This window comes from Callorhinchus milii, unplaced genomic scaffold (assembly GCF_018977255.1).
Source record: "Callorhinchus milii isolate IMCB2004 unplaced genomic scaffold, IMCB_Cmil_1.0 Scaffold1, whole genome shotgun sequence".
Taxonomy (NCBI): Eukaryota; Metazoa; Chordata; class Chondrichthyes; order Chimaeriformes; family Callorhinchidae; genus Callorhinchus; species Callorhinchus milii.
Window position 1 is genome coordinate 40703523 of NW_024704742.1, and position 72089 is coordinate 40775611.

The 72089-nt window shown below is 42.6% G+C and overlaps 2 protein-coding genes and 1 non-coding gene across 4 annotated transcripts; 2 read left to right on the top strand and 1 right to left on the bottom strand.

Moving 5' to 3' along the window:
* The first annotated feature begins 402 nt into the window (after positions 1-402).
* LOC103175800 (ADP-ribosyl cyclase/cyclic ADP-ribose hydrolase 2) lies at positions 403-13553 on the top strand. Of its 2 annotated transcripts, none has more exons than XM_007889005.2 (9): positions 403-502; positions 3785-3938; positions 6165-6294; positions 6612-6747; positions 8207-8289; positions 8388-8464; positions 10480-10572; positions 12220-12306; positions 13161-13553. In XM_007889005.2, exons 1-9 carry the CDS (start codon positions 466-468, stop codon positions 13228-13230), a joined length of 867 nt encoding a protein of 288 aa, XP_007887196.2. In that variant the 5' UTR covers positions 403-465; the 3' UTR covers positions 13231-13553. The 2 variants fall into 2 exon arrangements, with proteins under 2 accessions (XP_007887196.2, XP_007887195.2); XM_007889004.2 differs by lacking the exon at positions 13161-13553 and adding an exon at positions 12416-12598.
* A 25041-nt stretch (positions 13554-38594) lies between these two features.
* Positions 38595-65665, bottom strand: LOC121850331 (fibroblast growth factor-binding protein 1-like). Its single transcript, XM_042341512.1, has 3 exons — positions 65546-65665; positions 62331-62819; positions 38595-38737 (listed from the first exon to the last, which is right to left on the bottom strand). Exons 1-3 carry the CDS (start codon positions 65613-65615, stop codon positions 38595-38597), a joined length of 702 nt encoding a protein of 233 aa, XP_042197446.1. The 5' UTR covers positions 65616-65665.
* A 3200-nt stretch (positions 65666-68865) lies between these two features.
* Positions 68866-68937, top strand: trnae-cuc. The gene has a single exon. It is a non-coding gene; the product is annotated as a tRNA-Glu (tRNA).
* The last annotated feature ends 3152 nt before the right edge of the window (positions 68938-72089 follow it).

Sequence of the window (72089 nt, forward strand, 5' to 3'; positions counted from 1 at the left end):
ACTCTCTGCCTCAATTCTTTAAAGAAAAAGCTCATCACCACTTCTCTCAAGGCAACTAAGGATGGGCGATTAAACCTGATGCATCCTGAGATGCGTTTTTTTAAAAAAAATGTTAGAATTGATAAACTTATGAATTATTGGAATTTATGGAGACTAGACTTTTAGCATTTCTTGTTTCATTGAGATGGTCAGATTCTTTCCTGATAATGCTGACTTCCTGTTGTTATTATCCTGTCATTGGTTCTCATCCCTATGAGTGACACAAAGATCCTCTTATCACACATGGAAATGTATGACTCATGCACTTTGGTGTGTGATTGGAGAACATAAAGTATGTTCACAGATTGTCACTCAAAGTGGAGCCTGTCAAGAGTATAAAAGGCAGAGTATTTTGGATTGGGTGTATCCTTCAGCACTGTAGTGTTAACACAGCCAGTGTCAAACTGTAGGAATAGAAGCTGCAGCATGGAAATGCTTCCTCTAAACAGTCACCTGTCTTCAGGTAAAGATGATTCAAAATCACCAGAAGTTAAAGAAATTCTTTGCAATGAGTTGCAAAATCCTCGGACTGTCCAGCATCCTGGGATGCCTTTTCGACGTAAATGCTGCTATGCAAGTGTAATTTGTTGTTGTTGTTGTTGTTGTTGTAAGTTGGCTTTTATTCCAATTCTATTCTCCTACTGATGTGTAAAGAATTTTCCTATAGATCACTCTGTGATGTCTAGAGTTGTTGTTGAAAGTGTGTTACTTGCTCTCCTATTCCTGTTCTAGATTTTGTGTATAATCCTTGCATTTGATATAGTACCTTGTCACACAGTGAAAATGTCTCAAAATACTTCACACAATGTTTTTATTGTGAAGTGTATTGACTGTATTTGTAAGAGAATGCAGCAAATAATTTCTGCACAGCAATGCCCCACAAATAACCAGGAAAGTCAATGCTTAATTTTATCTGAAGGATTGTTGCCCAGAACACTGGGACAACTGCCTTCTCTATGCAGATAGTGCCATCGGTATCTTATCATTTATCTGAACCTGCGTTTAAATTCATAACTGCTCCAACAATAGAGTGTTTGGGAGTGTCATTACACAGGAATTTCAGTTTACACAATGACTTCAAAGTCCTCTTGTTGGATGTCAACCCATAATCTTCTGACTCAGAGAGTGCTATTAGTTGAACCCAGTTGACATAAATGTGGATTTTAAACATACAGTGCTTCAGTATATGACTCAATAGATTTATCCGTGCAGCCTGATCGGTTAGTGCTGCAATTGGCTTAGTGTGCCTGAGTTAAGAAAAAGAAAATCGGACAGGATTCTTATTCCTGATTGCTGTAATACAAGAACCCACGTGGTTATTCTTTGACCTCTCCCCCAACTCCCACCTTGTCGATTCCAAACCTTTCCTGTGTCAGTTTTCTCTTTCGTTTTAAAGTTACAGAAATGTAATCTATTTTTTTTCTTGTGTACCATATGTATTCTAGACATTCCCTGCATCTGATATAATCTCCAAACACTTCACCGTGACAGCTATTCACAACACAAGCACAGCTATCCACAACACAACTTGGCAAGATATGTAGATACACTTTAGGGTGTGAAATATCAACCACTCTAAACATCATGGCGCCAAGTCATTAGATTTGTCTTGTGAAGAAGAAGTGCGAGGACCAGGTAACCCACAAAATATAGTATGTCTCAGAGTTTCTACTATAAGGTTTCACTAAATTTGCTCAAGGAATGTAAGCTCAGGACTTTAGGAGCTACGGAGTCCTGTAGCTCAGTGGTTAGAGCACTCGCTTTGCAAGCGAGAGACCTGCGTTCAATTCCAGGCAGGTCAGGGCGAAACCGTGGGCAAGTTTCCTTTCTCCACACGCCTAATAATAATCCCTCCAAAACCCCAAACAATAATAAATTGGTCATTTTCAATTTACAACTGTCTGTGGGACATTGCTGTGCGCAATTGGCTGCCGCATTCGCCCACAAATATACAGTCAATTCACTTTACAGTGTGTTCTGTGAAGCGCTTTGGGACGTCCTCCCAACGTGAAAAGCACTATATCAAATGCAAGGATTATTATTATTATTATTTTGTGTCCTATGCTGTATAATGCTGTTTGGAGAATTGTAATTGCTGTTCGTTTCCATTGCTGGTACCTTGGAAGTAAACGCAATTACTTTTAAAGAGCATATATGAGCTATGGAAAACATACTAATATTTCACCCACAAATATACACTTTACAGCTTATTCAGTGAAGCGCTTTGAGACGTCTAGAAGACGTGAAAAGCGCTATATCAAATGCAAGGATTATTATTATTATATCAAATGTAAGGATTATTATTGAGATTATTATTAAATAATTATTATTAATATTAATAGTGGCGAGCATCTGTTCAGTTGTCTGTCTGTGCAGAACTTAGGCTTTGCATGAGGTCTCCAAATCCCTCTACAATGTTTCCTGCAAATAATCTTCCATTGATATGTTCACCTACAAATGCACTATATTTCAGTATATTTCACAGTAAAAGCTTGTGACATATTTTGAATTATCTTGGCATAAGGCGCTATATCAAATACAAGAATTGTTATTATTATCAACTGTTTACATGTGCTGACATTAAGAGCTTTAGTTGTCATGTTAGTCAGTACACTGATTTCTTCCAGGGCTATTACTCTATCTCTGCACCTGATGCATATCATTTCATAGGAGTAAGCCTTCTTATTCATAGCCTGAATTTATTTTCCATGAAAATTAAAGCAACAACAAGATTACATTTGTATAGCGCCATCCCAAGGCGCTGGACAGCATACAGCATTTCAGACCCAAGCTGGGGTCAGGGAGAGAGAAAGGAGTGGGGGGGAGGGGGGTGACCAATGGCATGGTCAAAAAAGAGGGTCTTGAGGTGGGACTTGAAAGAAGCTAAGGAGGGGGCGGAGTGATTGGGGAAGGGAATTCCAGAGGTTGGGGGCAGAGTGGCTCCACCAATGATGGGGAGGGTGGGTCGGGGGGTGTGGAGCAGACCGGAGCCGGCTGAGCGGAGGGAGTGAGCAGGTTAGGAGGTCGCAGAGGTAGGGTGGGGTGAGGTCATGGAGGGCTTTGTAGGTGAGGACCAGAATCTTGAACTGGATGCTCTGAAGGATAGGGAGCCAATGGAGTCGGGCGAGAATTGGGGAGATGGGGTCATGGAGTTTGGTGCGGGAGAGGACACGGGTTGCAAAGTTCTGGATTATCTGCAGCCTGTGGAGGGAGGAGCTGGGAAGGCCGACAAGCAGTGAGTTTGCATAGTCAAGTCTGGAGGTGATGGAGTTTCAGAGCCTGAGGTGCAGAGGCGCTGGCGTGAGCCAATCAGGAGGCCTCAGTCTTGTTCACATTCAACTGTAGGAATTTTGCCTTATCCAGGACTTGATGTCCGACAGGCAGTCTGTCAGGAGTTGAGGGTGGAGGCAGAAAGATAGAGTTGGGTGTTATCCGCATACATATATGGAAGTTGACCCCATGTCTGTGGATGATGTCACCAAGGGGGAGCATGTAGATATTAAAGAGGAGAGGGCCAAGGTCAGAGCCCTGGGAGACGCCAGACATGACAGTGCGGGGGCTGGGGGAGAAACCGTTAGAGGCAACAAAGTGGAGACGGTGAGAGAGATAGGATTTGATCCATGCAAGGGCAGGTCTGCGAAGGTTAAGTAAAGAGGAGAGGCGGTGCATGAGGATGGGCGCATTTATAGCTCACAAGGAAAACAAATACAGAGCAATTTAACATAAAAAACATTTCTTTTGTTAGGTGTGCTGCTCCTTGTAGTCATACTCTTAAACTACACAGGTAGATACGACGGATCCAACATTGCTTGGACAGGAAGAGGAACAACTGCAAACTTAGAAGAAATCGTGATCGGGAGATGCAACGACTACATTGGATTAAAAAATCCGGCAGCAGGGTAAATCAGTCTGTAGATAATAATAATAATAATGTCTCAAAGTACTTCACGGGATATACTGTAAAGTCTGGTGACTGTGTATTTTATGGGCACATATGACAGCCAATTGTGCACAGCAGTGTCCCACAAACAGTGGTGGATTGAGTGACCAATTTGGAGGGATTATTACCTCCAGAAAGCGATCTGCCTATCGACTAACAAGTGGGTTCCTACTTACTGCTGGGTAAACAGAGACTTGTGTAAGTTTAAGGAAACTTGCTTATGGTTTTGCCCTGCCTCATCAGCAATGGCATGGTAAAGGATAACTTGGTATCTTTTTTCATTGGAAACTGATCAAGGATTCATTACTGACCTGGATTGGAAGACCTATCGTAATATATTGAAATCTGCAGATTATACCAAGGTGGGGGGGAACTTTGGAATTAGAGGAGACAGAAAAGTTTTTTCAAAGAGATTTTCATAAGGTATGGAGATGCGCTGATAACTGGCAAATACATGTTTAATACAGTTAATTGCAAGGCAGCAATTAGGAAGTAAGAATAGTTTCCCGATTATGTTACGTGGAGTCATGTAGGGTGTTGGTTAGAGCACTCACCTTGCAAGTGAGAGAATCCAGGTTTGAGGCGCTCTGGGACGCTACCCTGCGTGAGGGGCACTACATAAATGCAAGTTGTTGTTGTTGATTCCTAGGCAGGGCGAAGCCATAGGCAACTTTCCTAACACCACGCCCCTGTTTACCTAGCAGTAAGTAGAAATCTGGTTGCTAGTCAATTGGCATAATAATAATTTGGTCACTCAATCCACGACTGTTTGTGGAACACTGCTGCCTGCAATCGGTTGCCGTGTTTTGCCCACAAAATATACAGTCAATTCACCTTACAGAATATTCTGTGAGGTGCTTTGAGACATCCCAACAACATGATAAGGCAAGATATCAAATGCAAGGATTATTATTCATTTGTCCTGTGTTTACTGCCCACTCTGTTTTTTGTTCATCCACTTCAGCTTTCATTCATGGTAAGGTGGTACACCACCCCTGCCACAATAGGAAACATGTCTACTCCATGGATGGGATGGAATTTGCCGAGGGGAAAAGGGAAAATGTTCATCATTCACCATGTCAAAACAGAATGAGGCAGCAATAAAAAAGGCAAACAGGATGTTGGAATATATTGTCAAATCCCGTAAAATCCTCCTCAGTCTGTACAGTTCTGGTACAAATTGCTCTGAGAATACATCATATATTCTGGTCACCACGATATAAGGGGATTGCCCAGGCTCTAGAGTGGGTGTAGAGGAGCGCAATTAGGATGATCCCCAGTGCTACAAGCATGAGCTGTAAGCAATGATTAAAGAAGATGAGTCTCTTAGGGTTAGGTTGAAAAGCGATGTCTCAGAGGACAACAACAACAACTACTGCTTGCATTTATGTAGCATCCCAGAGGGTTTGACAGTGGCGAAACACGACTCCGGACCTTTATAGAGGTGTATAAGATTTTAAATGGGATGTGGAGTTCTGTAGGTCAGTAGTTAGAGCACTCGCCTCGCAAGTGAGAGACCTGTATTCGATTCCCAGAAGGGCAAAATGTTGGGCAAGTTTCCTTACTCCACATGTCTCTGTTTATCTAGCAATAAGTAGGAACCTGGTTGTTAGTCAATTGGCAAATCGCTTTTCCAAGGATAATAATTCCTTCAAAAAAAATAATAAATTGGTCACTCCAATCCATGACTGTTTGTGGGCCACTGCTGTGTGCAAAATTGGCTGCCTCATTTTGCCCACAAAATATACAGTCAATTCACTTTATAGTATATTCTGTAAAGTGCTTTGAGAGCGTAAACTCAGAACAATATTTTCAGGTGCATTAAGACAGCAGAACTGGAGGACACAGAGTTTAATTGCAAAAAACTATTTAAGGGTGGGTACGAGGAAGTATTTATTTACCCAGAGGGATATTAATAACTGGAAGAGGTGATTAAGAAGTCGGTTTGAGGCTAGGACAATGGCTTCATTTTTTTAAAGCAAGTGTGGTGTTGTGATGGGAGATCAGTAGAGTGAGTATTCTGGAGAGATGAGATAAAATGCCTCTCTTGTGGTTTTTTGAATAGGGTAAAAATAATGAGTCACCATGCTCTAGTATTTCAGTATGATACTATCGTATGTTGAAAATTATGCATGATTATAATAAAATTGACTAACCGAGTATTTGGTGTTTCACTGTGTTTTAGGAAGAAGAATTGTACACTGCTGTGGCAAACCTTGAAGAGTGTGTTTGCTTCCAAAGACCCCTGTAAAATTACACAAGACGACTACAAACCATTTCTGACCATGGCTGAACATGATATCCCATCCGGCAAGGTTAGCGTTGAGTTGTTTCACAAATCATTTGATAAAATATTCAAACAATATCGTATCCCTTTATGTTACTATATTTTATGCAATAGTTCAATGATAAAAGGCTGATGGTGAAATGTGTCACGAATGTGCACAGGACCTATACAGTAATTGTGAATCCATAAAGTGTAAAATAAATTCTAAGAACTATTAACCGAACTGAAAAATTAATATGACTATGGAATTTCCCATTTCGGGGGCTCTTTATTAATAACAAATTTTAGTACTGGATTGTTAATGAGTACAAGACTATTTCAGTCTTTTAATTGATTAATTCCCAGAGCATATTTTGGAGTCAGACAGGAGAACTCACTCGTCAGTATGCTGATATTGTCAAGAATGTTATGCCTCTGGAGTCGACCCTGACAGGTTATATGCTGAATGGTTTGAATTGGTGTGGGCAGCGCTCTAGTTCAGGTAAGCCAGTCACATTTTACATTCAAAACTGCCAAATCATAGGAACATAGGAACAGGATTAGGCCATTCAGCCCCTTGAGCCTGTTCCACCATTCTATTAGATCATGGCTGATCTGTACCTCAACTCCATTTACCCGCATAAATGCTATTTAATTGTAATTGAATAATCCCATATACTTTCAGAAGCAATGGACTAATTGTCAGAAGAGTTTGTAACAGTTTAAATGGTCATGGTTACATTTTAAATGTCATTTTAAATGATATTCCTTGCATTTGAAATAACACCTTTCAAAAAAGGCATTTCCAAACGCTTCATACAATATACAGGGTGACCAAAAAGTCATGATACCATTATAATGCCTAATAATCCTTTAAGAAATAAAAAGAAAGATAATAGGGCGGCTGAAAAATAAGACGTTTTGGTCACCCTGTACTTGAAGTGGCAGCCAATTTGTGTGCTGTGATGTTCTAGAAACAGCCCTAAAGTAAATGACCAGTTTCATTTTATCAGACAACTGTACATCTCACTGTGGATCGAAAACCGACTTTATCACCCATTTAATATTGCCTTCTGGGTCAGCCTAAGTTCAGTTGAGAGCATTCTTGTTTCTGAGTCAGAAGGTTGTGGGTTCAATCCCCAATGCCATGTTGGGGTTATGCTGCGTTGATGGAGGTGCTGTACTTTGACTGATGTTCAACTGAGGTCCCATCTGCCTATTCATGTGAACTTTAAAGATCCCATGGCATGATTGAAAAGAGAGGGGAGTTTCTACCACTCTCCTGGCCAACAATCCCCCTAAATAAAATTGGTCATTCACTTCATCGCTATTTGGAAGACACTGCTGTGCACAAATAGACTGTTGCATTCACCTACAAAATACACAGTCATTACGTTTAGAATATTGATTTGTTCCAGAAGGATCATGAAAGAGCAACGATGATGATTCTGGGATGTAAGGTTTTAGGTTATGAGGAGAAGCTCAAACAGTTGTATTTGTTTCACTGCAGAAAAAGAGATTAAATGTCCTATAAAATGCTGGCAGGTATATACAATAAATATATTCAGCAGGAGCAGAATGGTACCGCTTGGATTATTTATTATTTATTTTTATTTATTTATTATTTATTCATCCGGATCTGTACCTGTCCTTATTTCTTCAATAGCTCAGCTCTGGTAGAATTCTCTACTCTGTGTCAGAAGATTGTAGGTTCAAGTTCCGCGTTGGGACTTTGAGCTTTAGTGCAGCTGGAAACCCTAGTGCAGTGCTAGTGGAGTGCTGCATTGTTGGATTCCAACCCTCGGATAAACCGAGGTCCCAGACGTCTGCCTGTACAGAGGGACATTAAAAATCCCATGACATTATTCAAATAGAGAAGAACGTTACTCCCAGCCTTCTGGCCAATGATGTTTTGCTTAATAAGGACTGTTTTCAAACCTTGAAATATTTATTCATTACAGAACTGAATTATGAAGTTTGCCCAGCATGGAATGAATGTGAAGAAAATGCTGCAAAATCCTTTTGGAGATCAGCGTCGGTAGTTGTAAGTGTGTGTTTATCTGAAAGAAATGCAGCTAGACACTACTTCTTGTAGTACTGTTGTTCCAATACACTGTTGTAATTGCATTATGTAATTCTCAGTATGCAAAAAAAGCCAGTGGAGAGGTAAAGGTGGTACTGAATGGATCTTCGCAAACAAGAGCTTTCAGAACTGAAAGGTAAAAACACATAACAAATAAGGCCATAATCCAACCATTTCCTCAAGTCCCCCTCCTCCCGCATTCCCCTCCCCTCCAACATCTCTTACCACGGTTGGAAAATACTTCTCTCCCAAATCCCTTACAAAAGTCCTTTCATCCTCCCTCTGATTTTCTACCTGCAGTGTTCCCGATGCAGCCATCAAGCTGCTAAATGATCAACTTTCTTCGTCTTTCAATTGCCATTCCCCCCCTGAAGTCCACGACAAGTCTCCCACCCACCTACTCCTACTGGTATAATAGTCACCTGCACACCCTTAAATTCAAAACCTGGTCACTCGATCACAGATGGTACAAAACCAGCCTCACGTTTCCTCACTTTCCTCAATTATCTCCTTTTTCTTTCCAAGGTGCTGGAGCGTGTTGTTACTTCCTAGCTTTGCTCATTCCTTTCCCGCCACTCCCTCTACAAACATGTCCAATTGAGTTTCCGTGTTTCCCAGAGCACAGAAACAAATTACATTGTGTCCACCTCCTTCTGACCAGGCCTTCCTCTGTCTCCTCATCCTCCTTGACCTCTCTGCGTCTATGACACTGTCGACCATTCTTTCTTTGTCCGCCTCCTCACCTCTCAGCTCAATCATCACGGTCCTGTCAGTGCCTGGTTCAAATCTTACCCGTCATCTCCACTTCGTATCCACAAACAGCTTCTCCTCCAAACCTCGCACCATCTTGTGCAACATTCCTCAGGGCTCTGTCCTTGGTCCTTCAATATCTACATGTTCCCCCCCTTGCTGACATCATCCGCAGACAGAGGGTCAACTTCCACATGTATGTGGATGACACCCAGCTCTATCTCTCTGGCTCCACCCTCGATTCCAGGTCAACTGCTGTCCTGACAGAATGTCTGTCAGCCATCAAGTCCTGGATGAGAGCTAACTTTCTTCAGTTGAATGTCAACAAGACCGAGGCCTTCCTGATTGGCTCACGCCAGTGCCTCCACACCTCGGGTGCTGACAGCATCACCATCCATGGATGAACACTCCACCTCATTGACCTTCAACTGTCCTTTCTCCCCCACATCCGTGCCATGACCCATTCTGTCTTCCCCCATCTCCTCAACATCTCCCGGATCTCCAACTGCATCTCCCCTCAGGCCGCTGAGACCCTTGAGGCTCGATTAAGCTAACTCCCTGATGTTGGTCTTCCAAACTCTTCCCTCCACAAACTGTAGATCATTTAGCACTCTGCAGCTCATGTCCTATCCCAAGCTCCGTGACCCTATCACCTCATCCTCGCCCAGCTCCATTGGCATCCCATAGTTTTCCTGATTTAAGGAACCGGTCAGAGGGCTCCATTCATTTGGTTGAATATTAGGAAAAAACAATTGATTACCAGGAAGGCAGTTAAGGCCAGGCCACTAGACTATGGAAGGATGGTAGGATGGGAATTCTGGGTGGCTGAGATCAAATGGGCTGAAGGGCCTTCTTCACCTGATAGGTTAGTTCCCAGGTTTGCCAGTTTGCTGTTGATCTAATCAAGAAAAGAGGGAGTTTCATCTCTGAGTTCTGGAAGATTATTAACAACTGTTGACATTTCCTCACTGGAAGAATTAGTGTAGAGTTTAGAAGAAACTTTCTTGTCCAGAGAGTTGGTAGAACAATTGAAATCTTTCACTCAAAAGATTGCTTTTAAAAGAGCCAACACAGACTCGATGGGCCGAATAGTCTTCTTCTGTCCTGTAAATTTCTATGGTTCTAACATGGATAGCTTTGCCACAAGAGGATGCTGTGGCTGACACCATAACATATAAAAGGGAATGGATAAATAATTGAAGAGGAACATAATCAAAGTGCATAGGAAAGAGCAAGGAATATGTTATAGGAAATGAAATGCCAGGTGATTATGAGACAAGTGACTGATAATATCCTTCCAAACTAATCTAAAGACACTACCCTTGATCATTGTGTATTATGGGTGTTTATCAATTCATTGCACCTTACTGCTATTGATTATTTGTTGCTTTCTGTCACTAGCATTTTTGGTAGCATTGAACTTGGAAATCTAGACACCAATCGGATTTCTTCAATCCAACTCTGGATCATGGATAACCTTTCCGGGTCTGATAAGTAAGGTTTTGCACTTTTATTACATAATGTGGGATAACACGCAGAGCAACAATACTTTGTATCGTCATTGGAAAATATTTCCAAGCAAAGCACAGGCAACTGAACCTGCTGGTGTTCCATCCAACTGTGCTGTGGAGTGTTCGATGTAGGTTTGCAGATCCAATTTGCCACATAGAAAGTTACTAAGTGTAGCTATTATAGAATGATACTAGAAGATAACTTACAGGAAAGAAGGGCACAAAAAATCAAGGCAGAGTCACCTTGAACTCCTTTCGCACACTCCTAACGGACGTTCACAAAGATGTCTTCATAAGAAGTTGTAAGAAAACAAGGTTTGTCTCAAGACCTTTTTGGCCATGCCTACGGACATCTTCCTATCTCCACCCCACCCTGCCCCCATCCCTCTTGAATCCAAACCCCAGCTGGGGTGCAAACCCTTCCCTGTGCAATGCCTTGGGACGTCCTCCCTATATGAAAGGTGCTTTTTAAATGCAATTTGTTGTTTTTGTTGTTTTACCAGTGACCTGGCCAATAATTCCGCAAATAAGCCTCAAGAAATGACTTGATTATATCTAGAACTAAAATTACATTATATTTGGTGGAAAAGTAACAGTGCAACCAACTCAAATGAGATTTTTTAACATAAAATGCATGTCGCATGTGTTCCATAAATACCTGACTGTCAGCTCCCTCCGCTCAGTGGCCTCTGGTCTATCCCATGCCCCTGCCCTGCCTGCTCCATCATCAGTGGTTGGGCCTTCAGCCTCTCTGATCCTACCCTTTGAAATTCCATCCCACAGAGCCTCGTCCACTCCCCTTGCCTCCTTCAAGGTCCGTCTCAAGATCCTCCTCTTTGGTCACCCTCCTACCCCTACCCTCCCTGCCCTCCACCCCTCCTGATCCCAATCCCCAGCTCAGGTCCAAATCCTTGACTGTCCAGCGCCTTAGAACATTATCCTGAAGTGAAAGGAGCTATACAAATGTAATTTGTTGTTGTTGTTGTTGTTGGTCATTTCACTTCATGGCTGTTTGTGACAATGCTGTGCGCAAAATTGGCTGCCGTATTTGCCCACAAATCACATCTTCACTCCACTTTACAATATATCCTGTGAAATGCTTTGGGTCCTCCTGACAGGAAAGGTTTATACCAAATGCAGGACATCCTCCTGACATGAAAGTTGTTGTAATGTCAACTGCAAGGATTATTTTGATTACTATCAAAGCTGCAAGGGCACAATATTTGCCATTTAAATATAAGCTATGCTGTTTGGTTTAGTTTGATGATTATAATATAATAATAATCCTTGAATTTGATATAGCACCTTATCACATCTTCGAGATATCTCAAAGAGCTTCGCAGAAATACACTGTAAAGTGTAGTGACTGTATGTTTTGTGGATGAAACGCAGCAGCCAATTGCGCATAGAAGTGTCCCACAACCAGTCGTGGGTTGAGTGACCTCATCATTATTATTATTGTTTTGGAGGCATAATTATCCCTGAAAAAGCAACGTGCCAATTGACTAACAAGCAGATTCATACTTACTGCTAGCTAAACATGTGTGTGGAGTAAGGAATGAATGATTATAGTCGGTTCTTAGCAACAACACAGAACACGGAAATCACCATTTCACTTTTGCTTTTGCAGGGAATCCTGCGGTGTTGGGAGTATTGCACAATTAGAAATCGCTTTGAAACACAAGGGTTTCAAATTCTCCTGCATTGATAATTACAGGTGTAGTATCTCACTAGATTAACACACAAGTCTTTGAAATACTGGATGTATCTAATTTTGGTGGAATTCTATCTCAATAACATTTATAGTAAATTTTCCATGACTTCAGTATTTTCAGAAGTGGTGTTTGCAAAGAGGAATTGGATACTTGGGGTACTGCGGACCTGCCTGGCTCAGATAATTCAGACTATCCAAACCACTGCAGAGGGTTGATTCCATTCTGACACCTGTTCCCAAGCATATGAGCTTGGAGCCGTTTCAGCTCCAAGGAGGCCTCAATTATATATTTACCTCCCCCCACTCCCCCCCACCCCAGGAGGATGGGTCTCTCAACACGTTTGAAGAAATTCCTTTGATTACAAGAGAGGTTTGGATGAAGAAGTTCCTTTGTCCAATTGATCTTGTTCTTCCAGAATACAAACCCAAACACCTTCCCATTTCAGCATCAAGCTGTTCCTCAAACAAGTCCAATGTCCTGGGCTCAACACCCTTCGTGGTAACCTTTCTGTTTGTTAATTAAGTTGATAGGATTGTTACTTTAGACTTGAAATCTGTTATTATTCTGACTAATAGGGGTGATGATTTTCATGAAGTTGGTAGGGTTGCCTTTGACTGTGGCATTTCCACCAATGAAAATTCTGACAATCTGAAAATTAGCACCAATAATAATTATTTGGTTAACCAGATTCCTTTCTATTGGGCCTGAATTCACCAGATGTACCTTCCCTGACCAAACATTGGAGGATTCTTGTCTGATGTTAAAGCAGCAAAATATTTAAAATAGCTGTGGTGGAAAACTGTATATTGTTCAATATTGCTCAAGAAAAACTAAAAAAATCTCTTTTGAATGATAGGCCTGTCCAACTCATCCAATGTATTTGGATGCCTGAACACAAATCCTGCAATATCTGCCCAAAGAACTGACATCCACGGAGAATACTTTTCTCTGCCATTCCAATTCTACGGTCAAAAATACAAGAGAAAGCTAGAAAGATAGCGATCCATCCAATTGTGATTCGTCTGCATTGTATAACCTGAAAATTAGAGTGTAATTCTGAGAGTATTATTTCCTATACACTTCTGGGGGAAAAAAGCAAAGCTACAAGGTAAGAATGATCATCTGACAGGGAAATAATCCAGAGAAGGATTGTGTTGCATTGAGGTTTGCACGTAGGGGTGAAAATCGGTGAAATATTTACATGTGTCCATTTGTACTTCCAGCTAATAAACTTGTATTTTCAGTTAAATTATCCTCCATGTTCTCACTTATTTTTAAGGTTTTAGCTATTTGAAATGGGTCCTAATTGAATCAGTTCTCAAACAGCCTGAAACTTAGATGTAGTATTAAAAAGGGAGTCGCATTTTCCAAGAACAACTTTGTGACAAATCAGCTACTAACTATTCTTGCATGTCCAAATGAGTTAAGCAGCATCACAGTTCAATGATCTAGAAAAGAACAGAATAGAGTAGATCTAATTCCTCAACGTCAGCAACATACATTTTTGCTTTTGGAAAATGTTCAGTGATCAACTGACTGTTACACACCTTTGTGCCATTGCATACTTTCTGAGTATGAATGGGTAGATGTTGAGAAATGTTAAATACTAGTTTAGTTACCTGTACACCAAGGTAGATAATTATTTTTTAAAAATACCAAAATGACCAAAGGCTTGCCGAAGGGTAAATTAATTGATCTTATTCTCCAAGACTATTTTCTGCTGCAAAGCAATGCCTTTCATGAATGCAGCAATGATTTGCTCAGTTTCAAACAGGATTTTTAGATTTTTCAACCTGTAATGACTGGTTTAGCAGTTCCTTTTTGTTGGCCACGTGAGCTGCCAAATGGGCCCCAATTGCACACTTGATCAACAGATGTACTATAACAATTTTGTAGGATTATTACAGTTCCAAAGCACCTCCAGCTATTTAGATTTAGAAATAATTCCATATTTTAGTTATTCAATTGTTGCATTTCCAGAAACCACCAGTCCCACTTATTTCATTTTTGAAGCACCTTACCCTGGAGTATTTCTGCACTGCTGAAGAATGCATAATAATGTTCCGTTAAATAATTTTTAATAATCCTAACATTTAATATAGCTCCTTTCACATCAAGAGGATATCTCAAAGCCTCACAGGATTTACTGTAAAGTGTAATAACAAACTATATAAGCAGATAAGATTTATTACTCTTCCTGGTAACCAATCTCAGTTGTTAACTCCCCTTTCTGTAAATGAATACCTATAAATATACAGTCAATTCACTTTACAGCATATTCTGTGAAGCGCTTTGAGATGTCAAGAAGACGTGAAAAAGCGCTATATCAAATGCAAGGATTATTATTATTATTATTATGTGGGTTCAAGTCTCACATCAGAACTTGGAGTTCACGTAATCTAAAATAGACACACCAATGCAGTGCTGCACTGTTCAAGGTGCCGCATTTCGCCTTGAGGCATCCTCCCAATGTGAAAAGTGCTGTACAAAGATTATTATTATTAGGGTAGTATTGCAAAGTTCTTCACAGAATTTAGTGCAAAGTATGTTTATTCAGACTGTGTATTCTGCAGACAAACGTGGCAGACAATTTGCACACAGCAATGTCCCACAAACAGCCATGAAGTGAATGACCACTTTTATTTGGTGGATTTGTAAATGCAGTAACATGCAATTTATTGTTGTTGATTGTTGGCCAGAACACCAAGACAAACACCCTTCTCTTTTTGAATTAGTGTCATGGGAAAAAACATCCACCCGAACCGGCAGAGCTAGCTGAACTAGTTTTAATGTCAGTTTTCTACAGGTTTTATAAAGTTGTTGAATTAGGACAATCAAACCAAATTAAGTGTTTTCTGCGAAAGTGCCTTACCCCCTCCCTCCATGTAGGAATATTCTTTGTGCTATTTTAATTCAGATATTTAAGAGAAGGATGTTCAAAAATTAATTAAACAAAACAAATGTTGCCAAAGCAGCAACAAGGTGCCACCATTAGAGGGCACCAGACACTTTCTTCATAGTTAAAAGGAAATGAAGTGGCTGCTCTATAGGAACTATAATAATAATCCTTGCATTTGATATAGCGCTTTTCACATCGGGAGGACGTCCCAAAGCGCTTCACAGAACACACTGTAAAGTGAATTGACTGTTTATTTGTGGGCGAACGCGGCAGCTAATTGCGCACAGCAATGTCCCACAAACAGTCGTGGATTGAAAATGACCAATTTATCATTGTTTTGTTTTGGAGGGATTATTATTAGGCTCTGTGTGGAGGAAGGAAACTTGCCCAAGGTTTCGCCCTCTGCCTGGAATTGAACTCAGGTCTCTCACTTGCAAAGCGAGTGCTCTAACCACTGAGCTACAGGACTCCATACCGTGGGAAATGTGGGAACATTGTAAACATTGTAAACATGTCGATTGTAGGGTCTCAGTGGGGACAGTATTTCAGAGAGAATGAAATGGGTAAGGAAGGAAAGATGATGCAAACAATTTCAGGATTGTACAGAAAGGGATCAGAAATGGGATATGTAGAAATCTTGCTTTCCTTCAAATACACCCTTCCTCTGCTTCATTTCATGTATACAGGGATCAGAAAGCTAGAGTTTAAACAGGTGTGGGTTTTCAAAGGAATGCCATTGGACAGATGATTCCTATAGCTTATAACTATATATAGCAACTATAGTTAAAGCACTCACTTCACAAACGAGACGACCTGGGATCGATTCCCAGCAGGGCAAAATATCTGGCAAGTTTCCTTACTTCACACGCCTCTGCTTACCTACCAGTAGGTAAGAACCCAGTTGTTAGTCAATTGGCAGATCACTTTTCCTGGGTAATAGTTCCTTAAAAAAAGAATAATTTGGTCACTCAATCGTGGAGTCCTGTAGCTTAGTGATTAGAGCACTCTCCTCGCAAGCGAGAGACCTGGGTTTGATTATCGGCAGGGCGAAACGTTGGGCAAGTCTCCTTACTCCACACGCCTCTGTTAATCGAGCAGTAAGTAGGAGCCCAGTTGTTAGTCGATTGGCGGATCGCTTTTCCAGCAGGGTAATAATTCCTTCAAAAAAAAATAATAATAATGATTTGGTCACTCAATCCACAAATTTTGTGGGACACTGCTGTCCGCAATTGGCTGCCGCATTTCGCCTACAAAATATACAGTCAATTCAGTTTAAAGTCTATTCTGTGGAGCACTTTGAGACATCTCGAAAACGTGATAAGGCATTATATCAAATGCAAGGATTATTATTATTATTATCGATTCCCAGGCAGGACGAAACCTTAGGGAAGTTTCCTTATTCCACACGCCTCTGTTTGCCTAGCAGTAAGTAGGAACCCAGTTTTTAGTTGATTGGCCAATCGCTTTCTGGGGGTAATAATCCCTTCAAAAAGCACAAATAAAATAAAAATCACTCAAAGCTCAACTGTTTGTGGGACAGTTCTGTGCACAATGGCTGCCGCTTTTCGCTCACAAAATATACAGTTAATTCACTTTACAGTATATTCTGTGAAGCACTTTGAGACGTCTCAACAATGTGATAAGGCGCTATATCAAATGCAAGGAAACAAGAAAACAAATAGCGAGCAAGGCACCAGTGGGAAAACATCTCTTTTTTTCCAAGTTTTGACAGTTTGGGATTTGTGTTTACAGAATTCAAAGTGAATCGTGTATTTTAGCCCCCGATGTTGACAGTTTCCAGAAAGGTTTGTGATTGCAAGGGAATGGAGGCATGTGAAAGAGCAACAAGGTTCAGGAAATTAGATCAACTCAAGAGACCTTAATGGTCTTTCTGTGTTCCCATGCAATTTGCTTTATCAAGAGCAGTCACTAGATGGCACCCTTACCTACATAAAAGTTAGAATGGTACAGTTGCAATGCTATTGCTATTACAAACTACCTTCCTTGGGGGGAGGTAAGTGGGGTCTCCTTGGAGCTGAACTGGCTCTAAGGTGATAAGCCTGGCAACAGAATGTCGGAATCGAGCCAGCGCTCTGTGGCAGTCTCGATAGTCCCAGCTCCCGAGCCAAGCGGGTCTGCAGTATTCCTGGGCACTCCTGGTGACAACACGGCCAGCCTGGTTCATTGGCAGGACCTGGAAGGGCAGGCCAGTCACTGGGGGCAAGGAGTCATCCCACTCAGCTCCTGTTAACCCTGCAAGGCAAAGCCAGAAGCGTGTGGAGTAAGGAAACTTGCCTAAGGTTTCGCCTCATCCAGGTCCTCTCGCTTGCGAGGAGAGTGTACTAATCACTACGCTATGGGACTGATATCTCTGGTATAGGTTTACATTGAGGCTAATTGAAGAGCAGACTTCTTGTTTTTATCCTGTTGTAAAATGCCATGGTCACTGACCTTTGTTTTATAAACATTGTATCTTCACGTAACCATATTCAGTGAGCTGTAGATATTTGGCAGATTGCAATTGCAAAATCTTTTTTCATTTTGCTAGAATGTAATAAAATCATACTTATAATAATTTAAGAACTTCTTTATCTTGGAAACCTTGTCCTTTGAAGTTTGTGACAAATGATGGTGGGAATCTGCTGTGGGGGGTTTGAAATTCTCTTAACAGTAAAATATTTCGGATTCCGTTTAAGATATGGTCTACTCACCAGAAAATATTTGATAGTAGATTATCAGCCTGGCTCAGTTCGTAGTATTCTCACCTCTTGTTCAGAAGGTTGTTCTATATTGTTCCCTCTATCTCTCTGACCTCCTCTCTCCTCAAAACAGTACCCGTTACCTTCGTTCCTCCGGGTCTGACCTCCTCCTCGTCCCCCGAGTCCTCCGCGGCCGTGCCTTCAGCCACTATGCCCTAAGGTTCTGGAACTCCCTTCCTCACCCCCTTCGTCTCGCTCCCTCCCTTCCTATTTTCAGGTCTCTGCTGAAGACCTTTCTTTTCGACCACGCCTTTGGTCACCTTCCTCCCCCTCCCCTTGGCTCGGCCCCAGGATCTGTTACTGTGAAGCGCTCTGAAACGCCGTCCAGCGTGGAGGGCGCTTTATAAATCCAAGTTGTTGTTGTTGTTGGCTCAAGCCCCATATCATGATCTCAGTGTAGGCTGAAACAGCATTTCTGGTTGTCAGAGGTGCCATCCTTCTACTGAGACATTCAATTGAGATACTGTCTGCCTGTTCAGATGGATGTTAAAATAAGTTTTTAGTGGCCAACAATCCACCCGGATGGTCATTCACTTCGTGGCTGTTTGAGGAACATTGCTATGTGCAAATTGGCTGCCACATTTTCCTACAAATACACGGTCAGTATATCAGTATACCTTACAGAAACTTTATGAAGCAATTTGAAATGTTCTCGACGTATAAGGCACTTTATGAAATGCAAGGAATATTGTTCTTATTATTTTAGTTTATTAGAGTAAATATTCTCACAAAATCCTACCTTCCTGCTGTTTATTACTCTCCTACAGGATTGAGAATTTCACCAATAATCAAAGTTGCTTCAGGTTCTCAACAGTTATATAATGCATTGTTCATACTACTTTGTCAGGAAATAGCGATTAGGACAGATGGCTTCATTCGAGCAACAAACACCAACACCAATGCAATGGGTTGAATAACCTCCTGGTGTGTCATAGTTCTAGAAACAAAATGTGTGCCACAGTTGTCCAAAGAACAACTTGACAATAATTACTGCAAAGTCTTTGAGATATTTTATAATAAAAGCACTAAAAATAGCAAGCTATTTTTCATTTCATTGTAGCTGCATATTTAAGGATACAACCCAAACCACAAGAATCTGTTTCCTTCTCTGAGTTCAGTTATACTGTTAGCCATGTTCGCCTACAAAATATAGTTGCTCCACTTTACAGTAAATACTGTGAAGTGCTTTGCAAGACACCCTTCCAATATGAAAGGTGCTAAATCCAATCCAAGGATAATTATTATTAATATTGTTCTGTCATCTCCCTGTCTCTCCGACCTCCTCACTTCCCAAACCACCACCCGGCGCCTCCACTCGACTGGCACCGGCTCCTGCTCGTCCCTCGCACCCTCTGCCCCACCATCGGAGGTTGTGCTTTCAGTCACTACGCCCCAAAAGGTGTCCATTCAATCCCACTGTCCTGTCTTATCCCCATACCTTTTCAAATGCTTCAAATACATTACAAATTATTGTGAGCATTTTACTATATTGTTTCATTTTGTGTTTTACTGTGCATTTCAATCATTTTCTTTCTATTTATAATGATAATTCTTGAGTTAAAGCCTTATCACATTGTTGAAAAGTCTCAAAGAGTTTCACAAGATTTACTGTAAAGTGTTGTGACTGTGTATTTTGTCAGCGAGCATAGCAGCCAATTTGCATATGGCAACATCCCACAAACAGTCATGAAGTGAATTACTTTTTTTAATTTGTGTTAAATCTGCATGCACTTTGCTTGCAAAAGATTTATGGAAACTTTCTATAGAGAAAGAATGTAATGTTTTTATTGGAGCTAAGAGAGGTTAGAAAGATTCCTGAGTACATCTCCCACCTGTGTTGAGTTATCTGACATCAGTTGGGAGTGGCAGTAAGGGCACGAAAATTTGGGCCTCAATGGCCCTGGGCTGGAGAATCAGCCATGGCTCATGCAGTGACCTTTGCTGAAAAGCAACATGTAGGACAGGATTGGGCTTGCAGAGATGCCTGTTCTTGCTTTGTCAATGTTCATTTTCAGGACACTTGGGCAATGCAGTACTGGAGAGCAGCCAATAATGCCCACGGTCCCACCAAATGCCATGAGTCATCAGAGAGGTGAGGATCTGATTTTAATAAAGGTTTACTGTATGTGTTTAAAATGTTAAAATATATAATTTATCTTACACACGAACACATCTGTTCAATGTTTGTTGCTGTAAGCAAATGCAATTATGATGTGAAGGGGAATAATTTACACGAGCTTCTAGGTTTTATTCTACCAATGTTTCTCCTCCAGAATGTGGATGAATTCTACCTGACTGTCTTGCTCAACTCGGGCACCTGTGGGGATGATATAAACAGGGTTGAGTACTTTCTCACAGAGGAGTCACAGTTCATTCTAATTTCGAAACTGTTATAATTATGAAGGCTGAATCAGTTGATGATACTCCACTGGATATTAATTAAAAGACACTACCAAAATTCACAGATGGTAGATTTTACATTGTGTCTCTCACCCAAGAGTTGGAATGAAAAAGAAGAACCATGACAGGAAGAGGTAAAGGTATTTTGGTTTGATATTAATTGCTACACTTTGAAAGGTCTGGAGTCTCTCACAGTTCCAAGAGCCAACTCACCAAGCAGTCCTCCTACCTTGTCCTTTCTACTCTCCCTTGTTTTGAGAACTTTCCCTTTCAGACCCCTCTCCACACCTCATAATTCCACGGCAATATGTTGGTATCTTGTGGTTATAATTCTCATGTGAGCCTCCACAGTGAAGATACTGTACTGACCTCACCCGATGTTACAACAATTCTTGCCTTTGATATAGCACCTTGTCACATTATTGCGACAACACCTCCATAACCATACATGGTGGAAGAGGAAGGTCTTCAGGCCTGAAGATGGAGAAGCAGATCAAGGAAGAGTGTTCCAGAAATTTGGGGCATAGTTGCTGAAAGAACAGAGGCAGAGGCAATCGGTAGTGGATTGGGAAGTAAGCAGGTTGGGTAGGTAGGGAGGTGTCAGGGGATGCTGGGATTTGAAGACAATTACTGTAAAGTGTAATGACAATTACTGTAAAGTGAAAGCGGCAGACAATTTGCGCACAACAATGTCTCATAAACAGTGATTAAGTGAATAATTATTTTTATCTGAGGATTGTTGGCCAGGATCACACACATTCACTTTGCAGCCAGGAGTGGAACCCAGACTGAAATTCCTTTTCCATCACAATCTAATTGTGGCACTCTAACTACTGCCTCAGCTGAGATCAGCTAACTCAACATACACCAGGATTCAAAGCTGTGACGTTTTTGTCTGTATGACCTTGTGCTGAACTGCGGTGGCAATACAATATAATTTATATAGCATCTTTCATGGGAGGACATCTCAAAACATTTAACACTGTTGACTAAATATCCAAGCTGGGAGTGGAAGCCTAAGGGAGTAGCGAAGGGAAAGATGATCGAAAAGTTTGGTCAAAGAGGTATGTCTTGAAACGGCCTTTGAATGAGGTGAGGGAGTGACCAAATAGGAGGGACTCTGGAATGGAGTGAGCAGGGACAGAATATTTGAAAGACCAACCACTGAAGGTGGGGGGATAGGGTTGAGCACATGAAGCAGGTTGGTGTTTGCCGAGCAAAGAGAGCAGCCAGGTCAATATGTTTAAGGAGGTCGCAGAAGTATATGATGGATTGGGATCATGGAGGGATTTGAAGGTGAGAACAAGTATCTTGTATTCGATCTACTGGGGAATGGTGAGCCAATGAAGCTGAGCAAAGGTGAGTTCACAAGAGTATGGTGGGAGAGAGACATGGGCCTCAGAGATCTGGATGGTCTGCAACTTGTGTAAGGAAGAGCTGAGGAGTCTGGCGAGCACAATATTCATGTAGTCAAGCCTGAATGGAATGAGAATGTGAATGAGGGTCTAGGCAGTCTGGGGAGAGGCCGTGAAGGTGCAGTGCCTTTACTCAGTCAATAAATTCATTATTTTAATGTAACAAATCAAATGTTAGTGTAAAAAAAGAAAGTTGTTTAAAAATAATAATTATAGAAACAATATTTTTATATTATTTTGGTAAACATTCCTGACTTCTTTGCATTGGAGTCTAGAACATAGAGATTTCAAATCAGATTTTGTTATTAGGACTGAGTTGCAACTGTGGATTTCTCCAGGGAACTCGGTTTGTTGCACAGATGTCCACTTTGAAAATAGATTCTGTGAAGTTCCCACAAGTTTACATGATGTAAACCTATAGTTTCTTTGTGGAACATTGCTGTATGCAAATTGACTGCTGTATTTGTTCACAAAATACACTTTATAGTACATAGCTTAATAGAAACACTACTTTATAGTACATCCTGTGAAGCGTTTTGAGATAGTTTCATGCTGTGATAATGTGTGATAATTTCATGCTGTGATCAAACGCAAGGATTATTTTTGTTATATTATTGTGTACTTCAAGTTACTGGAAGAAATGTCCAGTTGCAATTCAGCGTCCTTAATAAGAATCCATGTTTGAAATCTCCCATTGTAAGCAGAGCATGATGGTAACATCCTTCACAATGCTGCAACTAATATTTTAATTGGCATGTAGAATGCATAGGAACACTCTGAGACTGAACCGTCTGTATTGTATCAGGCTTTTTATGAATGAATAACCTTTCATCTCTTACAAGAATGTTTCTTGAAGGACAGTTGGTTTCAGTAGACCATTAACAAAAGGTTTTGGGAAACCTTCCAAGAATGTAAATGAAATGAAATCACACCATAAGGCGAGACATGTAGCCTCATGACTGTAGCCAATCATACGTTAACAAGAGGCTTTGAAGAATAATTACCAGCTTGAGGGCTGGAATCCACCATTTCAAAATAAAACTCAGGGACTTTTGAGTTGGATTTTCTAACCAACTGTAAGTAACTTCTCCAAAATGATTTTGTTTCTGTCATGTTTAGGGAAATACCTTTGCCACACACCATGTATTAATGTTTAATTAGGTGCATTAATATGTATTGTTCAAACAATTGATGATTAGAGGAAAGAGAAGCTCAGATTGCCTGTAGTTAGAATTAAACAGACTGAATGTTACAACAGCAACAACAACTTGGATTTATACAGCGCCCTTCACACAGGGTAGTGCTCGAAGCAATGATTACAAGGGGATTCTGAGCAATAGCAGCACCATCCTTGCTGACGACCTTAAATGTTAATCTTTCAAATGTAAAGATTAAAACTAAACATTTGTGGGCATAAATTCTAGTTGGAGTTACACATAGCACCTTTGACGATAAGGGTGAAATCCCATTATCAGTCGACGTTGCTTAAGGTGCTATTTATAACATCCACAGAAATTTAGTCCATTGGAAACAATTAACACATTTAGAATTAATGTTTGGTAGTACAGTTAACTTCTTTTTCACCTATCTCACTGGTCACTAATATTATTGAAATTTGCTTCAAAAGGATGATTATTACATTTACCTCATTTGTACAGCAGTGACACACATTTAAGTTAAGGTCTTTTTTCTGCTGCACTGGATCCCTTTTGCAAATACACTGTGGAGGAAGGGGATAAAGACCAATAATTCCTTAGCCTTGGAAGCTCTACGGAAAGTCTTTTTTGTGCTGGGCTAACCAGTTTTGTATATTTCAGCCCACGCACTACGACGCTGAAAACAAGCAATATTGGAGTGATCTTAGAAACTGTAAAGTGGGACCAGGCTGTTCGACCTATCAAGTGCTAAAGGTACTCAAGTACCAGGATGGCTTTATTACTGTATTATTACTTGTAACCAACTAAAATAGGATAACACAATTGATCATTTTTAATATCTATACCACCATTGGCCTGGTTGAGATTAACTAGTTGGTCAAAAATGCAGCAGTGCAGCCTAAGATTGTGCTGGCACACCGTAACCTTAGGGAATCGGGTTTGGCACTCCCACAGGGAGCTCACATAGGAGGGCAATGCCCACAGGTCAGTTTGACATACATTAGGCCACCAGCAAAATCCAATATTTACACAGGGAAATCCAAGCTGTGAATAACGCATTTTGATTCCAAATTATTTTAAAAATAAAATATTTGTCTGCAGCTTTTCAAGGGTTACATCAGCATCCAAACGCCACCATAGCTATTTCCCCTTGAATTCACTGTCTTACCGCTTCTCTACTGATGATAGCAAATCAGGCAGGGGGTCAAACAATGCAATCTAATTTTATTCAGTTGAATATAGACAAGACTGAGACTGTCCTGCCTGGGTCCCTGTTGCGCTTTCTCACCTTAGAGCTGACCGCATTGACCTGCATGGATGGCCACTCATCTCAATCAGCTGGTGTCGAAACTCTGTGTCTTTTTCGACCCCCAACTGTCCTTCAAGCCTCCATCCGAGCACTTAATCGGTTGCCCTCACCTCACCTCTGCAACATTGCTTGCTGCTGCCACTACCTCTTCACTTGGGTTGCTGAGACCCTCATCGTGCCTTCATCACGTCCAGGCTCAATTATCCCAACGTCCTGCTCTCCAGGTTGCCCAGCACATTACTGTAGAAGCTGCAGACTATCCAGAACTCTCTCCTACAGCAGTAATTTTTGTTTTGGTCAGCTAGGTGTCTGCGCCTTGGAACGTCCTCCTGACGTGAAAGGCGCTTTATAAATGGAATCTTGTTGTTGACGTTGTTGTTGACACATATGGAAATCTCTCAGCATGTTTACAATTAATTTAGACACATTGACATATCTCAATCAGACTGAGAGTTCCACATATAAAGGAGATGGATAAAGTAGGGACACATCCTACTTAACTATTGGCACAGATTGGCAAAAGCCAGAGTTTGGTGACTCCAGAGTGTGCCTTGGGGTATTGCTAGAGTTTAACCCAGGTGAGTCAGCAGGATTGCAGGATCAGTCCTCTTTTAGACAGATGAATCTTTGGCTTGATTGACAGATCAAAGTCCTGTAGCTCAGTGGTTGGAGCACTCGCCTCACAAGTGAGAGACATGGGTTCGATTTCTACGCAGGGCAAAATGTTGGGCAAGTTTCCTTACTCCACACGCCTCTGTTTACCTAGCAGGAAGTAGGAACCCGGTTGTTAGTCGATTGGTGAATCGCTTTTCCAGGAGTGATAATTTCTTTAAAAAAAATTGGTCACTCAATCCACGACTGTTTGTGGCAATTTGCTGCTGTGTTTTGCCCACAAAATACACAGTTCCCATGGGTTAATTCATACACAGTCAATTCACTTTACAGTATATTCTGTGAAGCGCTTTGAGACATTTCGAAGACGTGATAAGGCCCTATATCCAATGCAAAGATCATTATAAATGGCCAGTCAGAGGTGAGGATGCCATGACGAGCAGTCTGCTGGACTGTAAGTGAACGGCGTCAACAATAAATTGGGAATTTCCCGCATTAACCTTGAGAGAGGTGGGTATCCGTGAAATTTTTTCCACCCGTGACAAATCTGTAACCCTAACTTGGTGTAATTGCAATACAAAACAATTTATATTTACTTTGTATGTTGGGAAGATGTCTCAAGGCACTTCACACAATTAGCTGAAATTCTGGCAACTTTATACAAATTAATTTAGAATAATCAACATTACATTTGATATGGCACCTTTCACTGTAAAGTATTGTGACTGTTTATTTAGTTTCTAATAATAATCCTTCCATTTAATATAGCATCTTATCTCATCTTCGAGATGTCTCAAAGCGCTTCACAGAATATACTGTAAAGTGAATGGACTGTATATTTTGTGGGCGAAACGTGGCAGCCAATTGCGCACAGCAGTGTCCCGCAAACAGTCGTGGAACGAATGACCAATTTATTATTTTTTTTAAGGAATTATTACCCCTGGAAAAGCGATCTACCGATCAACTAACAACTGGGTTCCTACTTACTGCTAAACAGAGATGTGTGGACTAAGGAAACATGCCCAACGTTTCGTCCTGCTGGAAATCAAATCCAGGTCTCTTGCTTGCGAGGTGAGTGCTCTAACCACTGAGCAACAGGACTCCAAATGCAGCAGCTAATTTGCACACAGCAATGTCCCGCAAGCAGCTTTGAGTTTTATTTGAAAAACAGTTTGACTCTGTATTGGGGCAATGGTAGAGCGGGTATTTTGAAAGGATGAGATCAAATGAGCCAAATGATTTTCTTCATCTGAACATTTCTTGAGATCTTGTTACCTGTGACAGATATCCAATTGAATGAATTGAATAGTGCTCACACTAACCTACTTGAAAAAATAGGTTTCACCTGAAAACCTTTGAAGTGCTGGACACCTAAATCGATTTATTTTACTCAAGGAATATAACAAGATCAGTGATATTGGGGTTGAAAAACAGTATGATGCAATGGGATTAATTTACAACAACTCAGTGTTACTGAATTTTTCCATTTGTCCATAACATTAGTTACCAGCAATAGATCACTACCAACTCACAGCAACAGTAATTTAGTTTGGGCTCTTTTTTATTTGGTCAGCCGGGTGTCTGATAAAACCCATCACCATGCTTATGAATATCCAAACCAAGCTGAGAATTCCACGCATCCCACATACACGTGGAAATTCCAGAGATAAATTGTTGGAATGTAACATGCACTCTTTCCCTGGAGGGATGCATCCTGCTTACCTAATTCCGCAAAGTATTAGCCGTGGGTGGGCAAGAGCCAAGGCTCGGGCACCCCCGTTGCAGTCTAACCAGCGAGAACAGCATTTGGCTCTTCAGAACAGGGATTCTGCAAGTCATCCGTAACATACCAAGGGGTAACAGCAAGTCCATATTAGGGACACTAAGTTGTTGTTAGGGACACTAAGTCTCTGTTAGGGACATTACAACAGCAAAGAGAACACCACCAACAACTTACATTTACACAGGGCCCATCACACAGAGTAATATCTTGGAGTGCTTAACAATGGCATAATTTGATGAAGGGGGAGGGGGTGACCAAAGACATGGTCGAAGAATAAGGTCTTCAGGAGCGATTGGAAAACAGGCAACAGGCAGGCACTTTCACAGGATTAGAGCAGATTGACTGAAGGCATGATGGCCAATGGTGAAGTAGAGGGGTTGAGAGATGTGCAAAAGGCCCAAGCCAGTTAAGTGAAGGGGGAGATGACTTAATGTACCAAAGTTGTTGTTAGTGAATGTATCTGTAAGTTTCTCCGATTTAGAACCACTGCCTTCAATTTGTTTTTCACAATTTGCTTGTGTTGCACATGAATTGTTCCAAAACCAAGAATGATGAAAGTTTATTAACATGTATTTACTCATATGAGTGAAAGCAACATTCAATGACCTAATTCTTACTGGTGATAATTATCACACCCTCAGACATTCTGTTCCTGGTGGGTGACTGGTAACAGATGCCTAACAAAACTGATGTTGCATTCCCCATCCCTAACTTTGCAAATCACAAAATCCTGAAAGAGTTTGGATGAAGAAGGCTCTTCGGCCATCTGATCTCATTCAACAACAACAACTTCCACTTATATAGCCCCCCCTCCCCGCAGGGCAGAGTCTCCGAGCACTTAACAGTGGAGGAGCCAGACTCCAAGCCGGGGGAAGGAGAGAGGTGGCCGTAAGCACGGTCGAAGAGGAAAGTTTTCAGGTGGGACTTGAAATTTATTTAGGGATTTAGGGGAGAGAGGGGGCAAGGTGGAGAGATTGAGGGAGAGTGTTCCAGAGTTTTGGAGCATAGTGGCTGACGAGCACTATGGTGGAGTTGGGAGTGAGGAGGTCGGAGAGGTAAGGATGTGCCAGGGAATGAATGGATTTGAACATGAGTGTGCGGATCTTGAAGTCGATCCGTTCTGTGATGGGAAGCCAGTGAGCCTGGCCATAATTGGTGTATGGAGTTTGGTCCGGGTCAGTATGTGGGCAGCAGAGTTTTGAATGAGCTGGATCTTGTGAATGGTGGAGCTGAGGAGACCAGCGAGGAGTGCGTTGGAGTAATCCAAGTGGGAGGTGACAAACCCATGCAAAAGAGTTTCAGCCTCATTGGGGTAAGGTACGGTCGGAGGCAGGCAATGTGGCATAGATAGAAGAAGGCGATCCTGGTCAGGGATGTGGAGGCGGAAGGACAGGTGGGGGTCGACCTGGATGCCTAGATTGTGAGTCTGAGGGGAGAGCCCAGGGAGGTTGAGGAGTTTAGATCCACAGGAGTGAAGACATTGACGGGAGCCAAGGAGAATGGCTTCCATCTTGTCCAATTGCAGCTGCAGGAAGTTTACATTCATCCATTTCTGCCAGACAAGCTGATAGAACATCGGTGGACCTGGAGTTGGTACTGGAGGAGACAAAGTAGATTTGTGTGTCATCCGCATACATATGAAAGTTTACCCCGTGTCTGCGGATGACATTGCCCAGAGGGAGCATATAGATAACGAAAAAAAGAGGGCCAAAGATGGAGCCCTGGGGTACCCCACAGGTGACCGGGTGGGGCAGTAGGAGAAACCATTTGCTGAGATGAAATGGAGGCGGTTGATTAAGTAGGACCGAATCATGCGAGTGGCATCCCACTAAGGTGGATTAGGGAGGAGAGGCGGTGGTGGAGGATGGCGTGGTCGACTGTGTGACACGTGGCAGAGAGATTCAGGAGGACGAGGAGGCAAAGGGAGCCCTGGTCACAGATAGAGAAAATGTTGTTTGTGACTTTGACAAGCGCTGTCTCTGTGCTGTGGGAGGGAGAAAATCAGACTGCAGGGCCTCAAGGAGGGAGTGGAGGGAGAGGTGTGACCGAAGTTGACCTACAACAATGCATTCCAGGACTTTATCCGGGTCCTGACCCAACTGTCCGGCACCTTGGGACGTCCTCCTGACGTGAAAGGCGCTCTATAAATGAAATCTCTGGTTGGGATGGAAGGGGATATGGGGGTGCTGAGTACGATGCAGCCAAGCGGATGTTTTCAATTTTTGAGATAAAGAAGTCTAGGACGCTTTTCGCACTTGACGTTTGACGTGAGGATGGAGGGGGTTTGGGGGGGGGGCACGAAGAAGGTGATGGACGGTGGAAAACAGCGTCTTTGGATTGTTGCTTGCCTCCAGGACATGACATTCTTGCAGCATACCCAACCTTCAGGCCTCCATTCATAGACTCAAGCTGTTTTTTTGTAACAAATCGAGCGTCCTGCTGCCACAAATGCTTGGCACAAAGTACTTTGCAGCAGCCTCTCAGCTGGCCCACAGGGCTTTTGAACATTCTGCCATGCAAATTTTAGTGTTTTAAGTGCCTGCTTGCAACACGCAGTTAATCCTAGCATTTACAATAACTCAGTAAGAGTTTGGCCTGTATTCCACACACGTGGGACTGAATAAGGACAACAAAGTCTGTGGAACCACAGTGGAAGGTTTCAGGCCAAACCATTGTTTAGTCCCAATCCTTTTAATAGTTACAGACAGATTTGGATGAGAATTATTGCCAGTCTTATATTCATTTTTTGCCCCATTCTGTACAACTATCTCCAAAATTTCAGCACCATGCTTCTGTTTTTAGTCAGCTCAGTGTCTGACACATGCGGAAACCCATCACCATGTTTAAGAGTATCCAAACCGAGCTGACGTTTCCACATATGTTTGCCACATGAAAATTTCATTGTATGTGAAATGGAATGATGCCCACTCACTGGAGGGCGAACCCTGCTGATCAAATTCCAGAGAGTATTAGGCACAGGTTGGCAAAAGCCACTGAGGACCCAGTGTGTGTGACGTTTAACCGGATAAACTTGCAGAATTTGTCATTATGAGCGTTGTCCAGCAAGCTTCCCACTGCTTGTCCAGCTCGGACCATCCTACCCATGAGAACTTTAACTTGTAGGGTAAACAGGAGTAGTGTGGGAAGAATCCCTGCTCCAGTGCTTGGCCATCCATTCCTGGGGGTTGTGGCTCAAAGTTACAATGAAAAATCCAAAAAAGGCAACTCACTCTGATTAGAAAAACAAAAGCTCAAGGAGGACATAGCTGAGATCCGTAAGCATTTGGTGAGCTGGATAGCACGGTAAGCACGCTATTCTTACTTAGCGTGTGCGGACAGAACTACAGAACATAGCTTTAAAATTAGAAAAGCTTAAAGTGGAACGAGAGATTAGAACAAAATTTACCCGCGGCGCAGTCGATACATAGAAAAGACGTCCAACAAAACTGGCTGATGCTGCATTACCTCCCTGCAGGGACATGGAAACATTGAAATAGGTGTATCGAGACACACCCCTTCTACATTTCCTGGGGACCACCTAAATACAGTGCTGCTAACTGTCTCTCACCTTACCACTCAGCTACAGGAAGCATATGCCCAGTATTGGTTGATAAAGATTAACAAGGGGTTTTGTCAACAAGATCCCTATGTGCTATACGAAGATACAAATCCTAAAAGCGTTTTATCCATATAAAAAAACACAACATTTGAAACTCTGCTACTTTATTTTTAAAATCCTGGCTCTTTGCCCCAATAGAGGCTTATATTGAAGCAACACCAACCCTCAAGCTAACTTTTGGAGTTTAATAAGCTCCATGTTTGCTTTGTGATATAACGCTCAATGATGTCTGTGAAAATTTAGCCTGCAACTTTAATGCAATTCATGTGGATAAGCGCAAATAGACTCAAGGCAACTTAGAAGCAATGTGGTACATTTGGAAGCAATGTGGTACATTTGGGAGGTCTCTCACTTGTGAGGCGAGTGCTCTAACCACTGAGCTATAGGACTCCATACTGTGGGAAATGTTCGAAATCCGTCGAACACACAGTGTTTGACAGTGCATACGACAGTGTTTAGATTGCAGTTATAGTACAGATAAGTAATGAACAGAATAGACTTTGTAATGGTGAGAACAGGGTTAGAAGCAGTAAATGTGAACACAAATCAATATGATTCAACTGATACTATAATATGCTGGGGATGTACAGCATTATTGGAGACGTAGTTCTTCAGATGAGATGTTGAACCAACATGCCATCTGCCTGTTCTGATGAACGTTAATGATTCCATAGCATTATTCAGAAAGAGAAATTAGTTTCTTTTTTCTTAATAAAGTGTTGATTGATATTAATGATTACACCACAATTCTTACACATGCTTTTATATTAAAATCGCATTAAATGAAAGAATGGGTTTGATTCCTGGTAAAGTGCCACATGAGAATATGTATAGTCTGGCTTCAATCCATCACACAATCTCATGCCAACACCAGAGTATTCCAATATCCACTGGGTGGGTCCACATGCATGTTTGGGTGCAATTTCCAGATGTATCTTTGAATGCAATTGTATGTTTGAATTACTATTTTTTTTTTGCCTTGCAGGATTCATGTCTTGTTTTGACGGGTATTTTCAGAGATTCAATGGTGCTGCCAAAGAATTGGAACAGAAAGAAGTTAATATCAACATACAAAAAGAGGCAAAAAGATAATCCAGGGACCTCAGGCCAGCGAGGCTGACATCAACAACAACGCTTCAAGTAGGATAACATCTGAGAGCACTGTCTGCTGTAGGAGAAAATATTGGATGGTGTCCTGAGAGAGGAAAGAAGCAGAGATTAATATAAAATTATAAGGGGGAGCAAGCCTGACTCTCTTTATGTGAAGCAAGTCCCATTTTACAAAGTTATTAAGGTTCTTTGAAGAGAAGATGGAACTTGTGGACAAGAGGAATTCAGGAAACAATCTTGATTTTTTTTTAGCAAAGCCTTTGACACGGGGACCACAAAGTTGGATAGATCAGAATAGAGGTAGAGCTTCAGATATGGTTGGCAAATCAGTTGAATCGTAGGAATCCATGGTTAGCTGGATATGGAGTTATTTGAGCATGGAATTAGATATCTAGCGGGGTTCCTCGGGGATATCTGCTGAGGTTGATGCTCCTTATTGTACAGAAATGCAAATGGCTATTAAAATCACATTTTGACATTTACTGAGAACTCAAGAAAGCAATAAACAATACGTAGCAGGCTGACCTGATATAGATACTAGGGCAACATGCCAAAAAGATGTGAAACTCACCGTGTGGTTGACTTGTACAAAAATCTTTGGGCCATGAAACACAATTAGGCACAGATACTAAGAAAAGATAGAGTACTTCTGTATAAAATATTAAAAAAACAGAAATGTAAAAAAAATTCCAGAAAGGCATGAACCACAAACCTTTCAATCCCAGGGAATATACTGCCAGAGGCAGTGTTTCAGATGCAGTCTGTGCAGACTCAGATGATCTCAGTTGAATAGCAGTAAACATGATTCAACTGCACTCAGTAAAGTGCATTCACAAGCCAGACAATCCAGGGTTCTTCCTGGTACAGATAACACCAATACCGAGAAACATTCTGAAAGATGAAAGAAGATAACTTTCATCAGCATAAGTCATTATTACTGGAATATCAGAATCTGACATTACTCCAGAGTAAATTTATGCAATCACAGGATATCAGGAACTGAAATGGAATTTCTCAAACTCACTCCTCACTCACTCATTATTACCTGTGATGGTGCTATCTACAACGATCCCAATTTTAGGAATTATACACTTGCTTTCAAATACGTCCAGGAATTGTTTTCTGCTTCTGTTGGAGGCAAGCACACCGTCTGGGTGATCCTTATGAGATCGAGAACTACCGAGGAATCTCACTGATGCAGTTACTCTCAATGAGGGGCTTTGGGGAATGACTATCAGGTGAGTATATCAGGTGAGTTGGAGACCCACAGTTTGATCAGAAAGGAATAAAGTGGATTATATTCAGGTGAGGTGTGTGTGGGGGGCAAGTTGTGGCTTTGTATGAGATTTCAAAGAATTGTCAGGCACAGGGAAATCTACAACAACAACTTGCATTTATATAGCGCCTCTCACACAGGGTAGCGCTTAAACATAAGAATATAAGAATTAGGAGAAGGAGTAGGCCATTCGGCCCCTCGAGCATGCCCCGCCATTCAATAAGATCATGGCTGATCTTCTGACCTAACTTTAATTACCTGCCCTATCTCCATATCCCCTAATCCCTCTATTTTTAAAAAATCTGTCAGTCTCAGCCTTGAAAATGTTCAAGGACTGAGCATCTATAGCCTTCTTGGGTAGTAAATTCCATAAATTCACTGCCCTCTGAGTGAAGAAATGTTTCCTCAACTCTGTTCTAAAAGACTGACCCTTAATTTTAAGACTGTGACCCCTGGTTATAGATTCTCCTACCAGGGGAAACAAACCCTCAGTGTCTACTTTATCAGCCCTTTAAGAATCTTACATGTTTCAATAAGATCTCCCCTAATTCTTCTGTACTCTAGAGAATACAGCCCTAGTTTATTCAGCCTATCCTCATAGGTCAGTCCCCTCATCCCAGGAACTAACCGAGTGAATCTACGCTGCACCCCCTCTAAGGCAAGTCTGTCCTTTCTTAAATAAGGAGACCAAAACTGCACATAATACTCCAGGTGCAGTCTCACCAAAGCCCTATACAGTTGCAGCAAGACTTCCCTACTCTTGTACTCTAAACCTTTTGCAATGAACGCTAACAATACGTTCGCCTTTTTAGTTGCTTGCTGCACCTGCAAACCAACTTTTTGAGACTGATGTACAAGAACACCCAAATCCTTCTGAACACTAACACTATCTAATCTCTCCCCCTCTAGAAAATAATCTGTTTTTCTATTTTTTCTACCTAGGTGAATAACTTCACACTTCCCCACATTAAGTTCCATCTGCCACCTACTTGCTTACTCCCCTGGCCTATCTATATCCCGTTGCAATCTTTTTGCATCATCCTTAGAGCTTATTCTCTCACCTAGTTTGGTGTCATCCGCGAATTTAGATACTTTACATTCAACGTCCTCATCTAGATCATAGATGTAAATTGTAAATAGCTGAGGCCCCAGCACTGATCCTTGTGGCACTCCACTAATCACATTCTGCCAATTTGAGAATGACCCATTTATCCCTACTCTCTGTTTTCTACCCGTTAGCCACTCTTCAATCCATGCTAATATGTTCCCATTAATCCCGTGGACCTTAACCTTGTACAATAGCCTTTTGTGTGGCACTTTGTCAAATGCCTTCTTAAAATCTAAATATACTACATCTACTGGCTTCCCCCTATCTAACCTGCTAGATACATCTTCAAAAAACTCTAAAAGATTAGTTAAGCATGACTTCCCTTTGGTAAAGCCATGTTGACTCTGCCTAATCCTGTTATGGTCTTCCAGGAATCCCATAGCGACATCCTTAATTAAGGACTCAAGAATTTTCCCTACCACTGATGTCAGACTAACTGATCTATAATTCCCCATCTTTTCTCTCCCACCCTTCTTGAATAGTGGTGTTACGTTTGCAATCTTCCACTCAATGGGAACCGTTTCAGAATCCAGAGAATTTTGGAAGACCAAAGACAAGCCATCCACTATCTCAGTAGCCACCTCTTTTAAAACCCTAGGATGTAGGCCATCAGGTCCAGGAGATTTATTAGTTTTAAGACCTGACAATTTATCTAAAACCATTTCTTTGCTAATATTAATTTACCCAAGTTGCTCGCTAACAGTATCTTCTTGGTTCCCTCTATTCTTGGTAGGTTTTCAGTGTCTTCTAAGGTGAAGACAGTGGCAAAGTACTCGTTTAATGACTCTGCCATGTCTTTGTCCCCTACTGTAATTCCCCCCGTCTCTGCCTCTAACGGACCCACATTTACTTTTGACAGCCTCTTTCTCTTTATATATTTGTAAAAACTGTTGCAGTCTGTCTTTATGTTTCTCGCTAGTTTGCCCTCATATTCCATTTTCTCCCTCTTAATCACTTTTTTGGTTCTCCTTTGTTGATCTCTAAAGTTCTCCCAATCCTCAGGTTTACTACTCATGTAGGCTTCTTCTTTTAACTTTATACTTTCCCTAACTGCTCTAGTTAGCCACGGTTGGGCCACCTTTCCCGTGGCATTCTTATTCCTCAAAGCTACCCTCTTGTGTTCATTGATTTGTGTAAGGCTTTTGTCCCAGTGCCTCACAAAGCCATCGTGACAAAACTGGAAGCTGTGGATTTTATTCAGGAAATGTATTCCAGCTCCAAGATCTGTTAAAGGTTGATGACAAAGCTCACCTGGAGTTTCTCATACCAGCTACCCACCTGATGAGAGCACAAAATTGCACTTGTCAGATGTTAGTTGACCAACTAGTGACCACCTCCTGGGGGAGGCTGTTATCAGGGTCTCCTTGGAGCTGAACTGAATATTGGAATCGAGACAATCCACTGTGGCAGTCTCGGTAATCCGGATCCTGATTCAGGCGGGTCCACAGCTTTCCAGGGCATTTTCATACTGAACTATGCTGCTGACCAGGAAGCTCGCAGACAGCACCCAGCTGACCCCAAAAACAAGGGGAGAGAGAACTTTTCTCATTCAACACTTTCGCAGTCGCAACATCAAAAAACAAATTGAAAACGAACCGATTAAAAAGCAGCAAAGGATTCTGTGAGAAGGAAATTGTGTCCTTCAAAGGGCGTCAATATCTTTCGAACTGTTGCAGTTGGAAATCTTTTCAGAGTGTTTTGCTTCATTGTCCTGCCCGATTAAGAGGAATATAAAACAGTCTCCCCCCCACCCCCCCACCTACAAACACACACACACACACGTTCACAAAACCATCTGCCTAGCTTACTTCAGGAAACTATTAATAAAAGAAAGTTAGATAAATAAACTTTGGGAAAGGTTTTTCATTTTATTGACCCCAGTCTTAACTGTCATGTCATTGTGATTTTTTTTTTTCTAAAGCTATTTCATAACATTCAATGAAACCACAGATTAAGTTTTACTGCAGGGAGCGTGCCTGGCAAAGAAACTTGGCAGTTTGCTTACCATGAGCAATTCATTTACGCAAGATGCAACTGGGTGTTCACAGATATCAGGAGATCAAGCTCAGCCTGTCGGCTATTGGTGCTTGGAAGACAGGGTGATTTTCTTCCACCTATCACAGATTATGTCCTGTGGTCTTAAGTAACTTCAAATCATGTTCAAACCCACGCTTCTGGCACTGGTGTGGGCTTGCTCATTGTCGCAGACTATCTACAATCTATATAATGTAAAGTGAAATATGATAACTATTGCGACTTTGGTCCCAACTCAGAACTATTTCCATGCATCAAAATCTTTAACAAATATCAAGTAATACAAAAAATGGTGTATTCACAAAAATGAGAATGCGTAGTCATAATATTAATTCTTACATTTGATTTAGTAGGATATCTCAAAGCACGTCACAGAATAAATTAAGAAACTTCCTTGTAGCATCCTTGATACGATACAGATTGCAATTGAGATGTATTGCAGCCTATTATTTGATATTTGATAACTTTATTTGATTATCAAATTTGATTATTTGATAACTTTCTCCCCATGTCGCTCCACTCCTGGTCTGGGCCCCTCTTGCTGGGTTGCGGTTCCACAGGTGCTGGTTGCCAGCTAGTCTGCCCCATCGTGTACGTGTGAGCCTTGGTGAATTTCGGCAGCCACTCAGTTGTCAAAGCTAAGCTCGATACTTGCCCTCCCTACTGGCTGCCACACACTGCACTACCAGCAGACAGTGCTACAAACGGACCAGGAGCAAGGAGTCTCGCTGGGCTTCCCCTCATAAACTCAGGGAGGTCAGAGCCAATTTAGGCTCTTCATTCCGCCCCGGCTAGGGCCAATAACCTCATTGGAGACCAGGATTTGAATCAGCGAACTCCTGGTCCATCAGCTGTATCGATGTCTCCACTACACCATCAGGGCTGCCATAGAAATTATGTTCAACACATTTCAAGAAAGATACCAGGACGTTTTTCTTTATGCAGAAGGTAATCAAATGACTGGAATAGGTTGCTAGAAAAAGTGCAACTGCCAGGAAAGTGGACTCATATGCTTGATGCTGTGATGGTAGGGTGGGTGTTCTGAAAGAATGAGATAGGGTTAGTTCTTCATCCAAACCAATCTTATCATTTTATATGCCCTGAAGTGCTTTGAGATGTCCTCCTAAAGTGAAAGATGCTATAATAATAATAATCCTTGGACTTGATATAGCTCTTTCAATGTTTTCTAGAAGTCTCAAAGCACTTCACAGAATATACGGTAAAGTGAATTGACTGTATATTTGTGGGCGAAACGTGGCAGCCAATTGTGCACAGCAGTGTCCCACAAACAATCGTGGATTGAAAATGACCAATTTATTATTGTTTTGTTTTGGAGGGATTATTATTAGGCGTGTGGAGTAAGGAAACTTGCCCAAGGTTTTGCCCTGCCTGGAATTGAACCCGGGTGTCTCGATTGCAAGGTGAGTGCTCTAACCACTGAGCTACAGGACTCCACAAAAATACGAGTAAGGATTATTATTTTCCTTTTAGCATAGGCTTGATGACAATATTCCGTTGCTGTAATTCCTATGAGTTACTGATTCTAAACGAGGCAACTGGTTGCTACCAGAAGATGTGGCACTCTAGATTGTCCCAGACTAGAAAGGGTGTTAAAGGCATTAAACTAAAGCAAAGACAGGTGAATAAAGCATGAGATTGTGAAAATGAACAGAAGGTTGATCAGTATCTCAAAAAGAAAGATTGGTTAACATTTTATGCAGTGCCTTCTTTAGACCTCAAATGATAAAAGTTATAGTAAAATCTATGGATATGCAACAAAGTATAAGGAGAAGCAATAGCAGCAACAATTCTAGCTTTTCTTGTTGATATGATAACCATTTGTTCATCTTAGTTTGTATAAGGAAAGAAATCCTCGTTTATGATATTGCACCTATAACGTCTCAGAGAAGTTTGTAGGTAATTGCTGTCAAGTGGAGTGACTGTGTAAGTGTAGACAAATCTGTTTTTGCTACTGTTCATGGAGTTTGGCATTTGAGTGCCGCTAAAAATAAATGTTCTGTTTCCTTTTTTGCTATAATTATTTCTCACATTTCATAATTCTTATCACTACTTTCCATCTCTTGCCAATCAACTATCATTTGCAAATGCTAACATTTCTCAGTTTAAACTAGGTTAAATAGCTCACCATGAAAGACTTCCCATGGTCTTGATGGCATCGTCCCTTTATAACAGTAAAATTAATTCAACAAAACATGTTTTTTCTGAGAATTTTTTTCTGTTCCTAATTAAATATCCTTTATGGTGCTTTTGCAAGTCACGCAAGGGAAACATTGAACTGCAGAAAGTGTTGTGTAAAAGGCAAAATCAGGATGATTCTGAATAACAAAGGGAGCCGGGGGAGAGGGGTGTGTATATGAAAGGTACTGATTTAAAGACTGGACAAAGTTCAGTGTGCCAATAAGTTTTCATTTTAAATTCTGGGCCTTTCCTTACTGTAACACAAGACTTAAAATTATGATATATGTTGTGTTAATAATCACCAGTGATGATAATAATATTAATAATAGTAACAATCCTTGCATTTGATATAACGTCTTATCACTTTGTTGAGATGTCTCAAAGCACTTCACAGAATATACTGTAAAGTGGATTGATTGTGTATTTTGTGGGGGGACATGTATTTATCTTATCAGGAACTTGCATCCTTAATAATATTTCATTTTCACAGTTAGATATTTAACCGGAGATATCTAACCGTGAAAGTGAAATATTATTGAACGTTCAAGTTCCTGTTTAGATAAACAAATTCTTTTATGACTTGCTTTATTGTTTGAGTTGACTCTTGTGACTATGTTTCTAAAACAATTGCAGTATTTTGCATCCTGACATGGTAACAGTCTACAATGTCTACTTTTGTCACAACAGTGTGGTGACCAGCATCAGACTTCTCCACTGGTCCATAACCAGCGGAGACAGATATAATATACCGACCTGGGGATGAAAAAGAGAATTTAGGAGAAACTACTTCACACAGAGGGTAGTGAGGAACTCGTTGCTTGAAGTAGTGGTTGAATCAGAGAGTATAGATGCATTCAAGGGGAAGCTAGACCTTCACAACAACAAATTGTATTTATTCAATGCCTTTCATGTCAGAGGACGTCCCAAGGCATTGCAGAGGGAAAAGAAGGATATGGGAGGTATTTGAGCCTGTGTCACTTACATCACAAGATTTCCATCTGTAATAACTTATCAATACAGGGTGGACAGAAAGGCTTTGAAACGTAGCCACAGAATTTTTCACTTGAACAGATAAGCTCAAGAACATAAGCAGTTACCACACTGAGATATACATCTGTCACAAGATTTATGAATGGAGCTGTTGCTCACATGGATTTTGAAAGCATTTAACAGTGTAAAAGGGCACAGCATTCCACTGCCATAAGTCATAAATCACTCTCCACCTAGAAATGATTTTAAGATATGATTTCAGAACAGAACCCAGTGAGATGTTAATTGGTGCTTGCATCATATCCAGGATTTGATTTTTGATTCTTAACAAAGAGCAAACAGGATAAAACCGCCCAAGCCAGCTGCTCCAAGAATGTCCTATCCCATTTTCACCACTTACACTCTGAGTTGTGCAAGGATCAACAGGCACAGACAATTTCTACTGCATCAGAATTAATGAGATATATAAAGAAACAGGAACAATTTATACCACCCTTAGTAAAACATCAGATCAGTGAACTGATGTCTCTCTTTGCTACAGCTGAAGTGATAACAATAATAATAATCCTTACATTTGATATAGCACTTTATCATGTCGTCAAGACATCTCAAAGCGCTTCGTAGCATATTGTGTAAAGTGAATTAATTGACTGTGTATTTTGTGGGCGAAACAATTTGATGTCGTTCCAGCAGTAAAGTGAGTTGAAGCAGGTTTGAATTGTCATTTGTGAGCTGCTATCTTCGCTATGAATGGAAACTCCTTTCTGATCAGGTGAGTGCCAAGGAACAGGGTGGTGTTAGATGAGTGGAGGGAATGACCAGGTGACAGGCAGGGGTGATAGCCCTGGGTGGACTGGTTATACGAGAAATTGGGAAATTTCCCCGAATGCCCCGTGAATGGTTTCCGAGAGAGGGGCTCCATGATTGGCTCCCAATACTCACCACCCCAGAGTCCAACATGTGGGTGAATGACAGATCAGACAAGCCAAACATCACCCATCCTCCCTGATGACTGACAACTACAAGACCAATTATCGCCTGGATCCTGTCCAACTTTGCACCCGTGGATTGATGCCCCTGGTTTACCCCAAAACCCTGAGCCTTTTCAGGGAGCCAGACTCCCACTGATGGTAGTGTCAGGAGTAGGGTGGGGCAAGGCTGTCGAGAGAAGTGAAGGTCAGGATAGGATCTTGAATTTAATCCGCTGAGGGATGGGGAGCCAGAGAAGCTGAGCTTGGATGGGAGTGGTAGGCTTACAAAGGCTGGTGCAGAAGAGTACACAGATAGTTTGCAGCTTACGTAGGGAGAAGTTGGGAGTCCGGTCAGCAGGGCATTTGATTTATCAAGTCTCAACATGGTGAAGATGAGGAACTCAGCTGTCCAGAGACATGTATCTAGCAACGAACGGCAGCCCCATCACATCAAGGCTCGATTACGGGAACTCCCTCCTTATCGGCCTTCCCAACTCTTCCCTTCACAAGCTGCAGATCATCCAAAACTCTGCAGCTCATGTACTCTCACGCACCAGGCTCCGCGACCCCATCACTCCCACCCTCGCCTGACTCCACTGGCTCCCCATCCCCCAGAGGATCGAGTTCAAGATCCTCGTCCTCACTTTTAAGGCTATCCACGGCCTTGCCCCCTCCTACCTCTCTGACCTGCTGACTCCCTACCAACCTGCCCGCTCCCTCCGTTCAGTGCCTGCTCCATGTCTGCCGCCTGACCTGCCCTACCATCGGTGGCCGGGCTTTCAGCCTCTCTGCCCCCACACTCTGGAACTCCATCTCACAGTCCCTTCACCTCGCTTCCTCCCTTGCCTCCTTCAAGGCTGGTCTCAAGACCCTTCTCTTCGATCATGCCTTTGCTCGCCCTCCCACCTCTCTGCCTTCCCTCACCTCTACACCACCCCTCCCCCATGCTCGGGCCCTGACACCGGACTGTTCAGCTCTTTGGGACGTATTAGTGCTTCTTTGCATTATTAGCACCTCTATTCCCCTGCTTTGTTCAATCCGTCCCCCCTTTGTTTTGCATCATTAACACCTCTTTAGCCCATCATCCCCTGTCCTCTACCCCATTTTCTGCTTTGTCTTCCTTGACCTGCCTCCCCCCTCTCTGTTAGCCCTTAAAAGCCTCTCCCTCTCAAAATGCCCCAGTTCTGATGAAAGGTCTAGGACCTGAAATGTTGACTCACTTTCCTTTCTCCATAGATGCTGCCTGACCTGCTGAGTGTTCCCAGCGACTTCTGTTGTTGTTTCAGACTTTACATTATATCCTGTGAAGCGCTGATGTTGTGATAAGGGGCTATGTTAAATGCAAGGATTATTATTACTTCTGACTTTGTTTAAAAAATACATGTAGTGATTTATACTTTTGCTTTTGGCCACTTACACAGAATTACCAAAACAACTACTAATTCAAAGAATGTGGTCTGCCTGAGTATGGCTGACAAGAAACTCAGACTTTCATTGATATTTCAATACCTTGAGAAAATTTGAAGACATAATTGCTGGTATAAATCATCTCTAAAAATCACTTGCAATGCGCTTTTTCCTATTCTACCTGTACTCAGTGAGACTTTGGCCAATAGGCAGGTCCTCAATGAATGCTAGAATGTGTTGCAGCAAGACAAACTATTTAACCTCATTGAAACTCACATCCTGCTTCAAGATATATACAATAGAATGCTGATTGAATCTCAAGAGGAAGCAGCGATATCTCACTTCAATCCATGTTCTGTACAAATTGGTCACAAGATAGGTTTAGATGAAGAACGCCTTTCAGCCCATTTGATATCATCTTTCTAAAATGTCTATCTTAACTTCTTTCCATTACTGTGCCAAGCTGCTTTGCAAATGAACCCAGTGCCCTGTCCTCTCCACCTTTTTTCGAATCTATTCACTAATTGTGATGTGAATGTTGTGTTACTATAGCACACTGAAAAGTAAACAGGTGGAATTCTTTCCATACCAACTATGAGAAAAAAGTAGTCAAGGTTTGAATTGTTATTCATTATCATTTATGGTCTACATTAGAGTGAAACCAAAGTCCACAACTTATTGTTATTGTTAAAGTGGTATTGTAGCCCCAGAGGTTTTATTTGGCCAGCCTGGTGCCTGACACATGCAAAATCTCATTGCATGGTTAAGGGTTTCCAAACCAGATATGTTCCATCCTTGCACCTACACATGGAAATGCCCATGTTTGGAATGTGCACTCTATCCCCGGATGGATGCACCCTGCTTGCCCAATTCCAAAGGGTATGAGGCACAGATTGTGCTGGAGTTCAACTAGCTAAAACCATACAGCTTGCCATTAAGAGAAATGTCTGGCAAGGCACCCCCTGCTTGTTCAGCAAGGACCACCCTACCTAACGTGGCTTTGACTAGCAGGGTTAACAGGAGCTGAGTAGGAAGAATTCACAAAGTGCCAACCCACCTTAGAACCAGCTCAACTCCAAGGACGCACTGCCTATTCGCCCCCACACTCCCCGAATCCCCTAAAGGAGGATAAAGGAGGAAATCACAATACTGTTTTGTTCTGATACATTTATTATTAAATGCAAGGGATTGCATTACTAAAACAACGAATGATAAAAAGCTATATGTATATATATTTCATATATATATATATTTCATATATATAAGAAAGAACCTACATTTTTATTGAGCCTTAACACAAAATACTTCACATGTGTAATGACTATTTTTGTAAACAAATATAGCAGCAAGTTGTGCCAACAAGGTACTATCAATTATTTTGAAGTGAGTGATCAATTAATCTGGATGATTGTTGGTCAGGAACCCAGGGAGAACCTCCTTACTTTTTGGAATGGTATCAATGGATGTTTGAAGTCCAGCTGAACAGAATCAGGTCTCATCTGAAAGGCAGCACTTCTGACAATACAGTGCTCCACAATACTGCACTGGAGTGTTAGCCTTGACTGTGAACTCATGGCCCAGCCTGGGGCTTGAACTCACAACCTTCTGAACCAGAGGCGAGAGTGGTATCATCTAGCAAAACTAATGGCGAAGAGTGTATACCCAACTGAACTGTATATAAGGCTTAATACAAAGGTAGGTTTTGAAAGACCCTTCAAATTGTCACAATTAGTGACCACTGATGTTTACTAAATTCACATCCTAATTATATATCTTAAGCACAAGTCTAGATCTAAAAACATGCCCAAGAGCTCTGAATCGTCGATCTTCTGATAAAACGTTTGAGCCACATGATGTATGTAGTTGGGAATAATTGTGATGTAGATCGGGCTCTTAAAGTATTGACATAACAGAGAATTACAGAATTGAGCCTGAACAGAATGTTTGTGTCTGCACATGCACAACATATCTCAAAGATAGATTGCTTTAGAATATCCAGTATGCTGCTACCTTATTCAGTCACATAGAAGTTACCAGCAGGCTTATCAATTAATCATCACAGACAAGAAAATAGTTAAATATTGTCATATAAAAATTGATCAATGAAGAGGCAGTACATTTTCAGCATTAATTATGATAGCATTTTATTATATAATAGTAGAAGAGCGCATTGAAGTTCAAAATTGGCATTTGCTGCACAAAATAATAGAGAAGTTAAATTATTATTACCAGGTATGTCAATCTCTGATATCTACTTGTGTATAAGACTTTTAACTCACATAATCAAAGCTCACACAATACAGAGCTGAGCATTCATGAAAAAGTCTGTTAATTCCACAAAGCTCATCCCCCTAGTACAGTAGTGGCCAACTTTTTTGGTCGACCAACAAAATAAATTTTCTTGATTGAATACATCTTGATTTATGGTACAAATACCCCAACCTGCGGGCCATGAGTTAGCCACCACTGCGCTAGTTAAATAGGGTGGTCCAACTGACATCCGGCCCAAGGGCCGATTTAATCCGCCCACTGAGCCCCCTCCCTCCATTTCTCTGGCCCACCTGCTCCCTCCATAACCTGTAAATGTTATGTTATGTTGTGGGAAACATTAAAAATATTGCTTATGCAGCCAGCGGACGTTTCTCAAAATAGGGCATCCAGCCCTCAGCAGCCAAAAGGTTGGACCACCGTGCTTTAGTACAAAAGTCCTTCAATAGGGCATGTAATTAATAGATAATACCAATCACTCTTTCAGTTTTTAATATCTGTTTAATATCTTATATCAATCTGGAACATTGTTGGCATGACACATTTGTGATAGCGATTAGGGGATCCAACAGAGAACTTAGGAGCAACTTCCTCATGCAGAGGGTAATGTGAATGTGGAACTCCCTGTTTAAAGTGATGGTTGAAGTAAGTAGTATAGATGCATTCAAGAGGAAGCTAGACATGCACATGAGGGAGAAGAGAATGATAATCTATAGTTACCGAAAATATCCAGACAATGTGAGGTTGTAATCAGCAAAGTAGATCAATTGTTAGACCATAGCGTGAGGGCACCAGGGACAAGTCAAAACAAGTAATTTAGTTCAATACTTAATTCAATTCACAATTCTAGGAAGATTCTAGGACTACGATTTCAAGAAACGACTTGCAGAACTGATGTGATTTATAATCAAGTCAAGCCAATGAGGGAAGGAAAACATGATCCAGGATTTTACAATTCTGAGAAACAAGAAGTGATATACTGTACAACAACAACAAGATTACATTTGTATAACGCCCTTCACGTCGGGAGAACGTACATGTAAGCAACTAGTTGGATTGTAAATAGATATAAAGAGAGATCTTCCAATTCTTCTTTCTTCCGATACTAGTAGGATTAATATTCTCATAAATTACTCCACTTAAGCTCCCAAGTAAAGGTAAGATTTATAAAGCGCCTTCCACACCGGACGGCGGCTCAGAGCGCTTCACAGTAACGCATCCCGCAGCCGAACCAGGGGGAGGGAGGAGAAGGTGACCAATGGAGCAGTCGAAAAGAAAGGTCTTCAACCGAGACCTGAAAATAGGAAAAGAGGGGGGCGAGGCGAAGGGAGTGAGGAAGGGAGTTCCAGAGCCTTGGGGATAGTGGCTGAAGACATGGCCGCTGATGGTGGAGCGGATTAACCATGTGGGACTCTTGGAACCTTTCTCTCCATGTATCCAAGGTACTTAACAACAGAATGGAAGAGATGAAAGCATGTATGTTTAGCATGATCTCTGAGGAATGATGTGTGAGACATTGATCTACAACTCCTGTCTTTGAGAGGAGCAGGTCAACAAATTGTATAATGGACAAGATCTCTGCTTACCTCTGAGGCTGAATTCTGCAATACCAGCAATTTCTTGCTACAACTATGGGACAGTAAGAAGCTTTCATTGTACCAGAATATTTGGACCAGGCATTAAAAACAAGTTAGGCCAAAATATAAATTTTAACTGACTTGAACAGCATATCAGGCAATGGATCATAGGAATTGAGTCAACCCTCTATCGTGGAGTCCTGTAGCTTAATGATTAGAGCACTCATCTCGCAAGCAAGAGACCTGAGTTCGATTCCCTGCACGGCGAAACGTTAGGAAGTATTGTTCATCTCATTGAAAGGATGATATAATAACATCTCATTTACTTGATCCCATTTAGCTGTCTGATATTTGTTATGGTTTTGGCTGCTATTCAATGCTATGTTCGCAGAGTTGCCAATTGTGGTCAAACATGCGACACGCATAAAAAAGGAATATTTTTGCTCCAATTTTTTTTAGCGGGAAGGTACTACTGTTAGTAGTGCGAATGTTGGTCTGTTCGGATGAATGCTGGGTATTTCCCAACTTTTATTTCTCCTATCTTGAACTATGAAATATAGGTATTGAGAAAGCTTGATGACTGATATCACAGTCTGCCAGTTAGACCACCCAGACTTCCAGTAAACAGAGGCAATATACTCCTGAATGGTGCACCAGTGGATAGATATCATACCTATCTATGAATCAAAAGCAAACACACCCCTGAACTATGTTGAACATCAGATGGGCACCAATGCAACATTGCACACAGTTAGATATCCTTGTTGGCTCAACACTGCAGAGAAAATAAACAGATCCTCTCCTCAAGATCACCAGAAAATAGAGGCTTGAAAATCTTGTGGTATTAGTTTTACAATCATCAGACTTGTGTAGAATTGTGGAAAATTCTTAAAGTCTGAATTCAAGAACTTTGGAGGGATTGGTGGGCGTTGTTGGTGAAGGGGAAGCTGAAGAAAGGTTTGCCAGCGAAGCATATGTTTTATAATCAACCGCATTATAAAGACCTACATGCATTGCCATCTATAATGCTCAGCATTAACAGAATACCTGGTAGCAGTAGGATCAATCCAGCCCCAAAGGTTTAGTACTGCACTGGAGTGTCAGCCGAGATGATGTTAGTTCAAAGTCCTGACTTGGTACTTGAACCTCACTATCTGCTGACTCAGAGATGAGAGTGATAACAATTGATACTGTAACTGCTTCAGCACACCAACTGCAGCTCTTTCATCCAAACCTCTTTATGGCACCTTATATTAATGTAATGGAATTTCAACCCATAGTATCCACAGAGTCTACAACACAAAACTCCCATTAAATTGGTACTAATGATAATCTCATGAAACCCCACGAGGATATCTAACTGTGAGCAATGTTGCATTGGTGCCCATCTGATGTTCAACATAAAATCATGCTGTTTGGGGTAGAGCTAACAGTGCTGTAGTGCTAACATAAGGTTGTTAGAAGTGGTAATGAGAATATTTCATCCTCCAGCTAACAGCCACATTGTGGCTAGTTACAAACATTCATCTTTAAAAAATATTTTCCTCAATTACTAGAATTAATAAATAGCTAAAAATGTATGAAATCTGAATTCTGAGAGAAATGCAGAATTTGCAACTTGTAGTGCATTGGAAACTGCTGTTATAAATAGAAAGTGAAAATACCCAGATTAGGGGATCTAGCTGAAAAAAACTTTTTTCATATACTTTGAAGCTGGTTAATGCCACAAGATTGGTTCGAATGAAAAAAGCCTTTCAGCCCATCCAACCTCATCCCTCCAGAACACCCATTCTACAGTCCTCTCTTCATAGCATCAAGCTGCTTTTTAAATGAATACAGTTTCCTGGCCTCCATCACCCTACCTGGCAGCCTATACTAGTCATTGATTACCCTCTAAGCAAAGAAAAACTTCCTGGTATCCCAGTTAGACTCCTTGCTTCTCCACCACTCTCTGCTGGCTATGCAAGTGTGTGGCAGCCATTGGGGAGGGCAAACATCAGGCTCAGCTTTGACACCATCTAGAGCACATACAAAGGCTCACACTTACACATTGGGGCAGACTAGAGGGCAACCAGGACCTGTGGAACCGTAACCAAGCAAGAGGGCCCCAGACTAGGATTGGAGAGACATGGGGAGAAAGTTCGCAAAAATAAATATGTAATTGAAAACACTATGTTTTAAAAAGAATTACATTTCTATGGTCACACACAATTACGAGTTCAAGTCCCATTTGGAACTCCGAGCTAGCTCGTAGCATAGCTGATGCTTCAGATAAGACACTAACCTAAAGTTCCATCTGCCTGTTCAGGTGTACGTTAAAGATCCCATGGCATCCCATGAAGTGAGTTTCTCCCAGTGTTCTAGTTAACAATCCCCAGATACAATTAGTCATTCATCTCATGGCTGTTCGTGGACCATTGCTATTTGCAAATTATCTGCCATATTCACCAAAAAATATATAGTCACCACACTTTACAGTAAAATCCTGTGAAGCACTTTAAAATATACCAACGATATAACAAAGCATTATATTAAAATGCAAAGATTAATAATAATAACAATAATAGTAACATTAATAATATTAACGTGTATGAAATATCTTCTTATCTTGTAAGTTAAAATACCTGACAAAAAATATACATTTCAATTAGAATTTTATTTGGAGCCATTAAACCATCTGATGAATCACTGTGGTTCAGCTGCAAAATGTGTGAGTAACTGTGATCAGAATACAGAATGGAAAGTGGTTATGAACAATATTATAAAACCACAAACAAAAAGCCACACAAACTTAGATGCTTTCCTGACTCACAAGAGTTTAAATAATTTAAACTCTTGACATGTAGGCACTAGCAGTGTGGAGAAAGTCAGTCTATTCAGCTGGATACACCTAGTCTGAGTCATGTTCCAATAGAACTCTTACAATGCAACATTTCCCAATAGAGAAGTAGAGGAATTCGGTTCTTATTAATTTTTCTAAAAATTCGACTTGATTATAAAATAACCGTCAGCATATAATTTGGCCTTCTCAAATTCAAACATGCTGTGATGTGTGTGACATGAGATCCACACCCTTCAACAATCTGATCTTTGAAGGGCGTGAAGAAATCAGAATCTTTCACTCACTTCTATATCTGTGGTTGCCAAGATGCCTGCAAGGTATCAGTCTTGTATAATTAGTATAACCTCTTCAGCTGCAGAAAATAAATAGGACCTTGCATTAAACATCATGGGGTCTAATTTACAGGCTTTTATAACAAGATTCCCTAACAAAAAATCTGATCCTCACAAATGAAGGCTCTTTTCATTAACCAGAAGATTGTCGCGAGGTGTTAGCCAAGCTCAGTTAGTAGCATTCTCTGCCCTTAAGGCAGAAGCTTGTGGGTTTAAAGCTCCACATTGGGACTTTGCACACACAGTCTCAGCTGACACTCAAGTGAGATGTTGGGGTGTGATGCACTAAAGAAGATGCCGTCCTTCAGTTGAAATGTTAAACTGAGGTCCTGTCTACCAGTTCAGGTGGACATTACAGATCCCATGACACTATTCAAAACGGGAGCTTCTCCCAGTTCCTGGCCAGATAGAATTGGTCATTAACTTCATGGCTGTTTGTGGGACTTTACTGTGCACAAATTGGCTGCAGCATTTGCCTACAATTACAGTCACTATATGTCAAGTACACACTTGTGAAGCATTTTGAGATATCTCAATGACAACATAAGGCATCATATCAAATGTGAGGATTATTTATTATAATGGCTCGTAGGAACTACATCCAGAGTGGAAGTCAAAAGAAATTCTAATCGGATTTAAAAAAATCTTTAGCTGATCCATTGATTTATTTTATTTCCACCCATTTCAATTTCAAACTTGATAAAGGTAATATGGTTGTGTGACTTTCAATGGAGTAAACATTGAACTCACAAGTTACATGAGCTTTGCCATTAGAATTAACATTGGCTCATTTATTGCACGGAAAGGTTAGTTTGATGGGTCAATCAACAGTTTGACTATATTAATCAAAACCCTTTTGTGGTGTGCGACCAATGACTGAGTTTAATGCAGGAAACACAATTATGTGGTTTCATTAAAAGAAATCGGCCATTTTTAGTTCCCTACAACAATGTCAGCTCTTGCTTTGTATATGTGCAGAAATCAGGAAGGGATGATGGTTGGCAGTGAGTGACCCATTGAACAGGAAATATTTTTTTCTTTTAGCTCAAGTACCAGCTAGTGTGCAGGGAGTAAGTCAGCCGTTTGCATGTATGAGCAGTCGTGCTGCTATTCTGCCTCACTATAGCACGGATTGGGATATTATAGGATCCCAAACACCACATTATATTGGGGCTGCACTGTAGATATTATTCTAATACTTCTGTTGACTTTGGCGTTAATTATAATATGTATTCTGCTGCTGTTTAAAAGAAAGTATTAACGTGACAAAGAATTACACTCACTGAAGTCACAGAACCATTGAATGACAAATAACAATTTTTAAAATACACAGTCACTACACTTTACAGTGAAGCCTGACATGAAAGGTATATCAAACGCAAGTGTTATTAAACGTAAACACAGAAGTCGTTGGGAACACTCATCAGGTCAAGCAACATCTATGGAGAAAGGAAAGCGAGTCCGCATCCCTTCGTCAGAACGCAAGGATTATTACTGTTCTTTAAAATTCACCGCAAGACACAAAATCGGATTCCTGTAGCTCAGTGGTTCGAGAGACCTGGGTTCGATTCCTGGCAGGATGAAACCTTGGGCAAGTTTCCTTACTCCACATGCCTGATAATAATCTCTCAAGAAAATAAAACAATAATAAATTGGTCACTTCAAAACCACGACTGTGTGTGGGACACTGCTGTGCGCAATTGGCAGCTGCATTTCGCCCACAAATATACAGTCAATTCTCTTTACAGTCCATTCTTGAAGCACTTTGAGATATCTAGAAGACATGAAAAGTGCTATATCAAATGCAAGGATTATTATTAGTAGTATTATTATAAATAAGATGTAAAGATCAAGTGTTGACAGATTTAGAGCTGTGCAGTTTGCCAATCAATTATAATCATCTTTCACCATTCCACCAATGGTCAGCTCTGCTATAACATAAGGACCATGTAACATTTGCATGTATTAATGATAGTGGGTCCGTGACATTTGCGTCTAGGTCAATTTGCTGCACTAACTGTCAAACTGACCGTCCAACTGACCCTATTGTGGACTGGCACCCGGGAACGTCTTTCTGATGTGAAGGGTACTATACAAGTGTAATCGGTTGTTGTTGTTGTTAGGTAAGTGTTCACTTTCAGCTGTGCTTTCAACAGCAGACAGTGAAATGTGGGCAGAAATAAATGACTTCCTCACACAGAGACTGTGATGCTGTTACTCACTATTGAAACCAATTATCAGCTGACCTGAGACAGGAATCCCTGCTTTCCAATCCCCTCAGTCAATTATCTATGCCACGGGCATTAGAGGGCTAAAGGAGAGAAATTGCAATCAATAGAAATCCACTTGCTAAATTAATTATAAGCCGATTAGGACGGAATAGACATAAAACCCATGTTTTATATAAAAAAAGTAAAACACTAAAATGTAAAAAAATTAAAAATAGTCCAACCTTTATCTGTGTTTATTACAGTGAAAAAGAACGATGATTACTGTGATTATCAGATTCAAAGTCATAGGGAGAGAATATTAGGTGACATAATAAATAGTCATATACTTTTTATCATAAAGAGAATATGAAACATCATAACATGCCTTCTCTCTGCTCAAGTGACATGAAGGATTTTTCTCCTCCTCTAATTCATGCACATTACGAAATGTAAATTTGATCAGCCGCAGCTTGAACAATTTCTATAAATGAGGTTCGATTGGCAAACGTTTCTAAATAAGGCTTAGAACACTTTGTTTTAATAAGCAGAGATCTGTTTTTAGAGGTATCATCTGTCACTGGCACTTGTTTGGAATGACAGTAAATTAATATAATAATATAATAATAATACTTGCATTTGATATAGCGCTTTTCATGTCTTCTAGATGTCCCAAAGCACTTCACAGAATACACTGTAAAGTGAATTGACTGTATATTTGTGGGCGAACGCGGCAGCCAATTGCGTACAGCAATGTCCCACAAACAGTCGTGGATTGAAAATGACCAATTTATTATTGTTTTGGAGGGATTATTATTAGGCGTGTGGAGTAAGGAAACTTGCCCAAGGTTTCGCCCTGCCTGGAATTGAACCCAGGTCTCTCGCTTGCAAAGCGAGTGCTCTAACCACAATATCAAAGGAAGATCAGAGACTAAGCAGACAAAAGAGGGATTATGCCCATTTGGCTGAAACAGTGAATGAAGAACATCAGTACCCAACGTTAAAGATACAAACGTTAAAACAACATTGTTGAAGTGTGATTGTAATTGCATGTCATGCACAATTTTTATACAATAAATGTTGCTTTGTTTTATGAGCATCCTATTGCTCTGCACAAATATTTGTTTGTAGTGATTCGAGCACAGAATGATACATATTTAATGAAGAATGCAGCTGTCCTCAACATTTTTAAAGAATACCATCCACCCTAGAGACACAAAGGGATTAACATTATTTTTACATTATTAACTCAATTAACTTGTTTAAAGTACTTATGGTACCAAAGATAATGATGCAAGAGACATGCTGAAAGTGTTGACAGTAGAACAAGAGGATATAGGTTTAGAGTTGCAAACTGCAATCTAAGCACAGATACCAGAACGTTTGTCTATACTTGGAGGATAATTAACGACTGGAATAGGTTTCCAGGAAAGGTGATAGAGGCCAGGACACGGGACTCATTTAAAAAAAAAGCTAGATACTGTGATAATAATAATAATAATTCTTACATTTGATATGCCTTTCACATCAGAATGACATCTCAAAGCACTTTACAGGATGTACACAGGTGGAGTCCTGTAGCTCAGTGGTTAGAGCACTTGCCTTGCAAGCGAGACACCTGGGTTCATTTCCAGACAGGGCAAAACCATGGGCAAGTTTCCTTACTCCACACGCCTAATAATAATCCCTCCAAAACAAAACAATAATGAATTGGTCATTTTCAATCCACAATTGTTTGTGGCACACTGCTGTGCGTAATTGGCTGCTGAGTTTTGCCCACAAATATACAGTTAATTCACTTTACAGCATATTCTGTGAAGCATTTTGAAACATCTAGACAGAGGGATTCCAGGCAGAGGGCGAAACCTTGGGCAAGTTTCCTTACTCCACACGCCTAATAATAATCCCTCCAAAAAACCAAAAACAATAATTAAATTGGTCATTTTCAATCTACGACTGTTTGTGGGACATTGCTGTGCGCAATTAGCTGCCGCGTTCGCCCACAAATATACAGTCAATTCACTTTACAGTGTGTTCTGTGAAGCGCTTTGGGACGTCCTCCCGACGTGAAAAGCGCTATATCAAATGCAAGGATTATTATTATTATTATTATTATCTAGAAGATGTGAAAAGCGCTTTATCAAATGTAAGGAGTATTATTATTATTATTACTATAAAATGGGGTGACTGTATACCTTGTGGGTGAAAACAGGAGCCAATTGCACATAACAATGTCCTACAAATACCTGTGAAGTGAACAATTTTATTTGGGTAATTGTTGGCCAGGACACTGAAAGGAACTTCCTTCTCTTTTTGAATAGTTCCATGGATTCTTTAATGTCCACCTGAACGGGCAGACAGGACCTCAGTTTAACGTGTCACCCAAAGTATTTTCAGGTCTTCAGGTTGCCGCTGGTGTCACTTCTGCTGTCTCCTATATTACAAGTGTTTGACTTCTTTACTTACTTCTTCTAGAGTATAATCCTTGGTAAATCCTGCGAATTGCTTTAAGACATCTCTATGAGATTATTATTGTTGTTATTATTTCATATTATCACCAACTGGAGAATAAGACAGCTACTTCATTATGCAACCGTTTTTGACTGACAGAAAAAAAAGCCAATCCAAAAATGAGATTCAACCAGGTGTGACACCGTTTCTTCGTGTGTGATCATCTGACAATCTCATGTAGCGTCTTTGCCCCATCAAATTACCCTTCCAAGCAATCTCACGGAGACTATCATCGAGGCATTGGATTCGCTAAGAGTTCCCCCTTCTGAAACTCTCTGTTTCTATGAACTGTGTGGTACAAACACACGTTAATGTCTGTGGAGCATTTGGGCAGGATATAAACACGTCCAATATTCCTTACTGTCCGACAGACAGCCTTAAGCTGTTTCCACCATGGATTCTCAGTAAGGTTTTTAAGTACCACTAACAGCAATTGAGCCAAGTAATTCCCTTCAGAACTTCCTCACTTCAGAAGTATAGATGTACCAAAACTGTGACTGTCTGCATAAGACAACACACAATAATAATAATAATAATCCTTGCATTTGATATAGCGCTTTTCACGTCAGGAGGACGTCCCAAAGCGCTTCACAGAACATACTGCAAAGTGAATTGACTGTATATTTGTGGGCGAACGCGGCAGCCAATTGCGCACAGCAATGTCCCACAAACAGTCGTAGATTGAAAATGACCAATTAATTATTGTTTTGGGTTTTTGAAGGGATTATTATTAGGCGTGTGGAGTAAGGAAACTTGCCCAAGGTTTCGCCCTGCCTGGAATTGAACTCAGGTCTCTCACTTGCAAAGCGAGTGCTCTAACCACTGAGCTACAGGAAGCATTGTAATCTGTACACTCCAAAGAGAAATACTGTGACACGTGCAAATGGCTACATGCTTCTGCCTTTTCATTAGAAATGCTTATTGAGGAAATTCAGGTGCATCAAATAAAAATTCTTAATTGTGAGTTAAAATATTTGTCATAATTTCCTCTCATGAGTGGTTCACTCCACTTTCAACAAAAGAACTTTAAACATGTCACACAGGACTTTGCTGTGCATGATTCCCTTGGACATCCTTCTGTCAAAGTAGCCAGTCGCATGGCACACTGCATACATGCTTAATAGCAGTTGTCAAACATTGTTACAACCAGTGGTATTTACCTTTACATTTAAAATTATAATTATTAGTATTTATTAGGTGTGAGCTTTACTCAGTTGGTAGTAATCTCGCCTCCAAGTCAGAAGGTTGTGGGTTCATGGAGTAAGGGTCTTTGAGCTCATAGTCTAGGCTGGCTCTCCAATGCCGTGCAGGGGGGAGCGCCACACTGTCAGCAATGATGTCCTTGAGATGTTAAACCAGTGGTGGCTAACCTGTGGCCTGTAACCCGGAAGTGACCTGCAGAGCTGTCATGAAGCGACCCCCGAACATTCGCACGAGTCTGGCTAAGTCCGTGTTCGATCGATAGTGTGAATTTTTATTGAATATTTCTTGATTGAATGGCATAAATCAAGAAATATTCAATCAAGAACATGTATTTTGTTGGCCGACCATAAAACGTGATCACCACTGTGTTAAACCAGGGTCCCGTCTGCCTGTTGACCTGGATATTAAAAAATCCCATGGCACCTTTCAAAAAAAGAAGGACGTTTCCCTGGCATCCTGGCCAATAATCCTCCAGATGAAATTGATCAATTACTTCATGGGTGTTTGTGGGACATTGCCTTGTATAAATTGACTGTCATGTTCATCTTCAAATGTATGTTTACGAAACTCTGTGTAGCCCTTTGAGATGTTCTCAACCTCAGAGGCAGTATATCAAATGCAGAATTATTATTATATTATCCTTGTACCTTACATGATATGTTAGAAACATTAAAAAATCAAAGTAGAAAAACATGATAATAATTACAGCAAAAATGCATAGGAACATTTGGTAAATGTCATATTATTTGAAAATCAGATATGTATTAATATCAATATTAGTTAATATTCATTAATATTAAATGTGACAATTGAAACTGTTTTCAGATAAGAAAAGTAGAAAAGTATTAGTGTTGTTACCTGCGTCCAAACCTGCCTCAAGCACCCATTTACAGTAAATTAAAATATTAATCATTTTCAAAATGTCACCACATCTATATTATGCAATTGTTTGTACAGTTAGCTCCTGATTTCAGCTCTCTAACCGCAGAGCATAGGGAGCGGCTCCAAGTTGGAAGGCAGTACCTTCCCACGGGATACAAAGGAAAGCCTGAGGCCATTCTTCCAGATCCTTCTCATACATTTGATGGCAGGTAATATGGGAAAATCACTGACATAGACTTATTAGCAGGTTATTTGCTGCTAAGCATTCAGTGTGGAGAATGGGAAATTAATAACATAGAATTTAAATAGGAAGTAACTCACCAATATAAGCCATTTGGAACAACTTGTCCAAGCTGGTGTTTGTACTACACATGAGGCTCCACCCATGGTAAGCCTCCCTACTCCCCTACCCCAGCCTTCCCCCCCTATTTCATTCTCTCACATGAATGCATTGAGTTTCCTCTTAAATGCATTGATGCTTTCTGCTTCAACCATACCTTCTAGCAATGAGTTTCACCTAACCTTTCTTCTAAGTTCTCTTTTTAGATTTGTTAGTAGCTGTTTTGCCCTCTTGGGACTTGCCAACAAGTAGAAACAGTGTATTTATATTTTTATTATCTGCATTCTCTCCAAAGTCACAATATCCTTCTTATAATATGGTGACCAGAGTTGTACGCAGTTTTCCAAATGTGATCCAACCAAGGTTTTATGCAAGGGAAGAACATTTTTGAAATTGGTGAGAGGATTAATATTTTTACTTTTGAAACTTGACTCCATCAGCTAAATCTAGGACTGGGACCATTAACCATTAAAATAGAAAAGTGAAAAGAATAAAATAAGCAAGAGAAAACATTCCCCCAAAAGCATAGAAGTTCCAGAGAGGATTGTTACACTTACCAGGGCAACAGCAACATATGTTAGTTGCTGTAGGCTGAAACAGATTTACAGAGTTATGTGTATGTATACTTAAACCAGTTTACAGACCAGTATATGTACAGGGTGTTCACAAAGTCCTGTTACCCTCCTTTTTTTCTTACAATGAATGTTAATTTTCTGATACAGATGAGTCGAGTGTAACAATTTCTGATACCAGTAACTTCCTCATCACTCCATCCATGTTACGTAAGATGTCGCACCGAACCTGGAGACAGAACATTATCTGTCATGAAAATGATGGCACTCACACTGATCCTCTGGACATCTAAATAAAGTTAACAACAACAACAACAAGATTCCATTTATAAAGCGCCTTTCACGTCAGGAGGACGTCCCACCAAGTTAAACACTTGTACGGAATAGAATTTAGTACTTCGAAATATAATTATCATCATTCTTCCACATGTTTCAGTTGTTGGTTAGTGTACTGTAGAAAAGAAACATGGGGTTAACAGGACTTTGTGAACAACCTGTATACTTAAACAGGTTTACAGAGCTATGCTTAATGCTTAAAGAATGATCTAGTTTCACCCATTAGCTCGACTCTTTTTTATCAACTTATACTTGCATAGGTGCTCCGTTACTCTGTCTCTGTTGATCGATTTCTCCTGCTGGTGTCCAGGTCAACATTTTTCACTTATCAACATCCACCAAAATGAGATTAGTTGATCTTTCATCTCACTTCTACTTGTGGGACATCTTTGGTTCAGATTAGAGACCAGGTTTTCTAACCTAACACAGTAACTGCACTTCAAAGTGAAGGGCTTTGAGATGTTTCAACTTGATATGGCACTGCATCAAATGCAATTATCATCATTAACCACGGTTCATTAATTCACACATACAGGAAATATGGCATTTAAAACTTTTTCAAATTTATGATACATGCTTTGAATGCAATTGTATTGTTCTGCTCACTTACACAATTTATACTAGGCTTGGAGAGCCTAGTATAAAGTCTGTAGTTGATGACTATGCCTATGAGTGGATTGAATGCAGATTTAATTCTGGTCAACAGAAGGCAGTGCATGTGCTGGAAATTCATGCTAATTATTGTGTTGCAGTTATCTATCTACTTTCAAGTCCAGACTTATCCTTACAAATTAATACTGTACTCTGTCTCAAAATATGTATTTACATGCATCTACATTGCAAATAATTTATAATAATTGAACTCAGTGATATCAACTGAAGTAGTATTAAATGAATCTTAAATAGGATTTGGCAATACTTCTGACGTGTATGAAACAGTAAAAATGCTTATGTATTGTTTATAATGTATCAGCTTTTACTTGTTATGATTAATTTTTTTTAAAGGAAAATGAAGCTCATTTATTTGGGTATTTCATCTTTGATACCTCTTCAAAAGATAACTATCACAGCGATCATTTTATATCACTGCAATCTTCCCATGGTGCCTCTCCACTACAATTTAAACTAGGTTTACTGCCAATTTTGATAGTCAACTTCTTGTGTTGAATACTAGTTGTCAGAGAAACAAGAACAAAGTACAAAGGAGTGGAGCATCCAAATGATTCACCTTGTAATGTTAGCCCTCCAGCCAGATTTAAATTGTGAAACCAAGATAAGGATTGCACATTAAACATTTAATGGTCAATATTTAAACCCTTCAAATCTTAGAGCTACAGTACTCTATACTACGAATAATTTCTACCTGATCACTAAGCAATGCTTATATACTCATATAGCAATGAATATACTCATCATTCATTGAATACAATTCGGTTATTACTGTAAATAAATTACGTCTTGAGAACTGAAGGGTGTCGCTGCTTAGAGAGAAACATCTTCAATCACCCTTTATTTTCTCAAAGTATATTCTATAAATCAATAGACTGGGATTTTTCATGGTCTTAACTTTAAAATTTAAGATCTTAAAGAATTTTGAAAAAAATCTAAAATTCAATCTTAATATGAAAGCCATTGTATTCCAATTCTTAAACAGAATTGTAGATAAACTACTTCCAAATTAAAACTGAATTATAGATTTTCTTCAAAATTGTTAGATCTTGTTTTTTAAGATAATGGCATTGAGACTAATAACCTATGTCAAATATAACAATTTATTTAACTCAACAGAAGTTGATACATTGTTCAGTACTTTCAAAGTTTCTGAACAGCTTTTAAATTAAGTCTCTGTTTTTACCTCCAACACAAATAGGCCACATTGTCAGGCTTTAAGCCAAGATAATTATACTCCATTGTATAGCAATATGGAGCAAGAATCAGATCAACATGTTTTTACAGATCATAATACAGATCAACGGCAAATTCATTGATCTTAGCTGGGAAGCTGAGCTACTCTCTACTGCTCAGTAAATGTACTGACCTTGACCATGGAAGCTTATTGTGGGATTTTTCCATTAGAAACTCACACCTCCAAAGTCAGAAGATTTACTGATGTGTGGAGAATCAGCACAAATTAATTTTTAAGAGGTGGTTATTTAAAACAGAGTCCAGTGGAATGCGAAAATCCAATTGATCCGTGCTGCCAATGTTTTCTTTTCCAATTTTCCCCCCACCTTTTCTGAAGGGGTTTGACTTTTTCTGTCTGTGGTCCCACGGTTGACAGACACCCACTGTACTGAGGCCATTAATCATCTTTGTGTGTTTTTCAGCCTTGAAAGTCAGTGGGAAGCTGCTGATTCTTATCTATTTTACTCAGTTTATCAATTTTGAAATCCAAAGTTTTTGTCCCACGTCGTCATCAATTTAAAGAACACATTAGTTCCCATTTAAAACCCTCCTTCAATTGTTTTTTGTCAAAGTAAAACTGAATCATAGCTCCACTCAACCTTTGTTGTCCAGTGGAGCCTGAAAATCTCAATACAGCACTGAACTGTTATGGCCGTGTGTGTGATTGGCCGGTGATGTTGGTTCAGAGGGAGGAAGAAATGGAGTGTAGAGTGGGGGCAGTGGTAGGAGCAGTGGCAGAACAGGTGGGGTAGGTAGACGACTTGGGGAGTGCCGGGGGACAGGGAAGAGGAAGAGGATGCTGTCTATCTTTGATATATTTTCTTTCCAATCCTTTACAAATGTAAGTGATAAGATTTAATCCCCTTCAGAGATTTCATGACAATAATATATTATAGAGGTCAAGGGGTACTTTGCTCGTTCTCACTTTGATGAGCCGCTGACGGGCAAGGTAGGGGTGAGGCGGAGGAATTGAGACAGAGACTTCCATAGTTTGGGGATGTGATGGCTGAAAGTGCAGCCACCAATGGTGGAGAGGAGGGGTAAGGGATGTGCAGGAGGAGACAGGATCCTCCAACAAGATTACAGTAGATACTGTCCTCTGAAACTCGAACAGCAGGGGAGTAAAGGCCAGCGAAAGTAAAGCACGAAAGACATTAGCCAACAATTTCTAAACACTTTAAACTCTCATTTCCCAACAGCTCGGAGCTGTCCAGCCACAGGAGATGTGTGTGTGTGTGCGTGCGAGGGAGGTGCCTGCCAGGGAGAGCCATGTAAAGCCACTCCCTGCACACATGCACTGGGGATCCGATTGGCTGTGAAGTATGGGGTGAGAGGGAGCGGGGAGCGGGGGTGGCATTCCCTGGGAACAGGAGTCAAGGAGTGCCGCCTTGTGCCAGGGAACACAGCCCCGGGGGCAAGTGAAGGGAGGGGGAGCCACCAGATGGCTGCGAGAGTGTGCATGTGTGTGAAATCACAGCGAATGCAAACCAGGTTTCACCCCAGCAGGGAAACCCAGACAAAATGTGTTGTAACCTGGCCCCAATACCACGTATGAGCGAGCAGTGGATCCTGACAGGCGTGTAACATTGTTAGCTTAGCATCAGTTGAGAGAGAAAGTGAAAGTCCCGCAGCACTGTGTCAGAGGTGTGGGGGTCTCCTGGCAACCTTGTGTGGTCCTGTGTGGATGTTCAAGCTTTACACTGAGAGCCCAGCAGCTTGTGTCTGTACAGAATACTGTAATAATAATCTTTAATCGTATTTGATATGGCACTTCTCACGTCTTCTAGACGTCTCAAAGCGATCCGCCAATCAACTGACAACCGGCTTCCTATTTACCGCTAGGTGAACAGAGGCATGTGGAGTAAGGAAACTTGCCCAACGTTTCGCCCTGTCCAGGAATCGAACCCAGGCTGTGTGTCCTGTGGTACCAGTCTGCTCCACCTGCCCACTCTCGGCTCTCTCCCCGCTGTTGCACGTTTCACACGTTCCCTCGGTTACCAGTGATTGGATATAACAATGGCACGAAAGGCCAGGCACGGCTGCATTATTTATACATATATATAATTTAAACCTTTCCATTTGATGTATCGCCCTTCAATCAAGAGCCTCACTCAAAGCAGTCATACTATATTTACCGTAAGCAAATGTAATAGCAATTTGGGGTCTCCAGTTTTCATCAGTAAATATGGATTTAGTTGTAAGAGAGAAAAAGTCTAAGACTTTCTAAAGTGACTTGACACTATGTAATGCAAAGCAAATACTGTATAACTTTATTTAGAGTATTAATATTCAAGAGATCCGGTTGAATGTTAGGTTGAATGTGAGACCCTCTTGATTGAAAGACACTAATACAAATGTCATTTGTTGTTGTTGTTGTGGTGGTGGTGGCGGAACCGTTTGCTTTACTTTTCTCGCGTGAAAAGACGACATTGGCATCCAAGTAAGACTCGGGTTTAAAGAAAAAAAACATTTTATTTAAATACGCACAACTTTGTTTTTACAATGAGCTGATACAAACCTCCCGTCCTATATAAAAATATTGATTGTTTTTCTTAAAAAAAACACACACACACACACACAGAGCAACGAGTGAAACAAGGCTGAGGCTTGAGCAAAAAGTAAAGCTTCCATCTGAAGAGCAGTGAAAGTGGACAAAGTGTGACACCAAATAAAAAGTGTGTGTGGGGGGGGGGGGGATTGGAGAAGTTTTTTTTAATTGCAACACTCAAGGCAGTGCATCATCTATAAAATATATTTTACAAAACTGCCCCAGAGAAGGAGCACCACCAACACAATGCAATAGTTTATCAAAACCTGGAGTTTTGGGGAAAAAGGGGTATTACAAATTGTTTGGGAAGTCGCAAGTGATAGCAACGTGTGCGACATGTGTTGGGAGGTGTCCTCCCAGGGGACCAGCGAGTGGTAATAGCTGTCCAGAAAAAAAAAGTACATGGTATTAAAGTAGTTAAACGGTAAATAATTGCGATCTATAACCTCTCCTGTTAATAAATTAAAGAGACACACTCGAAACTTTTTTTTTACACACACGATTTAGACATCAGCCACACAAGTAGCCTCATCCTTTTAAGCAGTGAAAGTTAAACACACCCCCAAAACACACACACACACACAACACACGAAAAGAAAATACATTCTGAAAATGGGCCACAGAGCAACAGAGACCACACAGTGATTAAAAACCAGGACAAGTGTGAGGGGAGAGAGGGGAGGGGAGGGGAGAGGGGGGGGGGGGGAGAGAGGGGAGAGAGATGGGGGGGGAGAGAGATGGGGGGGGAGAGAGATGGGAGGGAGAGAGAGGGGAGAGAGATGGGGGGAGAGATGGGGGGGGAGACAGGGGGGAGGGAGACAGGGGGAGGGAGACAGGGGGAGAGAGATGGGGGGAGACAGGGAGAGGGGGAGGGAGAGAGAGAGAGAGAGACGGAGGGGAGAGAGGGGGAGAGACGGGTAGAGAGATGGGGGAGGGGAGAGATGGGGGGGAGAGAGGGGGGAAGAGATGGGGAGGGGAGAGATGGGGGGAGGGAGACAGGGGGAGAGAGATGGGGGGGGAGACAGGGAGAGGGGGAGAGACGGAGTAGAGAGATGGGGGAGGGGGAGAGATGGGGGGAGAGAGGGAGGGAGGGAGAGAGAGAGAGAGGGAGGAGGGGGAGAGATGGGGGGGAGAGAGGGAGAGAGAGAGAGAGAGAGAGGGAGAGACAGGTAGAGGGAGACAGACAGAGAGAGGGCTCTTTGCCTCTCAGCCATTGAAGGTCTGAACCATCAGTTTGCAGAGAGAGCTCCAACCTTCACTGCAGTACCGCGCGGCCACCTCGGCCGGATCACGATAGTCGGAGTCACCGGTGTCCTCCCCCTCCTCCCCCCCGGGCTTCCCCCCCTCTCACCCCGGGCTTCCCCCCCTCCCCCGGCTTCCCCCCCTCCCCCGGCTTCCCCCCCTCCCCCGGCGGCTTCCCCCCCTCCTCCCCCCCGGGCTTCCCCCCCTCCTGGCCGAGCCCGAGGCCGGGCAGGAGGCTGGAGCGGCTGAGGCCGAGGTGCGCGGCCCGGGGGCCGGCCCGGCAGACCTTGGTCTTGAGCAGCGCGGCTTTGGCGGCGCAGAGGCCCCTCTGCTTCTTCAGGGCGCGGGCGATCTGCTTCCAGTAGCTCCCGGCGTCGCTGCGGTACTTGGCGCAGGCCGAGGGCAGCCCCGAGAACTCGCACCAGAAGTCGGCCTCGCCCTGTCGGCACTGGACCCGGAGCAGCCGACTCCCCGCCGCCGCCTCCGCCGCCGCCCCTTCCCCGCTCACGGCCCAGGTGCACTCCGCCTTCTCCCGGTTCACGAACTTGCCCCGGGTGGCCGCCTCCTTGCCTCGCCTCCTGCCGCCCCGGCCTTTACCCCGGCCCCGGTCCCGGGCGGCGGCGCCGGCGGTCAACAGCAGCTGCTGAGCCGCGCAGAGCAGCAACAGCAGCAGCGCCAGTCTGGGCAGCGCCATCACACCGTCTGCGGCCACACACACACACACACAGAGAGAGAGAGAGAGGAGCACATCAAACCTGAGGCCATTGCGACCCCCGACACCCGACCCTCAGCTCCCGACACCCGACCCCCAGCCCTCAGCCCCCAACCCTCAGCCACCAACACCCGACCCTCAGCCCCCAACACCCGACCCCCGACCCCCAACACCCGACCCCCAGCCCTCAGCCCCCAACCCTCAGCCACCAACACCCGACCCTCAGCCCCCAACACCCGACCCCCAACACCCGACCCCCGACCCCCAACACCCGACCCCAACACCCGACCCCCAACACCCGACCCCAACCACAGCCCTCAGCCCCCGACCCCAACCACAGCCCTCAGCCCCGACCCCCAACCACAGCCCCCGACACCCGACCCTCAGCTCCCAACACCCGACCCCCAGCACCCGACCCCAACCACAGCCCCCGACACCCGACCCCGCCCCCAACACCCGACCCCAGCACCCGACCCCAACCACAGCCCCCGACACCCGACCCCCAGCCCCCAACACCCGACCCCAGCACCCGACCCCAATCACAGCCCCCGACACCCGACCCCCAGCCCCCAACACCCGACCCCAGCCCCCAACACCCGACCCCTCAGCCCCCGACCCCAACCACAGCCCCCAACCCCCAGCCCTCAGCCCCCAACACCCGACCCCCAGCCCTCAGCCCCCGACCCCAACCACAGCCCCCAACACCCGACCCCTCAGCCCCCAACCCCGACCCCAACACCCGACCCCAGCCCTCTGCCCCCGACCCCAACCACAGCCCCAACACCCGACCCCCAGCCACAGCCCCCGACCCCAGCCCCCAACACCCAACACCCCACCCCAGCCCTCAGCCCCCGACCCCAACCACAGCCCCCAACACCCCAACCCCCAGCCACAACCCCCAACCACAACCCCCCAACCCCCAGCCACAACCCCCAACCCACAGCCACAGCCCCCAACCCCGACCCCAACCCGCAGCCCCCAATTCCAAACCCACAGCCCCCGACCCCCAACCTCCAACTCAAACCCCCAACCCAGCCAGCAACCCCCGAAACCAACCCCCAGCCTGCAACCCCCAACCCCCAGCCTGCAACTCCCAACCCCCAGCCTGCAACCCCAACCCCCAGCCTGCAACCCCCAACCCCCAGCCTGCAACCCCCAACCCCCAGCCTGCAACCCCCAACCCCAGCCAGCAACCCCCAGCCTGCAACCCCCAACCCCAGCCACCAACCCCAGCCCCAACCAGCAACCCCCAACCCCCAGCCAGCAACCCCCAGCCTGCAACCCCCAACCCCCAGCCAGCAACCCCCAACCCCCAGCCAGCAACCCCCAGCCTGCAACCCCCAACCCCAGCCAGCAACCCCCAGCCTGCAACCCCCAACCCCCAGCCAGCAACCCCCAACCCCCAGCCAGCAACCCCCAACCCCCAGCCAGCAACCCCCAACCCCCAGCCAGCAACCCCCAACCCCCAGCCAGCAACCCCCAGCCTGCAATCCCCAACCCAGAGCCTGCAACCCCCAGCCAGCAATCCCCCAACCCCCAGCCAGCAACCCCCAACCCCAGCCTGCAACCCCAACCCCCAGCCTGCAACCCCCAACCCCCAGCCAGCAATCCCCAACCCCCAGCCAGCAACCCCCAACCCCCAGCCAGCAACCCCCAGCCTGCAATCCCCAAACCCCAGCCAGCAACCCCCAACCCCCAGCCAGCAACCCCCAGCCTGCAATCCCCAACCCCCAGCCAGCAACCCCCAGCCTGCAATCCCCAACCCCCAGCCTGCAGTCCCCAACCCCCAGCCTGCAATCCCCAACCCCAGCCAGCAATCCCCAACCCCCAGCCAGCAACCCCCAACCCCCAGCCAGCAATCCCCAACCCCAGCCAGCAACCCCCAACCCCCAGCCTGCAATCCCCAACCCCAGCCTGCAATCCCCAAACCCCAGCCTGCAGTCCCCAACCCCCAGCCAGCAACCCCCAACCCCCAGCCAGCAATCCCCACCCCAGCCAGCAACCCCCAACCCCCAGCCTGCAATCCCCAAACCCCAGCCTGCAACCCCCAGCCTGCAATCCCCAACTCCCAGCCTGCAATCCCCAACCCCAGCCAGCAACCCCCAGCCTGCAATCCCCAACCCCCAGCCTGCAATCCCCAAACCCCAGCCTGCAACCCCCAGCCTGCAATCCCCAACCCCAGCCAGCAACCCCCAACCCCCAGCCAGCAACCCCCAGCCTGCAATCCCCAACCCCCAGCCTGCAATCCCCAACCCCCAGCCAGCAACCCCCAGCCTGCAATCCCCAACCCCCAGCCAGCAACCCCCAGCCTGCAATCCCCAACCCCCAGCCAGCAACCCCCAGCCTGCAATCCCCAACCCCCAGCCAGCAACCCCCAGCCTGCAATCCCCAACCCCCAGCCAGCAACCCCCAGCCTGCAATCCCCAACCCCCATCCTGCAACCCCAGCCTGCAATCCCCAACCCCAGCCTGCAACCCCCAGCCAGCCATCCCAAGCCCCAACCTCCAGCCCCAGCCAGCCATCCCCAGCCACATCCATCCCCATCCCCAGCAATACCCAACCTCCAGCCCCGACCCCAGCCCCAACACCCAGCTCTAGCCCCAGCAATACCCAGCCCCAATACCCAGCTCTAGCCCCAGCAATACCCAGCCACCAATGTGATCCATGTGCAAGACTATGCAGCTGAACAGTAAATGATCAATAACCCAGGACTCACCTGGTTTGTGTGGGTACCAGGTCTGACCTCTCCACTGGCAATGGCTCTGTCGGCTGAGATTTTTATACATTCAGGCAACGCCTCCTACACATGAACGGGGCGTAACTGTGAGTGAGTGTCTCTGTGTGTGAGAGTTAGTGTCACTCTGTGAGTCTCTCCATGTGTGAGTGAGTGAGTCTGTCTGTGTCTCTGTGAGTGTCCCTGTGTGTGTGAGTGAGTGTCTGTGTGAGTGTGTATGAGTGAATGTGTGTTCGTATGTGAGTGTGTGAGTGTTTTTGTGTATGAGTGCGTGTCTGTGTGTAAGAGTGTGTGTTTGTCTGTTAGTATTTGTGTGTGAGTGTTTGTCTGTGTGTGTGAGTGTCTGAGTGTGAATGTGTGTGTTAGTCTGTCTGTGAGTGTAGGTGTGTGTTTGTTTCTGTGTGTGTGTGTGTGTGTTTGTCTGTCTGTGTTTGAGTGTGTTAATGTCTGTGTGTGTGTGTGTCTCAGTTTGGGTGTTTTTCTGTCTGTGTGTGTGTGTGTTTGTCTGTCTATCTGTCAGTGTTTGTGAGTTTGTGTGAGTGTGTGTGTGTTTGTCTGTCTATCTGTCAGTGTTTGTGTGAGTGTGTGTGTATGTTTGTCTGTCTGTGTGTGTGGGGGGGGGGGGGGTTGTGAGTTTGTGTGTTTGTCTAAGTGTTTGCGAGTTTGTGTGTGTGTGTTTGTCTTTCTGTGTGGGAGTGTGTGAGTGTGAGTTTGTGTGTGTTTGTCTGTTGGTGTGTGTGTGTGTTTGCCGCTGCCAGGAGACATTACCCGAGCTCTCACTGTGTTTGGATGAAGTTTGGCTCCCAAGCATCTTGCAAGGTTCACATGGCTCCACAGGGATGGCTTCGCGGTTTTCATTCACCGGCACCACCTGTGTCCACAACTCCCTCCACTGCCGGCTACTGTCCCTCCAGCAACCGTAACACTGGCAACCGGCTGCACAAGGCGGACAGACCTTAGTGCACCACAGATTGTCTGTCAGTTTGGGAGCCAGAGAAAGCCAAGTACCATGATGCACGTTGACTGGGTTCCTTTCCATGCTCCATGCTGCACATAGTGTCATGCCATGTGTGCACAACAGTTACTAGTGTCCATCCTTTTGATAACTCCAGGGGCAACGTGCTGTTAAAGCCAGTGAGATTCACACACCTGTTGTTCAGTGTCCGCAATATCTATATTAACATTTACGGGAGGTTGTCCTCAGGCTGGGCACCGAGCACTGAGAACCCCAGTGTGCAGGCAGGCTATGGACAGCTTTGATTGAGGTCAGAGATTGCCATAAAAACTGCGGTTTAGGTTAAGATTAGTAGCAGAGTCTTTGTTTGGAGGTTAGAAACCATTTGAATCTGGTGTTCGGTGTCTCTGAACTGAATTACTGCACAGAAGCTGTTATACCCCAATTGCCTGACCTGCTCGGATTATCCGAGGTGTAGGGCTGACATCCCATCATATATTAACATTCTGACTGAGACAACTTGGAAAGTACGTGATATTACCTACAGTTTGTATTGTTGTAGCTAACAACGACGGTGTACAGCGTGCAAATACATATAAGTGAATGCTTTTATATATTTTTTNGAAATATATTTTTATTTATATCCCTGCCCTGCGAGAAGGCTGCTATATAAATGCAAGTTGTTGTTGTTACTTTCCCTATCAATTTGCTTCAATCTCACATGTTGAAAAACAGCTTCCTCCCCTCCCTTCCTCCCTCCTGTACACTAATCAAACACTTGCATAACTTTACTGTTCCCCCGCACTAGAATTCAGCAGCTGGAATGGAAGCTTTTATGAAACCTACATACCAATGGCTGTTGCAACGTGTCTTTCTCATCTGGACTTGTCTCCCCCCACGAGGGGACATGAGAAACCATAGTGTGAGCGGATCCTTTAGGGGGTGGGGTTTGCCCTGTCAAATGCCATCAGGGAAAAGAAAGTGGGTTTCCTGATCGTTGAGATTCAGAATATAGAAATAACCTCTCAATCAAAACACGAGAAAAGAAGAGAAAGACAATTTTGAGATAGTGGTCACTCTTTACTGCAGGACAATAAAGGCACAATTCCTGGAATATGTTTGCCTAAAGAACACACATTCACTGCACTTTAGATTTAATTCAGTGATGTGCATTGAGACGTGCTCACTATGTGAAGGGACTTATCAAATCCAAGCATTATTAACATTGGAAAATTGCAATTGGGAATTTGCAATATAGTTTTGCTTCTTTCTGCCAGAGTCTAAACCCATCGACTCCTTTTTTTTGGTCAGCTGAATGTCATGGCACATGCGGAAACCCATCACCGTGTTTAAGAGCGTTCCATGCTTTCCACCCACACAGGGAAATTCCCAAGATATTTATTGGAATGAAATGTGCACTCTCCCCTTGAGGGGTACATTGTGCTTCCCTAATTCTGGAGAATTTAAGGTGCGGGCTGGCAAGAGCCAAGGCTTGGGAACTCCAGAGTGTGATCTGCTGGAGTCTAGCCACATAAACTGCATAGCTTTCCATTGATAGCACTGTCTGGCAAGCTTTCTCACTGCTTGCTCAGCTTCGACCATCTTACCCAATTGGGCTTTGGCTTACAGGGTTAATGGGAGCACAGTAGGAAGAGTCCCTGACCCCAGAGGCTGGTCTCCCCTTCGAAGTCCTGCGAGTCTTCCTGCGAGAAGACTTGCTGTCTTCAGCAAGAGGCCTGGAGTTCTGCGGTCTCAGCTGGCTCAGGAATTGGACAACCAAGACCGCCACAGAGGATGGGCTCAATTCCAACATTCTGTTGCCAGCCAGGTCAGCTCCAAGGAACCCTTACACTTGCCTCCATCCCCAAGGAGGATAGTCACTAGACTGGGGCTCCTTTCTGCTCCCTATATGTTGCATTTAGCATAAAGTAACTTTAGTGCATAGTAAAACTATTTTTAAACAATAGATTATTTTCTTATTCATCTCATATATTTACTTGGGTTTCATTCAAAATAAATCTGAGTCATATTGTATTCCTTACATTTTTTGAAAGAGATGAGTGTTTTGTTGGGTATCTGGTGCTTGGACCATCCAGTTCCCAGGCTCTTGCCAACCTGCGCTTAATACTCTCTGGAATTAGGTAAGCAGGATGCATCCCTCGAGAGAGAGAGACCCCATTCCATTCCAACAATTTAACTCTGGAATTTCCATGTGTAGCTGGGATGCATGGAATTCTCCGTTTGTTTTGGATACTCTTAAGCATGTTGATGGGTTTCTGCCCATCACATCAAATGGTTTGTGCTCCTGCCCCCATCACATGCAATGTTTCCCCGGCCTCTATGAAGGAGTTCTATAGCTCAGTGGTTAGAGCACTCGCCTCTCAAGCGAGAGACCTGGGTTCAATTCCCGGCAGGGCAAAACCTTGGGCAAGTTTCCTTACTCCACACGCCTGATAATAATTCCTCAAGAAAAAAAACAATAATAAATTGGTCACTTCAATCCATGACTGTTTGTGAGACACTGCTGTGCGCAATTGGCTGCCGGGTTTCACCCACAAATATCCAGTCATTTCACTTTACAGTATATTTTGTGAAGCGCATTGCGACATCTAGAAGACGTGAAAAGTGCTATATCAAATGCAAAGATTATTATTATCCTCGGTCCTCTACTCCTCACTATCTATACACCCCCACTAAGTGATATCATCCACAGGCATGTGGTTCACTTCCAGATGCACACGGATGACACTGAATTCTATCTTAGTGTCTTAGCTGCACCCTCGAATCCAGCATCACTGCTGTCCTGACTAAATGCCTGTCAAACATCAAGTCCTGGATGAGCTCTAACTTTCTTCAGTTAAACACAGACTGTTAAACACAGTCCTGCTTGACTTCCATTAGTGCCTTCTCACCTCGGGCATTGACAGCATCAAGCTGCATGGTTGCGCACTGCAACTCAAGAGCGGGTTGGAATTAATGCGTCAATGTTTGACATCTACACCTGGAAATTTCCCCGTTCCTGGAATAGAATATACACTCTCTCTCCAGTCAGATGCACCCTGGTCACCCAATTCTACAAAGTATTAGGTGGAAGTTGGCAGAAGCCAAGCTTTGCAGAACCTAGAGTGTGCATTTTGAGTAGTGTTGGAGTTCAGCCAGCTAAAACCTCACAGCTTACCATTGCAAACACTTTCTGGAAAGCTTCTCATTGATCAGCTATGAGTCTGACCACCCTACTCATTAGAGTTAACAGGATTAACAGTAGTCCAGTGGAAGAATCCCTGCCACAAGTGACTCCAAGTTCTGGCGCTGAGCCAGGCTGGCTAGTCTACCATGAACAGTGCATACTGCAGATTTACCTTGTTCAGAAAATACCTCAAAAGATTGACCCAATTCCAATATTCTGTTCTGATGAAGGATCGTGGACCCGAAACGTCGACTCACTTTCTTTTCTCCATAGATGCTGCCTGACCTGCTGAGTTTTCCCAGCTCTTTCGGTTTATGTTTCAGATTTCCAGCATCTGCAGTATTTTGAGTCATGTCTAATATTCTATTGTCAGGCACATCTCCTCAGCACAACTCTACCCCAAGGAGCCACTATTTACCTCCCTCTGAGGAACATAGTCATTATTTGATCATCATTAGACAGCTGCCAAGTGAAAGTTTGACCCGTCACTCGGCAGTACAGACTGATACAGATTGAGTAGCAAGAGTTTAGTAAATATAACATGCCGGTGGTTGATCCTAAATGGCAACCCTAATAGGTCATAAGATATGAATGTCTGATCTGAATTGACCACACAGCTTGATACAAGTTTTGCAAGATCTTCAGCATTGTAATAACTCAAAATACATTGTATGAATTTGCTTGTGGTATTGAGTGTTTGCCTGAGATATGACAAATAATATCACCTCCAAAGTAACTTTAAATGTTTTCATTACATAGACTAAGAATGATTTCATGAATAGTGTACAGTATTTGGCAATTTTGAAACATAAATGGTAAAGTGCCATCTGGTGTTGAGGAGTGGAATCAAGGTTGAGAAAAAACAAATGTTGATTTCAGTAAGGACCAGGATAAGATGGGAATTTATCAATGTTTGGGAAAAGTGCTCAAAGTTTAGATGCATTTCCGATATCTAACAAAATTCCTTTTGTTATGATTAATGAACCTTATCTATACGAAGGACAGATTTTCTTGTTGATATGTTTTTTAAACTGCATACATTCCTGCAAATAACAACAACAAAATTACATTTGTATAACTCCTTTCATGTCTGCGAGTCCCAAGGTGCCGGACAGACAGAGTTTCAGACCCGAGCTGGGGGTCGGGGTCAGGGAGGGTGGAGGGCAGTGGGGGAAGCAGGGAGATCAAAAGCACGGTCAAAGAAGAGGGTCTTGAGATGCGAGCAGGATGGTAGGGGTTTAGGAGGTTGCAGAGGTAGGGGGGAGCAAGACATCAGAAAGAGCATCATATTGAGTTTGACCGAAGCATGGACCAAAGTCATTAAACCCATTATTTTCATAGCCACATTTGTGTGGCTATCCTACCCACTGCTTTACCTTCATTGTAAAGCATCGTACAGATGATTCCTGAAACCTAAAGATAAACGAGCATAAACTGAATGTTCAGTTGTCCTGATATTTCCAGTGCTCCTAGTGCTTCTCCAGGTGTTGCAGTTGAGATCAAGAATTAGCCTAATGGCAAAGCTGAGCCACAATGTAGCCACACTGACAATGTTAAAAGCTCCATGTCCTGCATTGCCATGCAACCTGACAAAACTTTTTTGGGGGAAAAAGAAAAAGCTACACTGCCACCTAGAGACCAAACAAAAAAAATCTACAAACACACACACACTTTCCTCCAAAAAATTACAATCACTAAAAAAAGTCCTTCAAAATTTTTAAAAAATTAAGTTTTCTTTGTTGCATAGGTTGAAATTTTCAGTGCTTTGAAATGCATTTGGTGCAAGGTCACCTCAAGACTAGATTTTTGAAAACCTCCCCTCCTAATTTACCCTCCAGCATCTCTGGTTTATCTAGAACCTTGTAAGTCTCTTGTTGGACAAACCTTCTGACATAACATCCTTAGCCTCTGGCACTCCTTTTCAGAACGTCTTTGATTTTCTTCCTCTCCCCTTCAAAACCCTCTTGAAAAGGTTTAATTTTCCCTCATCACTCCCTCTTATAATTGTTAACTGGTTTCAGATGTGAAAGACAAAATATACAATTGCTTTGTGGTTGGTTAAAATGGTATATAATTCACTACATATTATGTAGAAGTCTGCAATGTTTTCTAGGCTCATGAATTAGGTTTTATGGGTATATATGTAACCAACAACGCCAACCTGTATTCATGTAGCAGCCTTTACATGGGGTAGCGTCTTGGAGTGCTTAACAATGTCGGACTTTGATGCCGAGCTGGGGAGAGGTAATTGGAAGCAATTTAGGACCTCTTCACCCTTGGCATTAGATTGAGGGTGCTTGTAGGTCCGTCTGTAGGAGGTGATGAGCTAGGCCAATAGAAAAGCGCGGACATTTTTTGCAATAAAAATGCAGAACACTTTGCGG

Bases quoted from the DNA above. Each gene is read 5' to 3' on its own strand.
- LOC121850331 (XM_042341512.1), bottom strand. From the start codon at position 65,615: ATGTATAAAAATCTCAGCCGACAGAGCCATTGCCAGTGGAGAGGTCAG. The intron at 62,820-65,545 runs GTGAGTCCTGGG...GTGTGGCCGCAG, and splicing joins CTGGTACCCACACAAACCAG to ACGGTGTGATGGCGCTGCCC. The intron at 38,738-62,330 runs GCCAGGAGGGGG...TTTCATCCCCAG, and splicing joins CCTGCCCGGCCTCGGGCTCG to GTCGGTATATTATATCTGTC.
- LOC103175800 (XM_007889004.2), top strand. From the start codon at position 466: ATGGAAATGCTTCCTCTAAACAGTCACCTGTCTTCAG. The intron at 6,295-6,611 runs GTTAGCGTTGAG...ATTAATTCCCAG, and splicing joins ATGATATCCCATCCGGCAAG to AGCATATTTTGGAGTCAGAC. The intron at 8,465-10,479 runs GTAAAAACACAT...TTCTGTCACTAG, and splicing joins AGAGCTTTCAGAACTGAAAG to CATTTTTGGTAGCATTGAAC.